General features: G+C 45.2%; 1 protein-coding gene and 1 pseudogene across 1 annotated transcript; both read right to left on the bottom strand.

The window, feature by feature from the left end:
- Positions 1 to 35,376: 35,376 nt before the first annotated feature.
- Positions 35,377 to 38,653, bottom strand: NFKBIA (NFKB inhibitor alpha). Its single transcript, XM_068546091.1, has 6 exons — positions 38,327 to 38,653; positions 37,626 to 37,734; positions 37,078 to 37,288; positions 36,704 to 36,792; positions 36,315 to 36,575; positions 35,377 to 35,951 (listed from the first exon to the last, which is right to left on the bottom strand). Exons 1-6 carry the CDS (start codon positions 38,551 to 38,553, stop codon positions 35,904 to 35,906), a joined length of 945 nt encoding a protein of 314 aa, XP_068402192.1. The 5' UTR covers positions 38,554 to 38,653; the 3' UTR covers positions 35,377 to 35,903.
- A 17,837-nt stretch (positions 38,654 to 56,490) lies between these two features.
- LOC137759515 (ferritin heavy chain pseudogene) lies at positions 56,491 to 67,973 on the bottom strand (annotated as a pseudogene).
- Between the last annotated feature and the right edge of the window lie 3,655 nt (positions 67,974 to 71,628).

Here is a 71,628-nt window from a genome sequence, read left to right as displayed (position 1 = left end):
TCCTCTCCCAATTCATGAGCTTGCATCTCCTGCTCTGCTTCCCCACGGGGAAACCAACCACCACTGTGACTTCAGGGCTTTCCAGTCCTCTGGGCTTCCGACCTGCTGTCCCCTCTCAGGAGACTACCTGATCCTTCACCCCTGGCTCTGCCGTGACCCCAGCACATGTCTCCTGGGCCCAGTACCCTCCCTGGTGGCCTGTGTTCCAGATGTGACAAACCAGGGACGTAAGGTAATGGAAGAGGGCATGGATGGCCCCATGGCGTCCATGGGGGTGCCTTCCTACTGCAGGCTCCTGGGGAGTGCCCACACTGCACCTGCGGGGCTGGGGGCCTGGCTCGTGTCCATGTCCTCAGAGGCCAGGAGCTCAGCACTAGGTTTCCAAACTTTATTCAGTCCCAGCTGAATTTGCTGGCACCTACTCTGGGAGGCGAGGCTGCCCGATAGCCTTTTTATCTTTCCATCCATACCCTACACTGTTTTTCCTCTCTAACACTGCCACCACTATCCCCACCTTCTAATTAAATAAGGAGTTGTAGGGGACTTCCCTCCTGGTCCAGTGGCTAAGACTCCACGCTCCCAATGCAGGGGGCCCGGGTTCCATTCCCGGTCAGGGAACTAGATCCCACAGGCCGCAGCTAAGTGTTCACAGGCCGCAACTAAAGAGTCCGCGTGCCGCAACTAAAAACAAAAAGGTCCCACACGCTGCAACTAAAAGATCCCGCATGCCACAACAAAGATCCCACGTGCCACAACTAAGACCCTGCGCAGCCAAATAAATAAATAAATATTTTCTTAAAAAGAATTGTAGGAAAAAGAAAAAGAAAATGTAGAGAAAACCCCCCTCCCCTCCAAAAAGAATACGACTCAAGATTTATGCTAGATGGATGGGGCAAGATCACTTACAATGAAAAATGCTCTTCACAAAATACTATGAATAATAGCGTGCGTTTTATAAACACCCACGTGTCACCCATGGAGCCCCCACCACCCTGTGAGATAAGTACTGTATTTTTCACCACTTTACTGATGAAGAAAGAGGCCCAGGGAGGTCAAGAGACCATCCAGTCAATTCCAGAGGTGGGGCTCCACTAATGTCTGCATTTCCCTCTGAGTCTGGCCTTCAGCCCTACGACAAGCATGCTGGTGGATGGTGCTGCTCAGAGATGCTACCAAGGGACTTCCCTGGCGGTCCAGTGGTTAAGACTCTGCACTTCCATTGCAGGGGCCGCAGCTTTGATCCCTGGTCGGGGAACTAAGATCCTACATGTCGCGCGGCACAGCCAAAGAAAAAAAAGAGATGTTACTGAGGGGAGGATTAATTAACATAAAAGATCTACAGGCAGCAAGGCCTCGGCCTCGGTGGGTAACCGGCACTGAGGTGGCGTAAGGGAGCCAGCAAAACTAGGTCAGGTTGCAGCTGAGCTCATGGAGGATGCTGGAGGGAACAAGGAGAAATGGCGGGAGGACTGGAGACCAACTGAGGACGTGTTTGCACTGTCCTGAGAGCCGGCCCCGCCCGGGAAAGAGAAAGAGGGGCAGGGAGAGGGGGTCCTGGGTGGGGAGGACCCTCTCGTGCGCAGGTGGCTGGATTTTATTGCAATCTCCACTTTCAGGAAATGTGGGACCTTGCAGAAAGGACCTTGTCCCTTATGACCAGAAGGCTTATAGATGGAGCTTTGATTTGGCTGGAGGCAAAGGAAAGGTGGTGCCGGGGGTGTGGTAGGGATGAGATGAAAACCCTATGAGGAGTGAAGTCAATTGTGTTCAATGAAGCTCGGTGCCTGGTACCTTCCCTACAGCTCCGCCCCTACAGCTGCCCTTCCTGAGGACCCCAGGTCTGAGGTCACTTTACACTGTCCAGCCCCCTGGCCTGAAGAAACCCCAACATAGCAGGGATGGAGGCCGGGGAGACAAACGAGTGGGGAGGCCTTATCCGCAGACAGAGCTCTCTGGAGAAAACCTGTTTCCCCTGGTTCCTTGGAGCTCAGCTGAGGAAAGCCTTTGGGAGAAAGCAGAAGCCGAGGAGGCCATCTGGGGGGACACCCTAAGTACCCCCCTCACTGGTGCCCTACCCATCTGGCCTTTTTGGAGAACCCCCAGGACAACAACAGCCTGGCCTGTTACAACCGTGCCTCAGCGCCGCGCACCTGACCAAGTGCCCAGGTGTGTGAGGCCCACGGGGCGGGATGACACCAAGGAGAGTAAGACGGGCCACCCCCGCCCACAAAGGGCTTCCAGAGAAGGGGCACCGCCAGCACACAGACCACAGAAACCCCGACTGTGTCAGCTGGGGGCTTGAGAGGATACAGGTCTGGAGAAGCCAGGGGTGCGGGTGTGGGCAGTGCACAGGGTTTAACACCCATCTGCTTTCCACCTGGGAGTTCCTGATGAGCTTTGGGGATGTGATGACAGAGGAGGAGAAAAACATATAAAAAGTCTTCCTGATCTCTGAAGTCCAGAATTGCAACTCCTCAGAGGAATGGAAGGCACAGGAATAGACTGGGGAGCTGTTGGAGGAAACGTAGAACTGAAGATGAAGTACAACAATCAATCCTTGCACACCTAAATGTGTGTAGTGAAATTCTAACCTGCTATAAGACAGAAAACCCAGAATCTAAGGGCAACCTATATATAATAAAAGCCTACAGACAAAAGATAAACAATAACTGGGGGAAATTATTACACCATATATAACAAAAATATTAATTTCCTTCATATATGAAGAACTCCTATAAACAAATAGGATAGTTCATAAAGGGTATAAATAGGCAGTTTACAGAAAAAGAAATACAAATGACTTCTTAACATTTGAAACATATTCCTAAGTCATAATTAGAGAAATGCAAATTAAGATTATAACGAGATACCGTTTTTCACCTATCAGATGGGAGAAGGTTTATAAGCTTAACAAAGCCTGATGCTAGTGAGAGAGAGGACAGGGAAACAGCCTGTCTCCATGATTCTTGATGGGAGGGTAAATTGGCACGGCAAATCTATCAAAATTCAAGTACACGTTTCTTTTGTTTGACCCTGCAGTTACAGTTCTAGGAATTTACCTTGCACGTACATCTTCACATGTCCAAAAGGATGTTTGTTCAAGGTTGTTCACAGTAACGTTGTTTGTAGTGGCAAAAAAGTGGAAACAACCCAAATGTCTATTAATGGGGGACTAGATAAATAAACAAATCATGACACATCAATGAAATACTAAGAGACCATTCAAAATGAAAAAGATCTGTGTATGCTGACATGGAAAAATCTTGGAGATACACTGTTAATCAAAAAAAAAAAAAAAAAAAAAGAGCCAGGTGCAGCATACTATGTATAGTTGTCTTCCAGTTGCATTAATAAAAAAGAATCTATATGCAAATATATGCATGTTTATGCATAGACATTTCTAAAGAGGCACAAAGGTTAAACAAATATCCATATATTCTCATGGGATAATTTTGTGCTGTTTGAATGGTTTAGCATCTGTGGATGTTTTATTTTTATAACAGCATTATGAGGTAAAGGGGCGGGTAAGAGCAAAGGAGCGGTGGGAAGAAGGCAGAGCAAGCCCTTCTGCTGGCTGAGGGCCGAGTGGGCGGCGGGTTTGTGCGTAGGGAATTATTGTTTTCCACATGGATGGCCTCAGACTTCAGGGACAGGGGCTGAGTCACAACTGTGACAAAAGTCCACAACCTTCCTAAGGCAGGCATTGCTGACGTGTTCCAGAACAGTTTATCCTTGAGAAAGGAGCCCTGGAGTGGCTCCAGGCAGGGCTGGGAAGGACTGATAAGGATTCTTAGCAGAATCTACCTAAGCTCAAAGGTGAGATCAGCAAAGAGTTTTAAAGAGTCATTTTAGATTGTTATTGGGAAGGGTGCAATTGCTTGCACAAGGTAAAAGAAATCCAAAGCCTAGTAACAGATGAGCAAGGAGGGAACTAGAAACATAAATTCAAGCAAAGTCAATTCAAATTCAAACAGTGAGATCTCACTCTCCATCCATCAGATTAGTAAAAATGTTAAGGATTGCTACTATTCAGTAGCATTGGTGGGGATGTGGAAAAACAGGGGCTCTCAAGCACCACTGTGGGGGGCAGTGAAAATCACCCCAATCTTTTTGGAGAACAATTAGGCAGTAGCAACAAGTTAAATGTGGATTCACCCTGATCTAGAAATTCCACTTCTGGGACTCTGCCCTCTGCCATTCTCACAAAGGCATGTACAAGGATGTTCAACACACCGTGGTTTTTCAAGCAAAATGTTAGAAACAACCTAAATGGCTATCAATCAGAGACCAGATAAATAATTTATGGTACATCCACACCATGGAATCCTTAAAATCTTTGAAAGACTGAAGCAGATTTACATATACTGACAGGGCATGGCCTCTAAGGCATATTGACAAGTGAAACTAACAAGTCAAAAGCATGGCACATATAGTGTAATTTATGTATTTAAAGTCCTTCCCAAATCCTAAGACCATATCATACATAGACACAAGTCTAGGGAATTCCCTGGTGGTCCACTGGTTAGAATTCCAAGCTTCCACTGCAAGGGGCCGGGATTTGATCTCTGGTCAGGGAACTAAGATCCCACAAGCTGCGCAGTGTGGCCAAAGGGGGAAGGAAAACAGATCTAGAAGGATGTACACATACCATACACAGATTGGTTACCTCTGAGAAAGGAGAATTGGAAGGGGGTGACAAAGAGGGACTATAAGTTGTACTACAGACATTTCTGTGTTTTTGGATTTTTGTTTACTTATTTATTTTTAGACAATGAACCTTGATTAATGTATTGCTTAGCTGCAGTATGTATGACCATGGTTAGTGTAGACACTGGCTTTATTAGTTATTAGCTGTGTAAGAGTATAAGAGGCACATAACTAAATCTCAGTGAGCCTCACTTTTTTTTTTTTTTTTTAAGGAAAATAGGGCTAATAATGGCTTGTTATAAGGATTAAACTCATAGAAGCAAAATGCTTGGAACAGAGCCCGACACTTGGGAAGTGTTCCGATTATTACTACTTTTGTAATTAAACATAAACTTTGTTTCACAAGTAGGCTGTGCCTGCTTGGATGGAGAATCCCTCACTAACAAGGCCAAACTTATCCAATCAAGGGCTTGAGAAGGGAGGGACAAACTTGCTGTATATGTTTGTGCTGAAAGGAGATTCACCTGGAGGGCAGGAGGCCAGGCTAAGAAGGCACAGAAGACCTGCTCCCTGAGCAGCCATCGGGCTGGTGTGGACAGTTCTTTCTGTGGGACATCATGCTGGCATGATGCAGTTTGAGGTGACCAGTGTCACTGAGCAAAGCAGGGGGAGCCCATCTGGTCTGAAACCCATGAGCTCTTCTAGGGAGACACTGAGGAGCACGTGACTTTGGAAGATGGACAGTTGTGTTTGGGATCCTCCTGTGGGTTCTGGTCAGGAGCCACTGGTACTCAGTGCCGATAGGGAGATGCTGGGAGCAAAGTCAGCTGGGCCTTGGACCAGGAACCACTTGTGTAGACCTTGTGCTTTGGAGACCCATGCAGACTGCTGAGTTTCCATCAGCAGCAGATTCCAATGATAACTTTAAGGACATTAAAACTTTTTCTCAATTGATGATATTTTCCTCTCTCTGTTGATAGAAATTAGGCACGACTTTTTTTTCCCCCTTCACAGACAGCACACTTCTGGAAAGGAAATTCTTCCAAAGGGGTGATCAGCCCTCCCTGAAATGAGGTCTTTATTAATGCATGCCGAGTCAGAGTGGGAAGATAAGCAAGACTAGAATGATCCATGCGGTACTGGATTAGAGTTGGAGGCAACAGTAAGAACTCATGTTTAACTTGATATAGACACAGATGGTTACATATAGAAATAGTTATAGATGTGTATCTATACAGGCAGGCAGGCTAGTAAACACATGTTTGTCTTTGCTCTGTCACCTGAGAAACGACACCCTAGTAGCAATGAGCACACCAAGCACCCAGATCTTGGTTTCTAGAACCATTCTCTAATAACAGGAACTGGGGCTCCTTGGAGAATGGTCTGATTCTAGGGCTGAGGTGGGAAATGTACAAGATGAAGCTGGAGCCTCTTGCAGTGCTGGAAAATAAGGACGAGCTCACAACACAAACACATGGATAGGGGAGTGTCAAAGGGGCACAGGAGCCAACAGAAAGAGTTCCCAATGGCTAAACTGGAAAATTCTGAGCAGTACAATAAATAAAGTAGTATTGACTATAACCCAAAGTCTAAAACAAGTCCATATTTATATAAATAAATGATTGAATAAATAAGTTCATAAATTCATAAATGCATAAGAGATGTATCTTCTGTGCAGAACAATTTAAAAACAGAAATTCATGTAAAGTCCAGAAATGCGGAAGACAATGCTTTGGCATTTTTAGGGGGGTAAATATATATATGTATATTACTTGTCTATAAATATTTTGCTTAGAAGAGCTTCAAAAATCTCAAGGAGGTGCCATTTTTACAGCATTTAAATTTGCAAATATATATACGTATGTATATAATATATACACTTACAAATGTAAATGCTGAAAAAAATATACATGTGCTGTAACACTTCAATCCTGGCAAAGCTGCAAGAAACTTTAGCACAAGCCTCCATCCCTGTGAGAAATATAAGTTCATACATGCTTTTTGGACAGCACCTTGGCAATATCTATCAAGAACTAGAAAAACATTCATACCCTTGCGGTAGTTTCTTTCTTTTCTGAGAATTAATCACAAGGAAAATAAATCCAAGAGAAAAACCAGCGAGAAAAGCAGTTTTGCTGCTATCTTATTTAAATGAGCAAACCTGAAACTATTTAAATGTTCCATAGCAGTTTACAAAATGATAGTCACTTGGTGGACTATTATTTAATTACTAAAAAGTATGATATGAGGACAAACATGGAAAATGCTTATGAGCACTTATGAGAAAGAAGTATAAAAGCAAAACATGTAACTGTACCGCTGTAATTATGACTTTATAGAAGCACACACACATGCGCCGGAGGCCTGGGAAGCTGAGCAGCTGCACGGCTGGCACCTGGACCCTTCCCACTTGCATCACGCATCCAGCCTTTCCTTCCTCCTTCAGGTCCGACTGCAGCCAGCTGAATTCCTCACCTAGTGAGCTCCCAGGCATAGAGAAGAATGTTTTTGTTTGGGAAGGATGTTTTGTTAATATTGCTGTGATGTTCTCCAGTACCACTTTAAAAACTCTCCTAAATATTTACTGGTGAACCTGAACTCTAACTTGAACAGTGTCTGTCAATGCCTCAGCCCCACTGAGGCCTAACCAAAACCACCCACGACTCACACATTCTATTCAAAGTTTCCATTACTATCACACAGCCACCTACCGGCTCTCTCCAACAAGAGTGCGAGAAAGCCCCTGCGCGCCTTCAGATGAAGCAGAGGATTTTAAAAGGTCAGGCAGGTCAGAAAACAGTTGCTTAAAACACGAAAGGATTTTCCAGGGAGATGCTTGGATCTCGCCTGGAAAACCTAAGAATCAAGGCACCACACACCTGCGCTAGTTACGTTCAGTCCCGGGAAAGGGGCGGAGCGAAGGACCTGGACAGTTTGATGGGAACTAGGAGTGGGGCTGTGGCCGCACTGCGCTGGATGGTTCCCCCTGGGAGCAACTAAGTGGAGTGCAGGCCACGGATGTAAATGTTCTAGGAGCCACATTAAAAAAGAGTAAAAAAAAAGTGACGTTAATTTTAATATATTTTGCTTAATCCAAAATCTCCAAAATATTATCATTTCAGCATGTAATTGATCAAAATCATTTTTTAAAAAATTTTACTCTTTTTTCATATTAAATCTTTGAAATCCAGCTTATAGCATATCTCAATTTGGATCAGCCATATGTCAAGTGCTCAATAGTCACGTGTGAGCAGAAGTTACCATACCAAACTGCACAGATCTAGAACTTTTATGTGTCTCCTTTTCTTTCCTTCTCCCATCCCTTCCCCCACTTTCTTCCTTACCTCCCTCCCCCTCCCCACCCCCTTCCCCTCCCTTTCTCTGGTCCTTCCTTCCTTTCTTCCTTCCTTCCATTCTTTTCTTCCTTCCTTCCTTCCATTCTTTTCTTTCTTTCTATCTTTTCTCTCTTTTTCTTTCTCTATCTTTCTTTCTTTCTTTCTTTCTTTCTTTCTTTCTTTCTTTCTTTCTTCTTTCTTTCTTTCTTTCTTTCTTTCTTTCTTTCTTTCTTTCTTCCTTTCTCTTTGAAAACAGATCATTTTTAAGAAATTGAGACATATGTCTACCTGCCTACAACATACACCTAAGCAGAAAATCCTGGGAATTCTCTGCTGTCCAGTGGCTGTTCCCTCCTGCATGCTGTAGCAAACATGTGAGCAGACACCTTCTTTAGGCTCCTGGACCCCTCATTAGACTCCCCTGGACACATCCAGCCCCACAAGCTCATCCTCCGTGGTTGTAGGTAACCAAGGTGAGCTGGCTCTCTCCGTGGGGAGATGGGGGCAGGTTTATGCAGACCCTTTATTCTTTTCTGGCAGAGTCTTCAGTATTTGGCACGACTTCCCAGGTCTTTTTCGTGACTGGAGTTGCACTTTGCATTGAAAGTTGGCTGGTGCCCAGAGGCTCTTCTAGCCTGGAGAGTCCCTGCATCCATCTCTGGGCCTGAGGGAAACTTTGAGCCCCAAAGTAGAGGTCTCATGGAACTAATGACATAGATTGTCACATGTCCCTTAGCAATCCTGGAAAACTGCTCTGGGAACTAAGCTCCTGTAGGAGAGATCTTGAGAGGAGGACTTCTGAGGGGATGGGAGGGATAGAGAGTAGAAAGTCATTTTCTAGGCATAATTTTACCAGAAGTCATTACTTTTTTATTTGCATTTCCTCTCATTATCAAAGTAAATACACACACACACACACACACACACAATTGCAGTTATGCAATGGTTTATGCAGTTGCTGTGAGCCCGAAAGCACTTGTGCAGCTGTGTGTGAGTCGGCATATCCCTGGCTTCCCGCACTCGGGGCAACAGGAGGCGCTGGGAATTTCTCAAATGTTCACAAGAATGTCGAGAGGGAGTTCTGAGTAATCACAATTCCTTGAACTTCTTGTGGGAAAATAAAGCCCCAATTTCCTTTTAAAGATAACTGTCTTTGAAAGCTGTTTGCCATGAGAGTTTTTGTTTATGGTGCAGAGAATGGTAAAAACGCACTTCTGTGGAAGGTCCCAGCAAGTAAAAAATCCCTCCATGGGGACGTCCTGGCCCCAAGCACGGAGCAAGCTTGAATCCTCCAGCTGAGCACCAATGCTCTGCTGTATTTCTGATCCACCAAACTCTGGGGTTTTAGCCGTGAATGTGGTCAGTCTAATACACTGTTGGTGTTCTTGCTACTCCTTTCTCTCACGGACCCACCCCTTGGTGTCTCCCCTCTGCCCCTGTTCTCTCCTGCCCTATAGGTGTCTCCCAGGTGGATGCTCGGGAACCAAGTGTCCAGGGAGACAAGCGGGATCTGCCTGCGTTGTGGGCGGGTCCAGGAGCCAGGCCTCACCCAGTCCTCGCTGCTGAGCCCTCCTCCCCATTGGACGCCTCGGTTCAGTGCTGCACCCTCTCTGGCTTCTGGTCTCCACCAGCCAGGCTGATAATTAGATTAAGTAAGGAGAAGGCAAAAAAAGAAAAGGGAAGAGAAACGGAAAAAAAAAAAAAAAAAGCCAACCAAGCCATGATGCCTGGGTCCTCTCTTTGCAGTGGGGAAGAACTGTGTCGGCAACTGCTCTCCGACCCACAGGCCCAACTGAAGGTGGAGATTCTGAGCCGTGGAGAGGGTGCCATGGCTCTGGTGGAGCCCGCAGTGTGGGGAGCTGCCTGCCCGCTCTGTCGGGGCGGCACGACCATGCTCGTCTAGCCTGGGCTCTCAGCACCTGTCAGCAGGCTTTTGTTTTTTTGTAGAGAGCACAATAATTTAAAAATAGGGAATAAAGATGCAGACCTACTAGAGAATGGACTTGAGGATATGGGGAGGGGGAAGGGTAAGCTGTGACAAAGTGAGAGAGTGGCATGGACATATATACACTACCAAATGTAAAATAGACAGCTAGTGGGAAGCAGCCGCATAGCACAGGGAGATCAGCTCAGTGCTTTGTGACCACCTAGAGGGGTGGGATAGGGAGGGTGGGAGGGAGGGAGACGCAAGAGGGAAGAGATATGGGAATGTATGTATATATATAACTGATTCACTTTGTTATAAAGCAGAAACTAACACACCATTGTAAAGCAATTATATTCCAATAAAGATGTTAAAAAAAAAAAAAGATAGCTAGTGGGAAGCAGCTGTATAGCACAGGGAGATCAGCTCGGTGCTTTGTGACCACCTAGAGGGGTGGGACGGAGACGCAAGAGGGAGGGGATATGGGGCTATATGTATACATATAGCTGATTCACTTTGTTATACAGCAGAAACTAACACAACATTGTAATGCAATTATACTCCAATAAAGGTGTTAAAAAAAAGCATTAAAAATAAACAAACAAACTCTTTTGAGGGTCTCAGCCAACATAAACTTTATCATTCCAGAAATAGCCCAGATACAGAGTGACCTTATTCCCTCAAAGGGTTCCAGGCCACCCCCTACCTTCTTGGAAGGAGGCAGAGGGAGGGCAAGCCCCTGGGGTGCATGGACCTCTTTGTCACCGGCTGACCATCAGATCCCTCTGTGGAGGTCCAGGCGTCCTCATGAGGATCACACAGGCATCACCCCTCTTTGCTAAGAAGCAAGACAGCAGGGAGTACCTACATGGGAAAGCATGGGCTTTAGGGTTTGTACCAGGTTCGCCTCATTTTTCTGTGTTCTTCATTTAGTCATCTAACAGATACAGAGCCGAACACCTCCCAGTCCTGGCTCTGAGGGCCCCTCCCCTGGGCAGCTGGAAAGGCCCACCTCCTGTGCATCCTGGTTTTCCCTCAAGGAGGCGGAGAGCCCTCACTTTGAAAAGTGCCTGCAGAGCATTTTCAACCCTCTGTGAATGAGCCTTGGCAAGCACAAGGTTGAATCACAGTCTTGGTGACACAGAGCGCGTGGCTTTAAATTACGCAGGAGAATGACTGGCACCCCAGCCTGTGCTCCTCACCCCAAAGGGCTGAGCCAGTGTCAGCACAGAACAAGGGACCCAAAGATTATCCTTCTCGTTTTCTAAAAGCCATCTGTTGAGTTTCAAGGCCTTGTCCTGACATGGTGAATTCCTTGAAGGCAGCTGAAGTAAACACTGATTTTTTTTAACTACCTAAGCTAAGTGCCTTTTTCTGAAAGGAGTAAATTCCTCAATGTGACTCCTGAACTTGAGGGGAAGGTAGAGAATGTCCTTACTTGGGAGTTGAGTGGGGCGATCAGGCCCAGTTCAAATAGCTTGCTGGGGGCACCTCGATTCCTGATCCCGGAAGCTCGTGGCTGACCTGTTCGGGAGCTGGTGATGGTCTGCCTCAGTCACCGCCATGCCAGCCACAGCCCGGAACTGCTCCCAGCTCCTGACATGCTCTGGGTCTGGTGTGACCCACAGTGGATGGCTGCCTGACCATCCCTGGAGCGGCCCCGCCTCTCCTCTTCAGGATGGAACAGAGATGGGAGAAAGCAGGGGGCAGCCGCTTGTGTTCACCGAGTCAGCTGGAAGCCAGACAGCTGGTGGCTTGTCAGTGACAAGCTGAGCCTGACTCATGGCCCTGTCACAGCGCCTGGTGGCGGACTGACCCACAGAGGAAATTACACAGCACTCTGTGGCCATGGTAGAGGCAGGGGCTTTTCCAAGTGCATCAACTGGGAAGCAGCCTTCACCCACGCTGGGAGCTCAGGCTTGGGGACCCCCACTAACTTCAGGTTAGTCCTGGTGACTACGGGAATCAGGTGGCCAGTGCAAACCCCTTCCATAGCTCCCCACTGGCGGCGGGACACCCACAGCCCCAGCCCATCTGTGACGGAGCTGCCACACTCCCCAAGCCAGCCTTCCACACACAGTTCTTGGGGTGGCAGCTCCCAGTCCAGCCTCAGTCATTCAGCCAGAATCTACACTGGCCCCAGGAGCTTGCTGAGGGACCCTCAATCAGAAAAGGACAGTTCCTCCAGTAGAACCAGAGGCCACTCCCCTCAGGTGGCTGTGTGACTCTGGGTAACTAAACTCGCTGTATCTCAGTTTCCTCATCTGTGAAATGGGTCTAGAATGCCTACCTCTTAATGTTGTGGTGAGGATTAGATGAGAATATATGCAAAGGGCCTGGCACAGTGCCAGGCACGTAGCTGGTGCTCTAATAGACGTTCCTTGTTCTAAGCCTGCTCTGAGGCAAAATTCAAATTGGCACCAACCCCCAGGGCTCAACTCTCAGAGCTACCCCTCCCCCATATCCAGACTCCCAACTCTTCATGCAAATGTGTGGCTCCTGAGGAGACTGAAGCTTCATCATCATCAATGAGGAGCTGATTCTTCTGGGCAACGTGAAGGGGTGGCCTAGCTTGAGACACTCCCCTAATGCACGGACCACTGAGGAGGGTTCTTTTCCACCCTCCCCTTGTCCACTCCAATCTGACACCCCAGGGCCATCGTGCAGGGAGCTCTGGAGTGGAGGGGGACCGGCTACCTGCCCCCAAAGCTGGAGGAGAAGGGTGACCGGAGAGCAGGAGGGAAGAAGTGATGGGCGGCACCCCAGGCCCCGTACCTGGAGTTAGACCTAGGAGCCACCTCTGGAAGAACCTTCAGCCCCATGAGGACTCTGATGGGTTAGAATGTTCCCCTGGAACTCAGAGGGCAGGACTCTCTTATAGATTCTTCCAGCCCACCTGTGCTGTCATCTGGGGCAAGGGCTGCACTGCCCTCTCCTTCCATGACAGGGGCCCCATGCTGGGATTACCATGTGCCAGTTATGGGGAGACCTGCAGGGGTGGGCAGCCAAGGTCTTGCCTCTCCTGCAAGTACCAAAGGAATAAATCAAGCAGATGTGGCACAAGAAAACGCTGCCCGAGGACCCTGCCTCCTCCTAACCTGCTTCCCACAGCCACCCTGGAGCTCCTGACCCCTTCTGCTGTGCCTGCTCTTCCATCAGCCCAGAGGCCCATCCACCAACACGCCCGGCCCTGAAGCACCTCCCCAGGACGCCTGTTAGGGCTCCAATTCTCTCCTGCACTCAGGGCTGCCTCAACCACCAGCCTTGGAGCTCCCAGAGGCTGAGGCCAGCTCTTGTGCCTGGTCCCCTGAACCTTGTGCAGTGCCCAGCACATAGTGGGTGCTTGGCATTTGCAGAAAGTCTGGTGGTGAGGCCGAACGCGGTTGTGTATGTGCTCACACGTGTGTAAGGGGAGCAAATTCATTGTGCACCTGCTATGTGCCGGGCCAGAGCTAGGCGCTGCACTCAGGGTATCTCAGCAGAATCCCTGTTTCCTCCTGGAACCTGGGAACTAACTGGGATGGGACATCTCCCTTCATCCCAGGTCTCCAGCAGTTCAAGGGTTCTCTTGGGCTAATGGCCCCCTCCCTGCAGCAGCCTGGCGGTGGGGGCAGCCCATGACTCCACGTGGCTAGGGAGCAACTCTAGGGCCTTTGCACACCCATTGAGGCTGGTTTATTTTAATCCATTCCATCCTCAGCGGAGCATTAGAATGCAGTTTGGGGTTGGAAGCATGGGTGTTTACATTGAGGAAAAACTTGTAGTTATTCCACATTTGATCTTTATAAACACCCTGTATGTGGGTACGCGGGGAGGACAATCATTATCTCTAATTTACAGATAGGAACTCTGAGGCCCAGAGATTAAGGTCGTTCAGCTGCTACTCTGGGTGTCTTCTGAATGCCAACTCAGGGCCACTTTCTACCACCAGGTACCCAGAGGCAGGTGCCTGGCATGCGGGCTAGAGGAGGAAGGGCTTGTTCTGGGACATCTCTCCCCAGGGAACAAAAACCAGGCGATCCATGGGTCCACTAAATGGCTGGCTCGCTCTGGGTGTTGAGGAAGCCTGGAAGCTGTGGTCTTCTGGGGTGGGAAACAGAGACTGTGCACGGCCTCTGGGCTGGCACGTGATCGTAGCAGGTACTGAGGTAACACGACCATGTTACAGTGTCCCACACATGTTTCAGATACTTTCCAGAGATGGACTCATTTAATCCTCACAAAACCCTAAAAGGCAGTCTGATTATTCCCATTTTACAGATAAAAGGACGGAGGCACAGAGAGGTTAAGGAACATGTCTGAGGTTACACAGCTAGGAAGTATCCAATAAATGTCACTTTCCTTCAGCTCTTTTTAGACTATTGACTCTTGTGGCAGAAAATGAAACTGGTCCCTAAAGCTGTGCCCTGAACATCAGGTCAGGTGTCCCTAATCTCTTTCCTCATTCCTCTGCTTACAAAGGCGCACTTCTGCTTGGCAGGTAAAACTGAGGGTAGTTTACTGGATTCTGTAAAAGCAAAATTCCTTTTAATATTGTATGCTGTTGGGATAAGTATGTTTGTTTTCATTTTTCAGTAATTTGCAGCCACTGATGCTTTGCACCAGCTGGGACTCTGCACAAGAGTGTCCTGGAGAAGGGGCAATGACTGAGCAGCAGTCTCGGTGGAACGTGTGATCCAGGGCTTTTCTGGACACAGGGCCCGGCCTGCTTGGGCTGTGGGCGGTGGTGACCTTGGGCTGTGATCTCAGTGAATGGCCGGAGGACATGCATGCCCAGCATGAGGCCAGGCATTTTAGGGTAACTATGTTTGACTCTTGAGACATCTGGGTGCAGCTCTTTTTAACAGTTATTTCTAAACTGTAGCACCGGAAATTTGCCCCCGTGGTTCCTCTCACCAGTGCCCTCTTCTCCGTTGAGGTCAAGGCTGGGCTCAGCCTAGGGGGACACGGTGGAGATGCGCGGCGGGAGAGAGCGAGGCCAGGCCTATTCCCTTGCGCCTCTGCAGGCTCTCTGGGCTCAGGTCCCACCACCCCACCCATCCTCCTGCCCCACCAGGCCTCAGGGGACACGGAGGCTACTGCGAGGCCCAGGCCCTGGCCCTCGCCTTTCTAAACAGTCCCTTTATTAAATTCTCTCCAATTACCCACTGCGCGGTGACAGCTGGTTGCTGCCTGTGACACCTCTGATGTGCACAACAGATATTCGGACCCAGTCCTCACTCCCACTGTATCCTGTTAAAGTGACCTCCGCAAACGCCGCCCTCCATTCTGAGGGGCCCAGAGCCCAGGAGATCCCAGCTCATTGTACGTGAAGGAGCTGATGGGCCTGGTGTCTGGAAGCCTGGCTACATCCTGGGGGGAAGTCCCGCAGGAAACTGACAGACAGCTGTGCCGGAGCGCAATCCTCCCGAAGGAGCCGCGGGAGCCACCGGGGTCGGTCCGGCCACCCACGGATCCGACTGAGACCTCCGCTTGGTCAGAGCCTGTGCTGCGGGCAGCAGAGCGCACGCGACCTTCAGGAGCTTCCAGGCTGCGAACTAGCCCCTTCTCCCCTCACCAGCTCTACCAATGCGAGGACGGGGATGACGCCTCCCAGCTCCTACATCAGCCACCAGTGAGCCGCGCGGAGGCCACGCCCAGCGCTACAAGAAACAGGGGAGGCCGGGGAGGTGGGGGGACTCCAGGAGATGCTGTCCTCTTTGGCATGCGCTGCTCCCGGGATGCTAACCGCCGGCCTGTCAGCTTTCGGAGAAACAGGAAACGCTCACAGGCTGGTCTAGCCTTGGCACTCTCAGTTTTTTCCAGGTCCAGAAAGCAATATAAAACGCATCCTGTTACGGTAATATGAGTCCGCTGAATCCTGCTGGGGCTTCTCCCCCAGGTGCACAGACGTATGGCTGGGGCCGTGGGGCAGGGATTGGAGAGTAAAGGATCATAGACTTTGTAAGCGGGAGGAGGGATTGGTAAACTTCTGACCAACTCCCCAATCACCCTAGTTTCACAGACAAGGAAGGGACCTGGATTGCAGAGTCAAGCTGGAAACCGGGAATGCCAGCTCCCAGCAGCACCCTTGCATCCAGCCCTGTTTTCTGGCACTGAGGTTTTTTTCTGAGCAGTTTCTCTAAACCTCTTGCCGAAGGCCTGGAGGCTCAGGTCAAAGACGCTTTGTTGAAAACTGGTAGAAGCTGGGGAGAGAATGATCCTGGCATATTAAGGAAAGTAAATGCTGCCTCCTGAAGCCCTTCCTGATGACCCCTGTTGGAACGTTTGTTCCCTTTTCTGAAATCCTCTGTTTCTCGGGATCTCCCAGAGTAGACTGTAAATTAACATTCACCTATGTCAACCCCCATTTCCAGGGTAATGTCAGTGCTCCTTCTTCTTGCACAGTACGCAGATTCCTAGGCAACTTTCCATCCTCCTTCATACCTAACCTGAAGAGAGTGTGTTGAATTTGGATGGATAGTCATCCTAGGACAGAAACCACAGAAATCCAAGGACTGGGATTAAAGAAGATCTGAGTGCCGATGCCCAGGCCACCCCACCTGGGACAGGGCCTTCTACAGCCCAGACAGGGATGGGGGTGGGGACGGGGATGGAGGTTGGTGCCAGATTAACAGGGGCTAATTGGGATTGTTTTCTGAAGCAAGGCAGATAAGACTTCCTCTTCTCCCCTCTACCCTACAACTAATATTAATAATTATATTATTGAGAGCTTACCATGATCACGCATTTGGATTGCTTCTTTCAACCCTATAGGTTGGAGCTACCAGAAACCCCAGTTTATTTACTTATTTATTTATTTAAACTACCCCAATTGGCTCCTAGAGATTTTTTTTAAAATATATTTATTTATTTATTTATTTTTGGCTGCGCTGGGTCTTCGTTGCTGTGCACGGGCTTTCTCTAGTTGAGGCGAGCGGGGGCTACTCTTTGTTGCGATGCACGGGCTTCTCATTGTGGTGGCTTCTCCCGTTGCAGAGCACGGGCTCTAGGCGCACGAGCTTCAGTAGTTGTGGCCCAAGGGCTCAGTAGTTGTGGCTCGTGGGCTGTAGAGCTCGGGCTCAGTAGTTGTGGCGCACAGGCTTAGTTGCTCCATTGCATGTGGGATCTTCCCAGACCAGGGCTCGAACCCGTGTCCCCTGCATTGGCAGGTGGATTCTTAACCACTGCACCACCAGGGAAGCCCCAGAATCCCCAATTTAAAGATGAGAAAACTGAGGCACAGAAAGGTTAAGTGATGTACTCAAGGCCTCATGGCTGGCAAGTGGTGAGGCCAGGAGGCCTCCATTAACTCCTATGCTCTACTGCCCCCTCCCCCCAAAGTGATTCCACTGTGCCCTCCCTGCCCTTGATGGGGCATTGAGGGGTCCTCTGAGCAGAAAGTCACAAAAGCTGCCCAGGCAAGGCAGGTTCCAAGATCAAGAAGTTTTTTCTTTGTTGTGTCTTTTCCATGACCCCTGAGCTGTGAGAAGTCCTTGCCCAAACTATACCCTTGGGTGCCCAGTGGGCCTCTGCAGTGAAAGATCGGAATTAAGAGGACAGCATGAGGAAATGCACCCAGCCGCCCCCTCATCCCATCCCTGGTGCTGCCTACTAGGTGGGGGGATGGGGTCATGGAACCCTCACCAGAGAGCCTGGTTATTCAAACAGACTGCAAAACAATAAGGCTGGAAACCAAGCCAAGATGCAGGGCTAGGAAGCCAGAAAAAATAGGAAAGCTGCCTTCCCTTATCCAGATCACAGAGGCTCAGTTCACTGAGCAGCTAGAACAAAAAGTTCCAATTAAAACTCAAAGTAGCCGTTGAAGGAAACAATTTGGGAGGAAAGTCAGCACTGTGTAGGCAGTCCCCACCTTTCCCAGGGCAGGGTCTGGGCAATCTTTCCTATGTCTGTGGGTAGAGCTCACAGCACACAGAAAGGGCACGTCCAGCTTAGACTTCCTGAACCTGAAGCAGCCCTAGCTGTCAACACCAGTGCTTTTCTACCTTCTGTGGCATTTACTAGGCCACTCATTGTACTAATTTCTTAATCTAGGAAAAATGAAATAGAAAAAGTCTTGGGAAATCTAGGAAGCTCATTGCAGGGATACCTCAGAAAGGTGACTCAGCACTTCTTCATTTCACAAAGGGAACCAGAAGTTTCACAAATACAACGTTGTTCTCACTAAATAAGGGGATTGAACCAGTAACGTGACACCTAAACTCTTTGCTGCTTGCCCTGGGCTTAGTTACAGACTCTTGGTTGGCAGGAAGAGTGCTCTCACCTTTTCAGAAATGATTGAGTCTGGAATGGCTGAGTGACCCGATGTGGTTCAGCAGAGGATCACAGACTGATTCGGGCCTGGTAGCCAGCGTGTTCTTCTGGAACACCAGAGAATGTTGAAACAATGTGAATCCATTTCACGGACCAGAAGCAATAGTGCCAACAGAAAATTTGCCTGTGAATAGGACATGAAATCGCAATCAAAAGCAGGTGTCCAAAAAAAGCTTTTACTGGCAGCATGATCAGTGGTTTTCTAGCATATTCACTAATATCCATTTGCTCTTATAAATGTATTTTGTAAAACGTATATGAACATTAACTATAATTCATCAAGAAATTAGAAGAGTGGAAAGAGTTTCATGTTTCTGTAGTAGCTTGTTTTGCAAAGTTACTTAAGTTGTTTATTTTTATTTTTTTATTTTTATAAATTTATTTATTTATTTATTTATTTTTGGCTGTGTTGGGTCTTCGTTTCTGTGCGACGGCTTTCTCTAGTTGTGGCAAGCGGGGGCCACTCTTCATTGTGGTGCGCTGGCCTTTCACTGTCGCAGCCTCTCTTGTTGCGGGGGCACAGGCTCCAGACGTGCAGGCTCAGTAGTTGTGGCTCACGGGCCTAGTTGCTCTGCGGCATGTGGGATCTCCCCAGACCAGGGCTCGAACCCGTGTCCTGTGCATTGGCAGGCAGATTCTCAACCACTGCGCCACCAGGGAAGCCCCAAGTTGTTTATTTTTAAAAAGTACTTTCCCAAATGTCATGCCCTCCTTACCAGTGCTGTAATTTTCCTAATTTTGCACAGGCCTCACATATGGTGTATTGCAGCCAACAAGAGTTCAATCAATCAACTTTAGAACACCCCAGCTGTACATGTCATGTCATGTCACCTGCTTGCTGATGGCAACCACAGCATGGTTTGGTCTGGAGCTGACTGGAAGAGTTGAGAGAGTTCAAGACTTGTCCGTGAGTCCCTCAAATCTCCCTTAGCCTGGGAACTGAGCCCAGCCCTGCTGCAACCCCGGGGACTCAGGACTGTGAGGGTTTCTAAGGCTGGATTACTTCTTGCTTGCATGTACGCACACATGCACACATACATACTTGTTTTGATAGTGGAGCTACTTCCTTACTGAGAACTACCTTTCTGTAAAAAGAGGATGTCAGTTGCTTCTCCTGGAAGCCATACTGGCCTTTAGCTGGCCCCAGAAACTCTCCCATTCAGCCAGTCCCCCTCTGGGCTGGGAGTCACAAGCATTGCTCCCAAGAACTGCCTGGCACTGCTTCTCCCAAGGGCTGGGAGTTCTTGAGAACAGGAGCCACGATAGACTTTTTGAAATTCCTTGCAACACTTTCAAAAAATATATATACTTAAAAAGTAACTGAAGGTGGGACTTCCATGGTGGTGCAGTGGTTGGGGGTCCAGCTGCCAATGCAGGGGACACGGGTTCAATCCCTGGTCCGGGAGGACCCCACATGCCGCGGAGCAGCTAGGCCCGTGTGCTGCGACTGCTGAGCCTGCGCTCTGGTGCCCACAAGTCATGACTGCTGAGCCTGCGTGCCACAGTTGCTGAGGCCCACGTGCCTAGAGCCCGTGCTCCGCAACTGGGAGAGTCCCCTGCGATGAGAAGCCCGCACACCACATTGAAGATTGGCCCCCGCTCGCCGCAGCTAGAGGAGACCCACATGCAGCAACGAGGACTCAACGCAGCCAAGGATAAATACATAAATGAATAAGTTAATTAAAAAAAAAAAGTAACTGAAGGAACTCCAAACATTTTCTATACTTTTAAAGTGTCTCCCAATCTTGGTTCATGATATAGTCATGTATTTTTAAAATAAATTTATTTATTTATTTATTTTTGGCTGCGTTGGGTCTTCGTTGCTGCGTGTGGGCTTTCGTTAGTTGCGGCGAGCATTGGCTACCCTTCATTGCGGTGCGCAGGGCTCTAGGCGCACGGGCTTCAGTAGTTGTGGCACGTGGGTTCATTAGTTGTGGCTCGCGAGCTCTAGAGTGCAGGTGCAGTAGTTGTGGTGCACAGGCTTAGTTGCTCCACGGCATGTGGGATCTTCCCGGACCAGGGCTTGAACCCGTGTCCCCTGCATTGGCAGGTGGATTCTTAACCACTGCGCCACCAGGGAAGCCCTAGTCATGTATTTTCATATAGACTCGATCCTGTGTTTCTTTTTTATTTTACTTTCTGTCTTAACATCCTACAGTATACACTGCATACATTTCCATGTGTTTCAGTTATCTGTTACTGTGTAACGAACTACTCCAACATTTAGTGGCTTAAAACAATCTTGATTTATTATTTCTCATGATCCTGTGGGTTGGCTGGGCGGTTCTTCTGCTCCATGTGGTATTACTCAGGTGGCTGCATTCAGCTGGGAGTTCAGCTGGGCACCTCTGTTCCTCTTTTTGAGCTGCCTCTTTCTTCCAGGTGTCTCCTTACTCCCACTGGCTACTCAGGGCTTCCTTAAAGCATGGCAGCTGGGTCCTGAGAGGGCGCCTTCCAAGAGGACAAATCTAAAGCACAAGCACTTATCTAGGCTGCTCTTGTATCATGCCTCCTTGAAGTCTCCTTGGCCAAAGTCAGGCACATGGCCAAGGCCAGAGAGGATGTGAGTGGGACTACACAAGGGCATAGATTCTAGGAGACGGGCTTCCTGGGAGGGCACAGTCTACCACAATGTAATAGTCTACCACAACTTCCTTCTTCTTCCAGAAGACTAGTAATAGTTATGGATTTGACATTTTCAGGCTCAATTATTTGAGAGTAAACCTGAAGTTGGCATTGTGATTTTGCAAGGATGACATTAGAATTGTGCCTCCAGGCTAGTGCTGAAGTGAAAATCACTTACTGGTGAGTGAGCCTGGCTATCTACAGAGCACCTGACTCTTACCAAGGCTTGGATGGCCTCCAGTCATCTTGGCTACAGGGTAGCTCTTGTAAAGTTGTGAGGGGCACAACTTTACAAGTTATGGGGGAGAAATCAATACTTTTTCTTTGTGGGGGAACAACAAAGGACATCATGTGAGAGACAAAACTAGTGATGGTTGAAAAGATGCAAGAATAAGCACAAGACACACAGGGGCTCTCTGTGACGACATGATTCCGGGGGTGAGGCACTGGGTATTTCCTAACGTGCAGATCTGGAGATTAGCAAACGTCTTGAAACATATCCATTGCAAATGTCATGTGGCTACTGTCTTAATGTAATAGATCTTTTGCTGGGGGGGAGGGATAAATTAGGAGTATGGGATTAACAGATATATACTACTATATATAGAATAGATAAACAACAAGGATTTACTGTGTAGCACAGAGAACTATATTCAATATCTTATAATAATCTATAATGGAAAAGAATCTGAAAAAGTGTATATATGTGTGTGTGTATATATATATATATTATATATATGTATACATATATATAACTGAATCACTTTGCTGTACACCTGAAACTAACATAGTATTGTAAATCAATTATACTTCAATAATAAATAAATAAATCTTTTGCTGATATCATTACAATTTAAATATAAAAGGAAAATAATTCACCCAGGGGCAACCCTCCCATCTCCAGATCGCCTTTCTGAATACCTTTCGAGAAAGGTACACATAGCCAGGGGCCACTCACCTGCCCAGCAGCACTCAGTGATTTACTCACAACCTTGCCATTTGTATTTTTTCCCCAGGCTGTGGTCATACTCCTACATGATTTATTGTAAGTGTAAATACAGGGTAGGCACATTTTGTATTCTCTTAAAACTTCATCATACACACCTTTCTTTTTCCTATTCCATGTCACAGTTTGCTTAACTCTTCCTCAGTAGGTGAACATCTGGGCTTTCTACACTGTTGCTATTATACATAGTACTGCTGAAACATCTTTGCAGGTCTTTTATTGTGGATTATTTCCTTGAAGGTAATACATTTATACTCCCTGACCCACATTTCTCTAAAGTGGGTCAGGAAGTATATATATACAGCTCTTTTTGCATATTTCCAAACTGTTCCTAGATCCATGCCACCAAAATACATTCCAGATGGACTGGAGTTAGATATTAAAAAATAAGCAAACAACCCCCCCATAAAATCTAAAGGAAAACAAAACAGAAAATAATATAATCGTTGGAGATGAAAAGACTTTCTAAGTTTAAAAGGGAAATAATTATGTAAGAAAAGGTTGCGAGAGCTGATTAGAAAATATTTTAAGCCACACCGAGCTGGGTAAAGACTATTTCCTGTGGCAATGAGGGAAGTACACCTCTAAACAAAGGCCGATGGCCTCTACATCCCATTGAAATCTAGGCGATGCAATCCGTTCCCAGGAATATCACAGAAGTAATATGTACTATGTAGGACAAAATATACTCTGCTTGGAAACCAGCATGAGAATACACATGGTTTGCCTGAAATGAACAGCATGACGAAACATTCAACTAAGTCTGATGCTGTGATTATAAAGTTTTTAAAAATTCAAAGAAAACCTGGTAAAAGATGTCGATAGACAAGGTGACAATGTATTAAAATTCTTATGGTATCATTAAATGGAAAAGAAAAACAATATTATGTCAAGATAAATAAAAGATATGAGTAGACAAATCACAAATAAAAGCACAATTGATTATTAACTAATTGAAAAATAGATAATAATCAAATAAATGCACATTTAAAAGAAGACATACTTTTCCATCTATCAAATTAGCTGACTTTAAAAATGTATAACATCCAGGATTAGAACAAAGTACTGCTGTAGAATAAGTGTTCTTACTAGCCCACTGCCTGGGGGGAGGGAGGCTTGCTCTCTGAAAGGGCACTGATGCAGCAATATGTGTAAGAACTTAGCAAGCACATGCCCTTTGACCTAGTACATGCTCTTTTGAAACACCATCCCAAGTATATAACCTGAAATGCGTAAGACACTTGATATTCAACATTATTTCAAGTACCAAAAAAAAAAGGAAATTAAATATCTAATATTAGAGATGTGTTAGGTAAATTACAATATTCACTTATTGAATATTAGGCCACACAGTCTGCTGATTGCGATGACTCTGAGTAGGAGAAATGAAGGCATGGAGCAATGCCTAGAGCATGATGACCCTTATGTAAATGAGAATGAAGTCAACTCTTCCAAAGACTGGTACCAAGCGCTGGTTACGTTACATATAAGTATATGAAAGTTGCACAATGGTTTGGGAGCCAGAGGTGTCAGTTAAAGGGGATTTCTGTTTTACGTCCAAAGTCCCATTTCTTTCTGAAAGGAAAAAAGTACTGCAAGTAAATATCACAAAATGTGATATTCCTGGAGGAGAAATGATTTGACTGAGATGTACGAATGTAATGGAATCAAAGGAGGTGTGCTTAGGAATCCTGGGGAGGGTGGGGAAGGGGTTCTGCAGGCTGAAGAGGAGTTGGCCAGCCTCAGCCAGATGTGTGGGCTGGTGGGTGGGGGACAGAGGCCTTTCGGGCAGAGGGATCAGCAGAAGCAAGGGTGCACAGAGAGACTGAGAGGTTGGGCAGGCAGGGCCAGCTCATAAAGGGCCTTGTGCGCACCAAAAGACCTTAAGCTTCACCTCGAGGGTGCTGGAAGGCTCACTCTGTGGCTTTATGAAGGTGAACTGGGGAGGGGGGAGGGAGGGACCCAAGGAGCCAGGGACCATCCTGAGGAGTCCTAGAAGCTCAGTGGTCAGCCCACCACTCACTCACCTGGCCACTGGCAGGCTCTCCCTGCCATCTGCAAGAACATCAAATCCAGCGCAAAAGTCACAGAGCACAGAGATCCCTGGGAGACCCTTATAGGGCAGTCACATGGGAAAGCAGTATCAGGAGAGGAATAGTGGTGGTCAGAGATCTCAGCAAACTGCAGAATCAGTGGGATGGAGACGTGGGCCAAGTGGAAGCTAGGTGTCATTTTGGGGGTGTCCAGTGCCCAATCGTAAGAGCACTCTGACCTCCTGTTAGGAGATTGCCTCATCCCTACTTCCCTCAAAAAGAGCCAAGGGGGCCAAATCCTTCCAGCTCCACCCCCATCCCAGCCCAGTGGTGACAACACAGCCTCTGCCTGGCCAATTGGATGTTCTTGCCTAGGGCTTCAGATCCTGAGCCAGTGAGCTGAGGACAGTGGGTGGTTAGAAGTCATTTACAAAAGCTGGTACAGCAGGGGTGGCTGCAGCTTTGGTGTCCTGGCCGTGACCTTCTGGCTGTCTAAAGCCCTCAATTCCTGATTTCCAGAGCCTGGTCTTCCCAGTCTCTTGTCCGTTTTGTGAGCGCTTCATCCCCTGTGGGCTTCCATTAAATTCTCCTTTGCTTAAAATTAGCAAGAGCTGGTTAATGGCTCATGGACGCAAGCATGGGGCTTGAGTCAACCACTCATCCGATGAGTCGGCAGTCGGGAGCCAGCCAGAGTGCCCCACCTTCTCTCTTCACGGTACTTCTCATACCTAATTCATCCCCGATGATCTCCATCCAGATCTGTGTTTCCTCACTCCTGGGCAACTACAGCAGCTTCCTAGCTGGGTTCCCTTACAGCTCAGTCTGCACCCTAAGCTCTGCGAAGTAGCACTGTTGCACTTTATCATGTGGCTTCCCTGCTCAGGGATCTAGTGTGGCTCCCTGTTGCCCATAGGTCGAGTCCAGATGTCCATAGCCTTCTGTAATCTGGTCCTGCTCATACCATCTGACAATAGGAGCCCTGTGTTTTCCTTGAGGGGCGTCAGGTGCACATCCACCTTGGGACGTCCTGCTGCTGGAAAGCCTTGTCCTTACACATCTGTCCAAACCCTGGCAAGAATTTGGGGCTGAGGGTTGGCTCTCTGGATCTGATTCAGTGCTCCCAGGAAGTTGCCTGGGTTTGGGGTGGTCCCTGACCCTCCCTGGGGGCCGCTGCTGCCATTCCTTCTGTAGAAGGCCTGGGATGGGTCAGGTGGCCATTGGTGGTTCCTCACAGTTCCAGACTGAACCAATACTATGCAAGGCCCCCTCCGCTGCCCCTTTTGTTCACCCCTTTCCTTCTTGAGGCCCCAGCCCCGGTAGAGGTCATTGAGGGACCACCCAAAGGCCCTGCTTTCTCTGCCCCCTTCCTTCGTCATCACAGTCCTGTGAACCAAGTGGACAGTTGGGCTTGTGCTGTTGGGCCTCAGAAAAAAGGAGGCAGCCATTGATCCCAGGCCCACGAAAGGCAGAGAACTCCAGCCGCGTGAGACGAGACCTGTCCGTTGTGCAGAGTCTGGGATTTGGTGGTGCTGTAGCCCACAGGACCTTCCCCCACCCTGACCCTATGTCGTGCCTCTCCATATGGTTTTCTAACTGTTGTCAGCACCCAGGTCTTCTCCCCCAAACCAAGCTCTCTGGCGGCACAGACTTGTGTGAGGTGGGCACCCACTGGGCTGGCTCTCCAGCTCACAATGGCCCTCCTTTCTGGTCATCGTCTTTGATCTTCATAGACCCTTCCAGAGTTCAGGGCAGGGCTCTCACGGTCAGACAGGTCAAAAACATGCCCTGCTTCTCAGAATATAATTAGACCCGTCTGAGTCCTTTCCCTGGGAGTGTGTGTGTATACGTGTGTGTGTGTGTGTGTGTGTGTGTGTGAGAGAGAGAGAGAGAGAGAGAGAGAGGGATGAGGGCTGATTCAGAGGTAGGCTTGTCTTCATTCTGTGCCCGTCACCTGTGAGCTTGGCAGCCACAGCCAAGCAGGCTCTCCTGCTATGTGACACAGAGAGAAAAGAGGCAAAGCTCCTCCTCAGAGAGGAGCACAGGTGTTGACCCAGGTGACTTCTGATGGCCCCTGGGCCTCACCACTTCCTGAGCCTCCAGAGCCCCCGCTCCAGGGGCTTCTGTTATTTGTGACTCAGACGATGCCCATGGTCACTCTGGGTTTTATATTTGCGTCCCCTGACCCACCTTTCTCCTCAGGACTGGATTTTTGAGGCATGCTCAACTGTGGGTTAATGTTTTTGAAAACAAATTAAAAATGGGAATAGCTTTATATTTTTTTCCTGATAATTAAAGTAATAGAGAAATGCACAAAGTAGAGAGTAAAAGAAATCTTTCTGGATTATTGTTAGTTTTTTAAGTGTGATAATGGTATTAAAGTTATGCATTTAAATATAGTCTTTGGGACTTCCCTGGTGGTCCAGTGCTTAAGACTCCATGCTCCCAATGCAGGGGGCCCGGGTTCCATCCCTGGTCAGGGAACTAGATCCCGCGTGCCACAACAAAGATTCCGCGTGCCCCGGCTAAGACCCGGCACAGCCAAATAAATAAATATTTTTATAAATAAATAAATACAGTCTTTATCTTTCAGGGATAAATACTAAGGTATTTAAGGGTGGACTTATGATGACTGTGTTACTTCTAATGAGATGGAGGGAAGGAAATGAAACATAAATGAAGACAAATTTGCCCATGAGCTGATAACTGAAGCTGGACATGGAGGTTCCTTTTAATATTCAACATTTGTATATGTTTGAAATTCTCCATAGTAAGTTACCGAAAAACCCAAAAAAACCCAACCACCCTAGACTCCAACCATACGGAGAGAACCCCTATTAACATCTTGGGACATTTGTCACTCAAACTTGTCATCTGAACTCACTTCTAATGTTTGGTGGATGCCCTAACTTGAAGCAAAAATGCCTAGACCTTGAATCACAGGCTAATAATGGGAGGGATTGTGTGGAATCCGTTCCGGCCCCAGTGGAGTGGCCCAGGCTGTAGAGATGCGCTCACCAGCTGTTCTCTCTGACTCTCCATATTGATAGGATTACTGTGCAAACTGCTCTGTAAGGTGGTCTCTTCTTCTACTTAACAGCGTGTGGAGGCGTCCTTATGGGTATACAGACCTCCTCCCTCCTTCATTTTCTCAAACACAGTTCATGCTGCTACAGGAGCAAGGGCTCTCTCCTTCCTTGCCTTTCGCACAAGTGGGCTGGTGGAAGGAAAGAAAGGGTCTCCATGATAAAGGCTCACTTTCCTCTTAATGAGGCAGGGTGGGGACCTGGACAGCCTGCGGGTTCTCCTGATCAGCTCCCCCGCCCCCAACAGGAGGCTTCTGGCAAGGCCCAAGGAGAGGGGTGGTCCTCACGCTCTGTGGACAGGTTGTGCTTATGCCCTGAGCAGCCTGCAGCCTGGCCCACTCATGACTACCGGAGCAGAGGTGCCGCTTTCCATGGCTCCACAGGGCTGCCAGAAGTCGGGAGCCTCCAGCTCACATCCAGGCCTGGGCCCATAGCAACCTTTAGTTTCCCACCTTCGGTCAGGTGCCTCATCGATGGTGTCTCCTAGTCCAACCTTGTGGAGGCTCTTGTGGGTCAGGTCTACACTGAACCGGTTCCCCTCCCCCATCAAGGGGCCATGTCCAGAGGATGGGTGAGGGTGGAGCCCTGGGGCAAGGGACAAGGTCAGGAAGGGCACCAGGGAAGACTGGATGCCCCAGTTTGTCTTTAGAGGGTCTGGTTCCTCAGGTCCTGGGTGACCCTGAGAGGCGGAGGAAGGAGGGGTGCTGCTTGGAGGGGATGCCCCGCCGTAGGCATCTTAATGTTATTGATAAGGATAATCCTAATAGCAGGAGCTGTCAGCTACTGAGCCCCTGCCACGTGTGGGGCACTTTGCCAGAGCTTTACAGACACCGTTAGTGATAGTTAAGCATCACAGCAACTCTGCGAGGCAGCTGCATCGCCCCAATTTATAGATGAGAAACAGAAGCAGAGAGGTTAAGCACTAGCCCAGGGTCATGCGATGGTACGGATCAGGGCGCAGGGTGGGATCCGGGTTGGTATGAACCTCAAATGGCTGGGCAGTCACTCTGGAGGCTGCCTCTGCTGTGATAGCCACCAAGGGTGGTGCCTGCTGGTCCTTTGAAAAGTGCTCCTTGAAGGCCCCCTCCCCCAGGCCCCACCGACGTTCACTCACTGTATCCATCTCCATCCCCGAGTCAGCTGGAAATGTGTTCTAAACTTAATCGCAAATTGCCTTGAACAGGGTTTCCCAGCGGGCCAGGAGGAGGCGGAGTTTTCTCTCTTCTTTGCTGGTGGGTTCCTCCCATTTGCTCTCAAGAATCCTCCTGGGACAGCCCCTTAGCTGGATCAGGTGTCTGGAGCTTCTCGCACTGAAGCCCGCATGCCAAGACTGCATCCACAGCTGTGGGTGAGTTTCCTATGCACTCCATCAGTTACTTTTCAAACAGTCCTACGAGGTACCTTTCCAACTTTTCCGGTAAGGAAATTTTATAAAATAGAAGTACTAGTAGCAAATGACTTCGCAGAGTAGAATGGGTTTATGCGGCAGCTAGAGCTACGTGAGGTTAACAACAGCAGCAGTGGACAATGGCGGTGGTTGAGGATCTTCGAATATCTTCAGCAAATGAGGAGGCTCACCCTGACCAGCCTGGTGAGAAAGAGCTTTGGAGGCAGAAGGGGTAGAGTTTGAGTCTCAGCACTGCCACTGTTCTTGGTTGCATCACCTCAGACAAGTTACTAAACTCTGAACCTCAGTTTCCTCATCTGTAAAATGGGGATAGTAATTCCACTGCCACTCTCCCCCCACCTCCCGTAGTGATCACATACGTAAAATGCCTGGCATTTAGCCACTGTTTGAGAAGTTATACCTACTATTATTAGTCACCAGTAGCTGGATTACATGGATACTTTTGAGAAGTTTGAGAAGTTTGAGAAGTTATACCTACTATTATTAGTCACCAGTAGCTGGATTACATGGATACTTTGCAGTGGGAATTTGTGACTGTATCTAAGGCTTGTCAATCATGGGTAAAGTGATAGAACGTGTAAAACTTGCTTTTTGACCCCCCTCCACTTCCTCTGGACTCCCTGTGTACAGTTTCCTCTGTAAACTCCCTGTTAGCTCACCTACACCCCCCCACCTGTCATTGCTCATGGATTCATGTCCTGGATTTTTAATTTATCAAAATGTGCCTGTCATGTGTCCTCATATTCCTCAGGACCTTACTCTAGGCCTAATGACTAATCAATTGAGGCCAAAATTACCCCCTCCTGCCCCTAGTTTACTGTCTACATTAACATGACTTTATTCTTCCATCGTTCATTACGATAAGTAATGACATGCCAGGACACTCTTGCCCAGGCAAATAAGTTGGTTGTTCATTTCAGGAATTTCCTGAAAGACCCATCAACTCTTAATAGGAAGCATCAACAGACAATTCACACCTGAGATACTTCAAACCCCTCACCTCAAACGCTCACCTTGCTGCTTCCAACCCCAAACTGCTATATCATGAAACTGCCCCTAATCAAGCCCCTGAATTGAAAGACCCACTTTCAGCCAAACTTGAAATTCTCATTGAGATATGTATGACCTTGCTCCTCCCCACTCAGGGTGCTGTGGGGACCACGGGTGGAGGGCCGAGTGCACAGATTCCCTGGGGACCATTGCTGCTGGACCAGGGGAGTACTGCATAGACCCCAGACAGACCCTTCCATGGTGAATCTGCCAGTGGTAGATTCCTAGTTCTAGCCTCAAAGAGGTGAAAGCTATCTATTCCATTTGACTTGTAAAATTACATGATGTTTACATATCTATAGTTTAGGCCTCGCCAAACTAGAGGTTTACTCTGTGTTTTGCGGAAGAGAATAACTGAATTAAGTGCAAATACACAGAAAGGTTTCTGGAGCCCAGGCTACCTCCTTGGCTAGGCCACACGTGGCGGGCCACGTGGCGAGGTCCTGCCCTGGAGAGTCGCCTCCCAGGGATGGGGGTGGGAAGGTGTTCAAAGGAGAACTTTAAAAACCAACTTAACAGTGAATCAACACTAGAACATTTCACCTGAAAGAAGGTCATTCATTAATCTGTATAAGTTGCATTTGCTTGTTTGTTTTGGGCTTCCCCGGAGATGAATATTAAATACTACAAAGTTTTAAAAAGTCTGACCAAATGTTTAATGTGGTGACTTTGGGTAGACCTAGCCTCAATCAGAAGCAAACATAGACCACACAACTGGAAACTCCTGGAAAGAGAGACATGCCTCACTTCCTTTTATTTAGAATCATATGAAACTTGACACTGAACACCCAGAGGAGATGAATTAGGATTCGGGTCCAAATCTGCCTGGGTCCCACGCTCTTGTTTGGTTTACTGAGGTTTCCTAAGGTCTTACATCTTGCATGCTCTGCATTATTATGTAGTTTCTACCAGACAGTCTTCCATTAAGCAGCCCGTCAGAAATTCAAACCATCCTTAGTAATATTTATCCAATTTGGAAGGATATCAGTAGCAAATGTGTAAGAAACAGATTCAGAATCGATGACTTGAAGTCATTTTAGTTAGTGGGAATCGCCATGCACATTGGAAGCTGCTTTATACCACAGATTGGGAACCTGAACCCGGAGCCCACCCAAGGCCAGAACTGCCATTTACTGGATGTGTGACCTGGGCTGAGTTTCTTAACATGGCTGTGCCTCAGCTTCCTTACAAAAGATATGAAAATAATAATAGTATTATACCTACCTCACAGGGTGGTTTGAGGATCCCCAGAGTTAATATTTGTAAACTACTTAGAATAATGTCTGGCACATAGCAAGCACTATGCACATGTGAAATACATAAAAAGTAAATTTATTCTATTATTTTATCCTGTTATATAGTATCATAGATCAGTTAAAAGACATTTTGAATAAAATATTGTACAAAATGCAGGGACTTCCCTGGTGGTCGAATGGTAAAGAATCAACCTTACAATGTAGGGAACGCAGGTCGATCCCCGGTCAGGGAACTAAGATCCCACATGCGGCGGGGCAACAAAGTCCGCGTGCCACAACTACTGAGCTCTTGCGCCTCAACTAGAGAGAGAAAACCCACATGCCACAACTAGAGAGAAGCCTGCTCGTTGCAACGAAGAGCCTGTGAGCTGCAACGAAAGATCCCACATGCTTCAACAAAGATCCTGCGTGCCGCAACTAAGACCCGACGCAGCCAAAATAAAATAAAATAAATAAATAATAAATAAATCTTTAAAAAGATATATTGTACAAAATGCAACTGTGGTAACTTAGGGACTTCCCTGGCGGTCCAGTGGTTAAGACGCCACGCTTCCACTGCAGGGGGCTCGGGTTCAATCAGGGATCGTGGATTCTATCCCTGGTCAGGGAACTAAGATCCCACATGCCAGGCAGCGAGGCCAAAAAGAAAAAAAAAAAAATATGGCAACTTAAAAGCTTTTCAAAAATTTACCTTTAAACAGGTGAATATTTTCCATATAGACTATATTCAATAAATTTCTAAAATTAGGAAACATGAAATGCTGGCAACATTTAAGGGGAAGTTGTTCTTTATTTAAGGTCTTCCCTGATGCATTTTAGTCAGCGCTTGTGAAGGCTTCTCACATTCTCTCTTCTTTTCTTTTTTTTTTTTCTGTTTTTTTTGGGTGGGTTTGTTTGTTTTTTGATTTTTTTTTTTTTTCTTGGTAAGACTTCTCATATTCTGATAAGGATATAGTGGGGACTTTGTCATTGGGAAGCCAACCCCTCTCCCCTCCCTCCAGGTGGAGGCCTGGTCAGGGCCCCTCCCACACGCCACAGCAACTCCATAAAAGGGAGGAATAACCTCATTTTAAAACCAGCTTTTCTTCTTAGTGAATTTTCCTTCAAATGCATTTCCTTCATGATTTTTGTCCTTTTCTTGGACCTCAGGTGATAACGCTTTTGGCCTTGCATTGTGTCAGCTGCTTTCCTTATAACACTTACCGGGTTTGATGGCAGGTTTTTTGGCCTGGCCCCTATTTAACGTCAGTCCTCAGAATCCAGCCCTACTTTTCAAAAGACTCGCATTGCCTGATGCTGGATCATCCTCAGGAGTGGCTGCAGCAACTCTTGTCCAGGTTTGTCATTGGTACCGAGGGAGATGGCAGAGAATGCTGGCCTTAAATAAATAGCCAACATAACATTCTATTCAAAATGCTCCTTAGTGTTGTCCCCAGGCCAGCAGCACAGGCCTTGTCTAGGATCTTCTTAGGAATGTGAGTGTCATGCTAGCCCCAGACCAACTGAATCAGAACCTGCGTTTCAGCAAGATCTCCAGGCCACGCAAGTGCACATTCAAGTGCACGCTGAGTTTGAGAAGCTCTGAACTAAGGCATGGACATCATTTGTCATTAATTCAGTTGCTTTCAGGCTCAGCTCTGGAATCTAGGAGCACACAGAGATGCAAAAATGAACAGCACAGCATGCTGTGGGTGCTTGGTTTAATCCCAGCCCAGACGTTAGTTTTATTCTGAGCACAGTTTTGTTTCTTGTCACTTGTTGAAAGGGGGCCATGGGTCACTTGGGATATGAGATAAGAGTTCTGGTCTGGTGGGCAAATAGCTAACTAGGGTGTAATCTCTTGGTCCCCCTCCCCTGCCGCATTCTGCATTGGGGGCCTCTGATTTGAGCTCACATCACGTCTGCGCTTTGGCTTCCCATCCTGTCTTCTAAGTGCTTGTCTTCTTCTCCACCTGAGCAAGGAGCTCGTTGAGGCAGAGGCCATGACTGGTTCCTCTTTGTGTCTCTAGGAGCTGGCACAGGGGCTGGAGAATAATAGTGCTTCATCATGCGATTAAATGAATGAGACAGAGCCACTTCTCTAGGAGGGAAACACACACAGGATATCCAGCTTCAGTTTCTGTGATGCTCCCTTAAAATGGGGAAATGACCTGGGATATTCTTGTCCAGGTCCCAGAGGTTGGGGAATGGTTCTTGGGTATGTTTCTGACTACAGTTCCACTCTGACCTTTCTTGCCAAATGAAATTTCAACTACACCTAGGGCGAGTTGATGAAAATCAGGAGGAAAGGGGGCGAAGGAAGAACCCATCTCACTGACTCAGTTCTGTCACCACTTAATCACTTCCAGTAGCAATTGAACTTTCAATGCAAATGCCCCCAAGCATCCAGTTTTGACATCTTCAGGCCCCATGTGAAGGTCTTCAGATTGCTCAGACTGGAATTTATTCCCTCTTTAAAGAAAAACCCTTCCTTCTGGAAATGACTTTGGTACATGTACCTATAAAGGAAATTTATCCTGAGGATGAGTTGGGCAGAAGCAATCAAGGAACTAAATTCAAGGAAGTTGCTGATGTGACTTTTATTTCCCCCTTGTGCCACTTCCCTCTTTCCCAAGACTCTCTTACTTCTACCTGTCCTGACAGGACCTTTAGCTTCTTAGAGAAAATCAAAGTGCATAAAGGGCTCCTGGTCTGCTGAGCTGTTTTCTTTGAAAACTTTGGTTCTCATTTGCTTAGAAATTTGAAAGGAAGAAAGTCTAAGGAAGACTTTCCATGGATTAGAATGTTTGTTTTAATTCTAAAATTTTTCTTTAGGGAACTCCAGGCTCCAGCCACCCAACCAATGGCACGAAAGAAAGAGGGTAGGTTTAAAAAAAAAAAGAAAGGAGATGGAGAAACAGGAAGACAATCCAGAGAGTAAAGAAACTGGGGCCAGCTACCTCCAGGTTTAAGCAGACGATGGAATCCACCCTGAGGGTTGGGGTCCAGAAGATCAGAAAAGCTGAATGAAGACTGGCAAGGTGGGAGGCTGGGGCCAAATGGGTCAGAAGAGGCCCCTCTGTGAGCATGGAAGGTGACACCTCTACACAAAAGCCGGTCCCCAAGGAGGCCGAGGAAGAGTGGGTCACATCCCTTTGTCCGGTTTCTCCAACCTCCAAGCACAGAACTGGAGTGACTTGTACATTCAACACCATTACAGGGGGAAAAAGAGGCATGTCTGACTGAGACGCATTAAGACACGTCATTCCAAAATTGGGAGCCAATTTCCAATCTTTGTTCTTTGAGATCGGAGGTGGATATCCCTCCCCTTACCCCTCTTACCTCTTCTGTGTGTCAGTGGAGAGCTGAACCTGACATTCATGCGTTAGATCATGTAACACCTGTGTGCAGGTGCTCTGAGAGGGACAAGGAATTTTATTGAGGGTCCTGGAGCACCTGAGAGAAGACAAGACTGGTAGGGGCCCACCACAGTGCTCAGCTCCAGATGACTGAGCTGCAGGAGGGGGACAGAGCTGGCTTTGACCAGACAGTTCAGTCTACAGTGATACTCTTTATATATGAAAGACCCACGAGGTATTGGCTCCTTTTTGGTCTGAGAGGAAGGTGATCATCATATTCACTTGACTTTGACATCATTTGTGGGTCAGGAAAAGGATAACATAATGGTAATGTTTTCTTAGGCGTAAGCCAAAGTACATGAGTTGTATTGATACCCCATTCTGCGTTTTACAGAATGCCATAAACTTCCCTGTACTCCTCTTTCTATCTAGGCAAGAGATGCATTTTAGGGATAAAAACTTTGAAAGCACCTAAACCCAAACTTCACAAGTTACTGATGTCTTGTGAAATCATCTGCTTCTGTAGAATCATTCAGTAGAATTAGACTGAGCTGATGAAAAGACTCTTCCAGCCTTTATTATCAATTTTATACTTCCACTGGTAACAGTAAAAGAGGTTGATTTGCAGGTGGATGGCGTTTAATAGCTGTTAACCACCTGAAGACAAGAGCGTATCAGCTAAGTTAACCACCTGCCTGTCCTGCAAGGTGACCCTGAACAGGACATTCTCTCTGGACTGGTTCCTTCCCATGTGAAATATAGAATGTTGTGCAATGGCTTGTATTTTTCTTGAGTACTGTGGGCCTGGCACTCTGCTATACTTTTTATGTGGGTAGTCTTGTGCAATTTTTCAGACAGCCCAGTTTATAAACGAGGAAACAGAGGCTCAGAGGTGGGCACCTGCTAACACTTGTCAGTGCAGTCCTATTCCTAAGCCCATGTCTTCAGGAACTTCCAGTATCATAGGGGAGATCTTTCTCAGCTCTAGAAAATGTGGATTCAGCATACTCCTCTTGGCCAAAATAATTTCCTAAAGCAGAAGTCTGGTCCTGGAATAGTTTAAATCAAGAAGATGAAAGCAGGTGACAATAAAGAACCTTCCAGCTGTAGACCAAGTGGCCCGAAAATGGTGTTTCCTATAACCATGCAACAGCCTTCCCGCCCACGCACCAGGCCCCGGCCGCCTGCAAAGCCTGGCTGGGAGGCTGATGTAGACAGTGGGAGAAGCTGCTCTCTGAAAGGGTTCCGTGGCTGCCTGCGGTGAGTTCTCCCACACAACTCTCCGCCTCCACCTGGGGATCGAATGACTCTCAGTGTAGGAGGCCGACAGCAGCCCGGAGCAAGTGATCACGATAATGTTGTTTGTAAAAATCTGTTTAATAAATATACATCTTAAAAGTACCAAAATAATTACCAACAAAATACACTATGTGCACTATTTACAGGAGGGTAACACAAACCTTGACAGGTAGCGACTTTTAACCTCACCCCACTGACAGGTTTAACAACACACCTGTTACACGTTACTCCATACAACTGGGCCCAGCCATTGAATCCATGGTGATTCAACCGAAAAGCACAATAAATAAAATATAGTCCTTTCATCAAATTTTGAATAACTTTTCCTCAAAACTCCACCAAAGGTGACATTTAAAAGAGGTTTTCTCTGAATTCCAATCATCCTTCTCGCCCCTCTTCCAAAGTTCATGAAAATAACAAAATGAGGGCTAATCCACCAGAGTAAAATGTTCTGGGCCAGGCAGTGTGCAGTGTGGTTATAAGTATATCCTTTTTTTTTTTTCCTTTTTTCTTTTTTTTTAGAAAAATAAAACTCTTTTTTTGTACAAATATACAAGTCCATGTTCTTTTAGACACTTTCCGAAGCTCATAACGTCAGGCGCTGGCCTCCAAGCACACAGTCATCATAGGGCAGCTAAAAAGAGAAAAAAAGGTAGGTTAAACTTCCAGAGCTTTGCCAAGGGTACTGGGATGATGGTGAGGGCTGCTACTGGAAATAACTCAAGTATTCTTAGACTCCCTGTAGAACCTGAATATAAATTAACTGCCTGGGCTGAGGGAGTTTTCATTTAAGGATCCTCTCCTTCAGAAAGAGCAAAAAAAAAAACAAAAAAAAGACATACTCTTGGGATACTGCTTAGGGACACTCAAGTTTGACAGCCTCATTATGTTGAGACCCTCAGAATAAGGAGGCGCTCTGGGGGCCTGAGAAGGTAGAGGGAGAATGGCCACTCTTCTTCCTTTTTGCAGAGCCATGAACAAGTTAATCGGAACTCACCTCATCCTCTGTGAACTCTGACTCCGTGTCATAGCTCTCCTCATCCTCGCTCTCGGGTAGCATCTGAAGGTTCTCTAGGGTCAGCTGGCCCAGCTGCTGCTGTATCCGGGTGCTTGGGCGGCCCCAGGTGAGCTGGTACGGGGAGTAGCCCTGGTAGGTGACCCTGTTGACGTCGGCCCCACACTTCAACAAGAGCGACACCAGGTCGGGATTCTGCAGGTCAACCGCGAGATGGAGGGCAGTTCGGCCATTGCAGGGCTCCTGAAACCAAAAAGAATTTGAGATGCTTACGGCTGAGTGTGGGGTTTCTGCTTGCAACAAAAGCACGGGATCATATGGAGGAGGGCTGGGAGCCTGATGCACTCCATCTGAAGGTGTGAGGCACTCACCTGTGCGTTGACATCAGCACCCAAGGACACCAACAGCTCCACGATGCCCAGGTAGCCATGAATAGAGGCCAAGTGCAGACACGTGTGACCTAGGGGACCAAAAGTAAGAAAATATAACCCCTTGTTTCAACCCTCACTTCTCAAGCAGAACCTTTCACCTATTCTTTTAAGGGACAAATTCTTCTGAATTTGAAGAACCCAGAATCTGGGTTCTGAATGGACTTTAGTAAGGCATCAAATAGGCCTTTATGAATACACGTGTTCTCAACTTTTCACATGTTGAGAGTTTAAACCTTGCTTGGACTCCTTAAGTCGGCCCACCTCTCCCTTCCCCACGTCACCTGCCCTCTGATGGGCAGGGCAGCCAGACGTACCATTGTAGTTGGTGGCTTGCAGGACGGAGTGGAGGTGCTGGGTCCCGCGGGGCTGAGTCAGGACTCCCACACTGGCCAGGCAGCCCTGTTCACAGGCAAGGTGTAGGGGGGTATTTCCTCGAAAGTCTCGGAGCTCAGGATCACAGCCAGCTTCCAGAAGTGCCCCAGCGATTTCTGGCTGGTTGGTGATCACCGCCAAGTGGAGAGGAGTCTACAGAGAGAAGAGGGACAGAAAGTATAAGCCATGGATCCAACCTACAGTCTGTGTTCCCTTGAAGCCCAAGAGAAATCCTGGTGGTGGGTACTGCTCCTCCCAGGCAGGTACAAGGGGCAAAAGGCAAAATACCAGAGGCCCCAGGTGGGCTTCATAAAGGCCTCCCCAATCAGTGGAATTTTCTGTCCTCTCTAGGATGTTGGCTGATTCAGATGTAAAAGGTCAGGTCAGATAATGACCAGGAATTGTTAATTTAGAAATCATTGGGAGGAACTGAGCTAGATCCAGCTTTATCACGGGGTCAGAGAGGCCCGGGGCCGGGCGAGCAGCGCACCTGCTGCAGGTTGTTCTGGAAGTTGAGAAACGCCAGGTCTCCCTTCACTTGGCGGACCACTTCCATGGTCAGCACCTTCTCTTCATGGATGATGGCCAAGTGCAGGAATCTGAGGGGAAGAGAGGGAAAACCCCGCAGGGCTGGTGAGTGCGCTGCGCGAGGCCCAGGGAGGCGCGGCCCGCGGGGGATTGCGCAAGGTCGGGGTTTCTGGAGGCCGAGGCCGCGGTGTTTTCCGCGAGGTTATTATGAGCTGAGTGTTCCTGGCAGGCGCCCAGGGACTTTCCGGGCCCCCCCGCTTAGGCGGCGGGCGCCGGCCAGACCGCCCCGCCCTCTCGCCGGGCCGGAACGCCCTGTACTTCCCCTCCCGGCCGCTTGGCGCCTGCCAGCGGGGCAGAAACTCCCGCCCCCCTTATGCAAGCGGGGACTTCGCGTCCCCGCCGCAGCCCCGCCCCCGGCCGAGGGGACCCGCACGGGGGGTGGTGGGGGGGTGTGTATGCGCGGCTGCAAGGCAGAGCTGCTGGACCACGGCCCCGGGAACCCGCCCCGATCCCCGATTCCCCGGTCCCCGCGCGCAGCCGTGCACCTTTGCACGGCCTCCGGGTCGGTGCACGGACCCCGGTCCGCCGCCGCAGCGCAGGCCCCGCGCCTCGGGCTGCAGGCCCGGCGCCCCCGGCCCCGCCACCCGGGCCCGCGACACTTACGAGTCTCCGTCCTCGGTGAGCTGCTGCTTCCAAGGCTCGGCGCCGCGCGGCGCCTCCTGAGGCTCGAGGCGGATCTCCCGCAGCTCTTTCACCATCTGCTCGTACTCCTCGTCCTTCATGGAGTCCAGGCCGCTGTCGTGGCGGTCGTCCAGTAGCCGCTCCTTCTTGAGCGCGTCCCGGGGGCCATCCATGGCCCACTCCTGGCCGGGCTCCGCGGGCTGGAACATGGCGCGGTGAGGGCTCGGGCGCTGCTCCCCAGGTGCGCGGGCCAAGGGCTGCGCGGCGCGCTGGCTGCTCGCGGTGTCGCGGACCGACGGGACGGCGGGTTCGGACTGTTGTGGGCTCTGCAGCGCCGCCGCGGCGCCCTATAAACGCTGGCAGGGGATTTCTCCGGGGCGGGGTCAGGCGCGGGGAATTTCCAAGCCAGTCAGACCAGAAAAGAGAACTGGCCTCGTCCTCTGCTAGGGGGAAAAAGAAGCCTAAACCCCGCGCCCGGGTTCATCAGAGAAACTCCCTGCGATGAGCCACTGGGGTCATGTACAGGGAACTTTTTGATGAACGCTGAGTGGCTGGAAAGTCCTCCCGACCGGGCCCCCTCCCCCGGTACTTCCCTGCAGCCTGCACTCAGTAATCCTGACCCTCTGCAAGAAACCTTCTTTCCCTGGGGTTTCCCATGATCGATTTGATTTGGGGTCGTCTGCTCCTGAGATCCCAAGGACGCAGGCCTGCAGGGCGGTTCTCCATTGGGGTTTGCAGACCTGCAGGTCTTTTCCGGTTTTTAAAAAATTTTTTCTTTGATCATCTGAAGACGCGAGTGGAAATGTTGGCTGGGTATAGGGATTCACTTCCCCAAACCTCTCTGCAGGAAGGACGCACTGGCGGGTGGAAGGTCGCCGGCTGCCTCTGCGTTCCTGCCAATACCAGGCTCTTGGCAGTGCAGGGACGTGTAGCCCCCCAACCCCCCACTCAGGTAGAAGTTGTGAAAGTTTTGGCGTTGAAAACCTAAATGCTTGGAGAACCCTCAAATCATTTCCTCGGGATTAACAATCCTGCTGACTGGGGGAGGGGCAAGCACTCTGCCCTGTATGCGGGAAAACGCTGAATATGACCTTAATATTTTTCAAGGAAAGCGAGGTGTTAATCTTTGTAGTAGAGTTGTAGACACCTTGCAATAACAAAATAATTATTGAGGTCATTTTCCCTGATTTGCACTGTGCTGCTGCAGAAAACAGATCTTTAACCTACTTCTGGGTGCCCAGCTGGGTGACTTTCCAGAAGCATTTGGAGAAGGTGGCTGAAGAATGGGTTGAGTAGTGCCTTATCCAAGATTGGGCCTTAAGCTTGGCTAAGAAAGTAACTGCCAGGCATACTGCAGGAGCTCAAGGCAGCCCCAGCATGGCCTTCATCCTGCCCCTGCTGGCTGCTTGCTCTCCTGCCTGGGGGAGGACAGCAGCTGGACCTATCCATGCCATATGGGTAGCCACTCCAGGCTCACCATCCTCGGGTCTCATCTGCAGAAATAGAACTTATGATCTCTGCCCCACCCCCATCTCCTAGCCAATGAGAGGAATGCATTCATCTGTTTCTAGAACTGGTCCAGGCAAAATAAAGCAACTTGGGTCAGAGTTCTTCAGAATGCGCCCTAGGAAGCCTCTATAGTTTTGCAGAGATTTCTGGTGATTATTGCAAACATCTTCAACTTGACTGGCCGTGTACTAACCAACCCTTCACCTCTCCTCATCTCCCCTTTCCCCACTCCCCTACCCTCAATATCTGAATGTAGGAAATCTGGGCCAATGGGGGTGAGAGACAAAATATGAGGGGAAAAAAAGTAAAATCAAGAAATAAACCTTCAGGGCAGTAATGGTCACATACTAAAATGAAAACTTCCCAGGGATAGACACCGTATATCTGCAGGCATGTGATATACAAATACATAATTATTAGGCAAGGCGGAACGAGAACTCTAAGTAGGAGATCTCAATTCCCAGCTCTACCTCTAATTAACTGAATATTAGTTGGAGAGATTAGCTACCTTTGCTATGGGATACCTGCTTTTATGATAAAAAGATTGGATTTAATGCTGTTTAGATTTTTTCCCCAGATTAAAAATTGTATTACTTGACCACAAATGCTTGTGTAACTTTGCTAAGGGTGACCATGTCTCTTAGAAATATCACAGTATAAATTTTTGAAGGGCTCCAACACTTTCTGCAACACATTGTTAGTTCTCAGAACTAATCTTGTAAGAACTATTGTTCCTACTTTCCTAAAAGGAAACTGAAATGCAGAGAAATTTACCTAGGCATCCCATGGCAGTTTATCTAATTTTTATCCCAACATAGTAATCATTTGGCCAAAGCAGTCATGGTATTAACACTTTTGAAAACACCTTGTGAAAATGAGACTGAATACACTATAATTTGGAAGATATGCAAAGTATTTTCTACTCCAGTTGTTAGGTAAAATAGAGGGTAGATGTTCCCCCATCTGGGGATATTCACACCGATAAAAATGGTATAGAAATATCAAACTCTAAATTCCCACTTACAAAGGATACCTTAGAAGAGGATTATTAGCTGCAGGTTTAAAAATGATCATTGAAAAAAAAATCATGCCTAAGTCAAAAGTATCTCAGGAATAAGTTTTCTTTGCACCTGCTGTGATGGCTTTCTGTAGCTGAAGGCCTTGGGCAATTGGTGGTCTTTATTCCTGATTGTTTAGTGTGACACCTAGTGGTAAGAGTCAGGTCCAGGCGTTCTCTGATTTATCATGGTGCTTTGGAAATTTTGGGAGGTGCTGAGACTTGATGACCTGTCCCTGGGGTGGGGATTCCCAGGGAGGTTCCTTTTGTTTTTCTGCAACCTGGGAGACAGTTTTGAATAACATGATCCAACAGGTTTTCCCTCTATCATATGCTCTATATGGTTTAAATCAACAAACATTACAACTTGGGTGGTAGAGAACATACTTGGAAATCAGAAAACAGATGGAGCAGAAGACTGCAAAACTGATTTTTGGTTTAGAAAGACCTTTGCACACTTAGAGTTCTCCCTACCTCATTATCAAGCATTTTAGCTAATCTTGACCATTTTAAAGATGTTAAAGCCTTTTAATGTCATTTGGCTTTTTTTGGTTGGTTTTTGGCCATGCCATGCGGCTTGTGGGATCTTAGTTCCTGGACCAGGGATCGAACCCGGGCCCTGGCAGTGAAAGCTCGGAGTCCTAACCACTGGACCGCCAGGGAATTCCCCCCCCTTTTTTTTTTCCTAAATGCAAAAGGCAGAAGAATGAATAAGTTAACCTTGAAGCTGCACAGGATACAGCCATAGGGAAGGACAGGATGGCCAGAGATGCTCACCTGCTTCAGTGGGGGCAGGAGCACCCCTGTGGGAAAAGGAGCACCATCAAGGCCTGGTGTGACTGCAGGCACCTTGTGCACTCTTCCTGGGTGGGAGATGCACAGCGTGGACTGAACCTTCTGCCTGGGGTGCCCAGTGGCCTGGCAGCATGGAGATTTTTCTGTAAGTTCAACCAGGTGGTCCAACATATTTGGCTTTTCTTAAACATCGTGGGCAGGATGTCCTGTGTCAGTTGCCAAAAATTGTTTTAGCCCCAGCAAACCAAACTCCTGAAGAAGGCTGCCCGTGGCTCACTGCAGCCAGGCTGGAAGAGAGAGGAGCCATGACAGAGCCCTAGAGGGCAAGCGAGTCAGGCACGCTGCTGATGGACGCCCCACTGTGAAATTCTGAATTTATATTTTGCCTCCAATCCCAGGCTTAGTTTTCTTTCCTCTTGTGGTGGTTAGCAACTGCATCCGTCCACCCCCGTCAGAACCTGGGGCTCCCAAGCTCTGGAGCTTTCCCCACAGAAAAACAGCTGTCAGGACTTTCATTTGTGGTGACCTGAAAATAAGACTGTCAAAGCCTTCAGGGGTTTCTTTTGCTGCAGTAAATCCTGCAATTTAAAGGGGGTCAAAGTTTTAAAGGGTCTCATTCTCAAATACCTTCCTATAGGGGCCAGGCAGTTTTCACAGATGAGCGAAGCCGGCCATGTGAGTCCAAGAGGGCGTGGTGGCATCTCTGACTGAGAGAGTATGTCCCTCACGCTCAGCTCAGACAATTTTTGCCAAGCAGCACCTGGAGTTCAGCACTGATATTCTGTTGTTAAAAAAAATCGGAAAATGGATTTTGATGTGAAAAATTTCAAATCTTAAAGCATTGTAAAAAAAACCCAAACAAAATGCATTTCTGCGTCTTTTGGCTAAATCGAGCCTGCAGGCCCTGAGTGTAGAACCTCTCTTTTCAGCCAAGGTACGATGTTTTCGTGGTGCTTTGGGGGAAGGCACCCGCCTTCCCTTCCCTTGGCATCATGGGGTCTCTGCTCCTCCGTGTAACTGTAACCGGAGGCTGGGGGTAGAGTGTGCCTGTCCAGGAAGTTCCATCTGCCCCTGCAGGCGGGGCTGTAATCACTAAGCCTGGAAAAGAGAGTTCACCCTCCCCCAAAAAACGTTTCAACACTATCCTGTAAAATAAGTGTAACAAGTTCAACAAAGTTCTGATTTTTCTTACAAAGATTACTTAGGTTTTTTTAAACACTCAAATGCTTTCAATAAACATCTCCTTGAGGTGTTCCTGCTAGGCTGGTGCCTCAACCTTGTGCCCCCTGCCAGTTGGGTAACCGGCAGCTGCCGGGGAGGGAGGGGGCCTGCAGGTGTCACCTGTGGCCCCAATTCCTGGCTCTCCCTTTTCGCTGTTTGTCGGCAGTAACCAAGTGGTCGCTAAAGGTGTGAGGGTGACTCGTGTTCTGTTGTGTTCAGAGAGGAGTAGTTGGATTAGGAAGGGGATGGAGGCTTAAGAGCCCACTGCTTCCTCTGCATGCCAGTACGTTTGCTATTTTGTCTTGGGTGTAAATTCACTCTGAGTTCAGTCAGGGTAGGAGGAGACTTAGCGCCAGGGCACTCCCACACAAAGGCCTGGCACTCTGCAGGATTGGGGACCTACGTGAGAGGAGGTCCCTGCCCTTGGGCACCATAAGCAAGGGAGAAGCTCATGATCCCTATCAGCATCAGAGGCAAAAGCACCACCAGAAACTGTACAGGGATGTGGCTATTTCTTCCCCTCTGTGGTCTAAGGTCTCGGGAATGGTGTAGGACAAAGGTAAACAGAATCATAGCTGCATCAGAGATAATCATAGAGGAATCATAGATTCGCTTCAGTTTATAAACAGAGTGAAGACTTAGGAACCTTGATCCTCAGCCCTTTCTTGTAATCACCAAGATAATGTCTTTCCCAAACCTCCTTTTAGACCCTCTGTTCTCTGGAGTAGAGCCCCAGATTACTTGGATAAATATGAAAAATTGAGATGTGTCTTGGAGTCTTATCTTTGAGGCTGTTAATGGGGGATACCTATAAAAAAAATCGATTCTGAAAGTTATTCTTAGGCTTTTTATTTTTTCAGTTGAAGTATAGCTGATTTACAATTTTGTGTTAGTTTCAGGTGTACAGCAAAGTGATTCATGTATATATGTATATATATATTTCAGATTATTTTCTATTATAGGTTACTACAAGATACTGAATAAGTTTCCTGTGCTACACAGCAAATCCTTGTTGCTTATCTATTTTATATATAGTAGTGTGTATCTGTTAATCCCACACTCTTAGGCTGATCTTTAAATGCTGAAAGCAAATGAGAGAGTAAGAGGAAGGGTCACAAACAGAAGCCATGAGCTGAGAGAAAGGGGGAAATTGGCCTGGAACATTTTTCCTTTGTTACTGGGTCTCAGCTGTCAGAGTCCAGTCCCATGACTGTCACATATTCCCTCTGGCTAAGTCACTCAGCTTGGCTCCGAAATGCTCATCATTTCCTATATCCCACAGCTGTTTATATAGGCCATGGTTCAGGGATTATTTTACCAAGAACACTGACATTTTCAGAAAATGAGGTAGATTAATGCATCATCAAATCTTTAATGCTAATATTTGAAAATTGGGCCATTTAGAAGAGAAGTTGAAGAGCATGGGAGATAGGGAATAGGGGTGCCCCTACCTTCATTGACTGAAACTCAAGAGGCTAGGGGAATGGGGTGGGGGTAAGAGCGTGCGTGCAGGTCTTGGTAAATAATCTACATGAACACGATGATGGAGAAAGGGCAGGGAAGCACTCGTACAACCTGGTCACAACGTTGGCTCGGCTGCCTTGAAGGGCTCAGATTCACCCCCAGCTGGCCAGGGCATCAGGGCAGGAGGTAGAGAGAAGGATGAGTGTTCACAGGAGAAAGAGGAGGCTACAGACAGGGCAGGAGCATGGAGTAAGGGGGGTTAGATAGGGAGCCACAGTGGAATTTTCTTTCACGAATGGCAGAATCCAGGCAAGATAAGGAGCGCAGTTATGGATGGTACTGCCTGCAGCGACATCTTCAGGCTGTCTGTGGAATAACTGTTCTCCGAGGAATCACATTTTTTTTTTTTTTAAACTATTTATTTATTTGGCTGCTTCGGGTCTTCGTTGAGGCGCGCGGGCTTCTCTCTAGTTGTGGCGTGCAGGTTTTGTCTCTCTGTAGTTGTGGCACACGGCCTCCGGAGCCTGTGGGCTCTGTAGTTTGCGGCCCGCGGGCTCTCTAGTTGAGGCGCGCGAGCTCAGTAGTTGTGGCACGCGGGCTTAGTTGCCCCGACCAGGGATCAGATCTGTGTCCCCTGCATTGGAAGGCGGATTCTTTACCACTGCACCACCAGGGAAGTTCCCACATTTTCTTAAGGAGGGGATTTCAGGAAAGATGGCTGGAGGATGTGCTCTGAGACTGGCTATTTAGGTGTGACTATGGTGCATCATTTGTCACAGCCCTGGGGAGAGCTGTGAGTGTCCCCTATCCTGAAATCCCTAGAGCTGATCCGTTCAGTTTATCCTACTTTTGAAATGACTCCAGGGGCTTCCCTGGTGGCGCAGTGGTTGAGAATCTGCCTGCCAATGCAGGGCACACGGGTTCGAGCCCTGGTCTGGGAAGATCCCACATGCCGCGGAGCGACTAAGCCCGTGAGCCGCAACTACTGAGCCTGCGCGTCTGGAGCCTGTGCTCCGCAACAAGAAAGGCCGCGATAGTGAGAGGCCCGCGCACCGCGATGAAGAGCGGCCCCCGCTCGCCGCAACTGGAGAAAGCCCTCGCACAGAAACGAAGACCCAACACAGCCAAAAATAAATAAATTAATAAATTAAATTAAAAAAAAAAAAAAAAGAAATGACTCCAGCCCATCCCCTTTCCATTTCCACTCTCCCCACATTAGTGCACACCCTGTTTTACCGTAGTAGCCTCTCAAATTGTTATTTATACATTTACTGAACACTTACCATGGCTGGCACTTGATATATACTTTATCCTATTTAATCTTCACAACCATTCTCTTAGATGGAGATCATTATCTGTTTTGAAAGGAATTTGAGGCTCAGAAAGGTTAAGTCACTCAACCAGAAAGCCAAAGCCAGCATTTAAATCCATCACCCCATGCTACCCCTCCCATTGTTCCTCTCCACACTCTAACAGTGTGGCTTGACTGTTCCTATTTAAAAGTTTTTCAAAGGTATTGGCACAAATTATATGTTGTATTTTCTGTAGTATTAAAAAAACATAGACGTAGCACTTGCACGTGGTTGAAAAAGTGGTTAAAAATTCAATATCAAAGGGTTACAGCGATACGATTAAATCTCCTTTTGCAAACACATTTTTGTCCTGTTATTTCCTGTAACAGGACCTCTAGTGACCTACCATGACCTGCAGGACAGAGTCTGAATTCCTCAGGCAGCATTTACAGCCCTCCAGAGTCAGAGCCCGCCCAGCTTGGCCACCCCAGTCCCCGTTTCTCCCCTGCACCAACACTCCGCTCCAGGGGCTCTGGCCTGCTCCGGGATACGTCCTCTGCCGTCCCTCCCTGCCCAAGGACCAACTTCTTCCCACCTCCTTGTCAGGGCCTACCCTTTCCAAGAGCTCTTCCTTCTCTTCCTCTCCCTGGAGTACTCTGCCCTCTTTTGAATCCTTCTAATTCTTATGGCCTGGCTTGCACATAGGGCCTGAGGTCACACGTTGCCTTGTACTGCTTAGTTATTGTTCAGTGTCCCCTTTTGACTCTAGCTTGATGCAAGGATATGGGGTGGAATGGGCACTGCTGGGAGGGGTGGAGAAAATTCATTTCTTCTGCGTCTTTCTTGTCCCATCCATTGTCTAAGGCATGAGTATCCTCTTTTTTTCAGACCTAGCATAATTGTTCTTTCACTCTTCTTCTCTGTTAATACCTCACTTTTCATCCAATCAACACTTCTCTATCTGGAAATTATCTCAAGAGCTCATCTGGTCCAGCTTCTGCCTTGGAGTGAGGTGTTATCATTCTCATTTTACAGAGGAAGGAGGCATTGTGGGAGAAAGGCTACTAGGAGGACAGAAGGCCAAACCAGAGCCATCATAGAACTCAGCCCATCCGGAGCATTAATAAGAGGAGTGAAGATATTACAAATAGACTTAGATTGTGCCCCACTTCTCTTCTTTCTTCTCTACAGCCTGAGAGTAACCCCTAGGGTGGGACCCAGGATAAGAAGGCAGATGACTCCTCCTCAAAACCTTCAGTACAGAGATAGATGAGGTCCTGGAGGCCCAGGCCAAGAGATCGAAAAGTAAGTTGAGACAGAAGCTCTAGCTTAGAGGAATCAATAAGCACTTGCCTAGAGTATCCCCTGTGGCAAAAATCCTTCAGGGACATAGGATGAGGGGAAGGAGGCGGAATGGGAATCAATCTGGTTGATTAAGAGGTTGCCCAGCAGGGCAGTGCCTCATCAGAACTCCCATCAATGGATGGCAAGGCTGAAAGCCCATGGACACATGGTTGGCTGGACCCAGTGGAGGGGTAACTGTCATTCTAGGATGATCTTTCAGAGGCAGCAGCATTTTCAACACAAAATATCATACCTCAAGAGCTTGGCCTAGTTTCACAAAGCATGCACCAACTATAACATAATCAGTGCTTAAAACAAAAAGCCTGTACTAAGAATGATATATGGTGTGTAGTCTAGCTGACTCAGGTAACATCTACAACAATTCATTTCCCAGATGAGTCTTCCTTAAAGAGGAAATCCTAGAGAGGAGTTTAGGTTATCCAGTGCAGGCTCTAAATCTCTGATCACAGAGAACTTCATTCAAATAACACTACATGTGAACATCCACGAAATAGTTTTATAAAAGTAGCACAGGGAGGCTATTAGATGCGTTAGCTGTCAGGGCATCTTTGCAACTTTCCACTGTTAAAGGTTTTACCTTTTCACTTCAAGTCTTTATTCTCACTTCAGGTCTAGCAATTTGTCAGGCCAGACCTGGGTGATTCATATTGGTAACAGCAGGATTGAAAATTAACACAGAGATATATGGGAGGGGTGCTGTCTGTAGGGTGTTGAACTGAGGCTAAAAATAGGTGGGGGGTTCCTGGGGAAGGCTCCTTCATGGCCACAGGCACCACAAAAGGAAAACTAACCGGGGAAATCTGCCCACAAGAGAGGACAAAAGCCCCCGCCTCTGTCATCCCTTTTGCCCCACAGGAGAAGCTCGAGGTGACAGTGAATTTGGTGCTTTCAAAATGTCACGGCTCCCACAGACAGGCTGCCCTTCCTTCCCACCCCAGACTTCCGATCAGAGGCTTTCCCTCTGCGTAAATTCACTTTCTTAGTTCCTGCTCCAGGATCAAGCACAGATGTCTGTCCCTAACTACCTGTAGCTATGTTTAGTCAAAGGACTGGTTAAGCTAAAGGAAATGTGACATATTGACACACTTGGCTAATATGAAAAAAGAAATCTCTAGAGAAAAATGTATTATATATAGAGAAAAAAATAAACATTAATTTGTCAAGCATTTATTAAGCACTTTTGTGCCAGGCACTGCTGGGGTCTGAAGGTACAAAGAAAAGAAAATAGGCTCCTGGCTCTTAGGGAACTTATAGGCTGGTGGGGAGATAATCAGGTACAGGAGTGATTTTAGTAAGGAGGCTCACGTTGAGATGTGAACAAAGTGCTCTGGGAGTGTAGAATCGGGGACGCTAAGGCGGGCTGGGAGGGTTGGTCAAGGACAGCTTTTTTTTTTTTTAATTGAAGTATAGGTGATGTACAATATTATATAAGTTACAGGTGTAAAATATAGTGATTCACAATTTTGAAAAGTTATGCTCCATTTATAGTTATTACAAAATATTGCCTCTATTCCCTGTGTTGTATGATATATCCTTGTAGCTTATTTATTTTATACATAGTAGTTTGGACCTCTTAATCCCCTACCACTATATTGCCCCTCCCCGCTTCCCTCTCCCCACTGTAACCACTAGTTTGTTCTCTGTATCTGTGAGTCTGTTTCTTTTTCTTCTTTTTAATTTTAATTTAATTTTATTTTTGGCTGCGTTGGGTCTTTGTTGCTGTGCGCAGGCTTTCTCTAGTTGCGGTGAGCAGGGGCTACTCTTTGTTGCGGTGCGCGGGCTTCTCATTGTGGTGGCTTCTCTTGTTGTGGAGCACGGGTGCTAGGCACACGGGCTTCAGTAGTTGCAGCATGTGGACTCAGTAGTTGCGGCACACGGGCCCTAGAGCATGTGGGCTTCAGTAGTTGCAGCGTGCGGGTTCAGTAGTTTTGGCTTGTGGGCTCTAGAGCGCAGGCTCAGGAGTTGTGGCGCACGTGCTTAGTTGCTCCGTGGCATGTGTCTTTCTCTGTCTGACTTATTTCACTTAGCATATTACCCTCCAAGTCCATCCATGTTGTTGCAAATGGCAAAATTTCATTCTTTTTTCTGGCTGAGTAGTATTCCATTCTGTGTGTGTGTGTGTGTGTGTGTGTGTGTGTGTGTGTGTGTGTGTATCACATCTTCTTTATTCATTCATATGGACACTTAGGTTGCTTCCATATCTTGGCAATTGTAAATGATGCTGCGGTGCACATTGGGGTGCATGTATCTTTTCAAATTAGTGTTCTCATTCCTTTCAGATATATACCCAGGAGTGGATTTGCTGGGTCATATGGTAGCTATTTTTAGTTTTTTGAGGAACCTCCATACTGTTTTCCACAGTGTCTGCACCAATTTACGTTCCTACCAACAGTGTACAGGTGTTCCCTTTTCTCCACATCCTTGCCAGCATTTGTTATTTGTGTTCTTTTTGATGATGGCCATTCTGACAGGTGTGGGTGATAAAGGACGGCTTTTAAGGAACAAGTAGGAATTAGTTAGAAAAGGAGGGAGAAGGACGTGCCAGGAGAAGGGCAAGTCTGTGGCAAATCATGGAGGTGTGAAACAAGCAGTTGTACGTGGCTTGGTGTGTGGGGGGAGAGATGAGAGTGTCAGGCAGGAAGGAGATGGGGGCAGGGCCACGTGACCAAGCAGAGAAGCTGGGACAGCACCTTGAAAGCCATGGAGAGCCACTGGGGGATTTTATTTTATTTTTTTAAAATTTTATTTTCTTTTTTTGGCCGCCCCGCGTGGCCTGTGGGATCTTAGTTTCCCGACCAGGGATTGAACCCGGGCCCCCTGCAATGGAAGGGCAGAGTCCTAGCTACTGGACCACCAGGGAAGCCCCTGGGTGTTTTCCATGGTGGCGGCCATCAGTGTGCTTTGGAAGACTGTGTGGCAAATAGACTGAAGTGGGTTAGGCATGAAGCTGGTGACCAGTTAAAGGCAGTGACTGGAAAGTGAGGAAGAGAGATGGCTGACGAGATCCAAGAGGAAGGATCTACAGGTCTTGGTGCCTGACTGGATGAGAGGGAAGGAGAGAGGGAGGCATCTACGAGCTCTCAGTTTCTGACCTGGGCTACTTAGTGGCAAAATCGGAGGAAGAGTGGGGTGGGGGAAGGTGATGAGTTCTCTCTTGGACGTGTTAATTTGAGGGGGTCTGGGGGTTACATAACAGGTGATTGAATGTGGGGATTTCTAAGAGAATGAAATATTTGGGAGTCATCGGCTTATTTGAGAAATAGCTAAAGCCAGGGTGAGGACAAAGCCACCCGGAATTGTGTGTAGATTTTAAGAACCAAGATGGGAACACCAGAGTTTAAGGAGTGAGCTGAGGCTAAGAAGCCAGCAGAAGAAACTAAGAACAGCCAAAGAGATGGGAGGGAAACCAGAATAGAGGGCTGTCCCAGAAGCTGAAAAAGGTGTGAGGTACAAGAATATGGTCATTGGAAGAAGTGTCCCGTGTGGCAAGATTGTGTGTCTGTGCAAACTGCTCACCAATTCAGGAAACTTGAGAAAAGAAAGCCCAGACTGAAAGAAAAGAAAGTTTTACTTAAGATAGGTTGTTGAATTACTCACTAATATACAGTTACAAGCCTAACGAAAGGGGTCCTTCAGGGCTGTGATTGCAAGATTTACCATTAGTACATTAAAAGCATGTAAGAGGGGCTTCCCTGGTGGTGCAGTGGTTGAGAATCTGCCTGCCAATGCAGGGGACACGGGTTCGAGCCCTGGTCTGGGAAGATCCCACATGCCACGGAGCGACTAGGCCCGTGAGCCGCAATTGCTGAGCCTGCGCGTCTGGAGCCTGTGCTCTGCAACAAGAGAGGCTGCGATAGTGAGAAGCCCGCGCACCGCGATGAAGAGTGGCCCCTGCTTGCCGCAACTAGAGAAAGCCCTTGCACAGAAACAAAGACCCAACACAGCCATAAATAAAAAAATAAATTAAAAAAAAAACACCTTACAGATATTAAAAAAAAAAAGCATGTAAGAAAAATTTAGCAGCTCTTTCATTTTGTAAGTGAAGAGAGGGAGGTAGATGAGGTTAAGGGGTGTAACCAAGGTCGCACAATTAAATATACCAGGACTAGAATCTACATCTCTAGATAATTTAGCCCTCTGCTCTTTCCTCTACATCAGTGATTTGTTCTCAAACTGCAGCTTGTGTTAGAGTCACCAGAGGACTTTTAAAACACGGATTGCTGAGCGCCACCCCTGGAGATCTTCATTCAGCAGGTCCTAGGTGGGGCTCGAAAGTGCCTTTCTTCCAAGTTCCAGGTCCTCTATTGCTTCTGGCCGGGGACCACACTTTGAGAACCACTGCTCTAGAGGCCTCTTCATCTCTAACACTTAAAAGTACTAAGGATTCTAGAAAGCAGCTAGGTTTCTGGATGCTTAACCATTCTCTAAGAAACCCTCCTTAGAATATTAATTTGCTTAGAAAGAATACTTTCTTCATGTGAGTCAGGGTGTCCTTCTGGAAAGTATGAATACGGAGCTGAACTTGATTCATTCAAAGTTCTGTTCTGAGTGCCCACGCTGTTCTAGACACTCTTCTAGGCATGGGAGATAACAGTCCAAAACTCTGCCCTCAGGGAGCTTACCTCGTGCAGGAGACAGAAATGTACTAGATAAATAAGTAAAATACAGAATATACTGGTGAGAGTGCTTAGGAGAACAATAAGTCAGAGAAAGGGGTAGAAATGTCAGGGCAGGAGGACATGTTGAGATTTTAAGCAGGGTGGCTGGGAAGATGAGAGGGCAAACAGTGAAGTAAAGATCTGAAGGAAGGGAGGGAGTGAGCTGGGTGGCTGCTGAGGGGGAGAACCGCATTCGGTGAGTGCAAAGGCCCTGAGGTGGGTGCTCTTGGACTGCAGGAGGTTAGTGTGGGTGAAGCGGGGTGAGTCATGGGAAGAGTAATAGGAAATGAAGTCAGAGATCTCAGAAGGCCAGATGGATGCCAGGATCTCAGGAATGGCTTTTTCACGTTTAGGAAATCCCTCCATAAATTGTTGCTCCATTTCTCTTATACTAAACTGTACTATCTACTTCTGAGGGGATATTAGGTCCCAAAACTTGAGCTGTGGCTCTCCCAGCACTGAAGGGTTATAGACGTTCCCTCCACAGAGTGGCTAAGGAGCTTGCTCGGCTGCTTGTTTTCCCCAAACAGTTGAATACAGACTGGTCTGCAGAGACAGTCCTAGGAGGAAACGTGTTTCTCTGACCACCTTGTCTGGGTATCTGTGCACTGCCCCATCCCCCCTTCCTCGTCCACGCCCCGTCCCCACCCCCTCCTCTTCACTCAATGCTGAGAGAATTGCCCTGGCAATGTCTGCCACATTTTTTCTGAATTACAAATGACATTGTCTGCACTTCTGGGAAAAATGGACCCCACCCACATGAGCCGTGGGCAGTGGCTCAGACCTTCAGCTTGTCCGCCTGCATTCTTTTTATGGTCAGGACTTTTCGGTCCCGGCCCACCTCACAACCACCTGTACTGGGGAAAGAAAAGACCCAGTGCATTATAGGACAGCCTAGGATGTTTGTCTTTTTGGAAGATTACTGAACTTATATTCAAACATATAGAAGGCAGACTACTAGGCTTGATGAATCATTGTTCTAAGAAAGTTTTGCATTTTCTTATGTTCTCACACACATAGTCTGGAATAGAACTGGATCTTTTGCCCAGCAAAGTGTTCGACTGTTGTCTGTAGAGTCTTGGGCTAGGTCCTGCCCCAAAACATAGGGCTAAAAAGATGCAGTCCTGGGCTCTAAGGGGTTATATCCTAGGCCTCTGAGACTGGAGAGGTATTTATGAGAATTAATGTTTTCATGTTGGTACAGTATGTGAGAAATATTTTCTAGCAGCACAAAAGAGAATTCTAAGCTTCCCTCACAATCTGGTTTTGAGTCTTCAGACACCACATCTGTTTCCTTGAGTGGAATATAGTTTTGAAGCCCTATTGGCAAATTATCAAGTTATCTGTGGGTAAAAATGATAACGTATTGGATTTAAAAACAGATGAGTTTTCACCAATGACTTCTTTCTTTCCAGACTTGAATTTCAGGCTCTTAGTGGCCCACATAGAGTAGAGGGTGAGTTTCTGGAGGTGAGTTTCCCCACCTTTTTGGAACAGCTCTGCTGTCCCACCCAGAAAAATATACCGTGTGCGGGCTACTCTAAGACCCTAGGTGACTGGTCCTGCTCCTAGAGTCTGGGGGCTCTTTGGGGCAGGGACATTTTTTCGTTGATCCCTAGAATCTTAGATGGTGGGGGCTGAAGTGACCTTGAAGGTCAGTTTGTCCAACTATTCCTTTTACGTTTAAAGCATGTCTCAATATCCTCACCAAGCGGTCTGGCAACTTTGGTAAAACACCTCTAGCATTTGCACCTAGGAATGGTATTAGGTGATAGAGGAGACCCAGTTCCATTTACTGAGGAAGGCCTTTGTGCAGGAGGTGAGTTTTTATGTGGTTAATCTTCTCAGTTCAAATGTAAGTCAGTTCAATTAAAAAAGAGGAAAAGGAAACTTGGCTAATGCCACTTTTCTTTTGCCAAATGAAACAGTATTGTAGATGGAGAATCAACAATATCTTTTTGGAAAACAGCTAAATGGCAAGCGCCCTACACTCATATTTCCCTCCTAATTAAAAAACAATCCCACAAAAAGAAAAAAAAAGAAAAACAGTCCCAAATGCCAGACCACAACAGCAAAATGCTTCATAGTGCCTCCACCCCAATAAGCCCTCGTTCCTTGTCTCCACCAACAAAAACAAATTTTATGGCCCAGTCTTTACATGAATCACTCTGTGGAAATGATAGCAAATGTAATAACCCCAGGCAGCTGCAATTATCTAAATGTCTCCCTATTAGCCATTTTAATGGTTGAAACCTTATAATCAAATCAGAGTGAATGCTAATTGAAATCTAATAGAGCTTACATCCGTGTGATTAGGTATCAGAATTTGATTCCAATATTGTTAAATTTCAGACAAGGCCCATCAAGTCACACTAAAAATAAATTTTATAACCTCAGTGGCAAAAGGAGCTGGATTCTTTCAATAAACAGGGATCAAATTCGAACTGTTTTGTACTGTGCCAGCGCCACCTACCGGGACTTAGTGGAACTGCAGAGACAATCTTTGCTTGGAAGTGGGGCGCAGCTGCTTGTCCTAATCCAAGAGGTTTTCTGAAAACTAAGCAAGAGAAACTCCCCACATTTGTAATTCTGTGATTAAATATGACTAGTGATCATGGAGAATATTAATAATGATTATTTCTGGGAGGGTGTATGTTGGCAAGAACTAAAGTTGGCTGGACTATGTGAGACCAGATAACGGAGTGCCGCTGGGTGAATGGCTGGAGAAATGAGCCTTAACACTCCCCATGTCCCAGCTGACTCCGTTCCTCCCCTCCTCTCTGCTAACGGAAGATTCACTTACTGTTTGTAATACCTCTGGAATAAATAACATGTATGGAATCTCTACTGTGGTATGAATACAGTCTCAAAATCCCGTTGAGTAATAGAAGTATAAAATGCGGTCCCTTCCTCAGAGAGTTTACAATCAGTTCTGTGAAGAGATTAGAGAAAAATACATGGTACCTTATAGTAGCAATTAAGGACTGACTTTTGTCATACAGTAGTCTGCTAAGAAACAATGCTTGGGATGTAAATCTTTTTAATTGAAGTATATTTAATTTACAATGTTGTGATAGTTTTAAGCATACAGCAAAGTGATTCAGTTATATATATATATACACACATATATATGTATGTATATATATATATATTCTTTTTCAGATTCTTTTCCATTATAGGTTATCACAAGATACTGAGTATAGTTCCCTGTGCTATACAGTAGGTCTTTGTTGTTTACCTATTTTATATATAGTAGTGTGTACATGTTAATCCCAAACTCCTAATTTATCCCTGCCCCCCCCTTGCTATCCCCTTTGGTAACCATAAGTTGGATGTAAATTTTTTGAGGCTTTGCATGTATGAAATGCCTTTAATCTACACTCATGCTTGAGACAGTTTGGCTAAATAAAGTATACTTTTCTCTCACTTGGTGAATGCCTAGGGAAACTTGATTGTAAAATATATGCCCCAGGAATTTGAGAGGTAGTAGAGGGATGGTAAGTCAAATTTGTTGCTTAATTTACTAACTGCATAGAAACTTAAGGTCTGTATATCTGCATACTGGATTTGGCCTGAATTAGCCCTGATTTTTTTCAAACTTTTAAAATTGTGAAATACACATAACGTGAACATTACCATCTTAATCATGTTTGAGTAACAGTTCAGTGGTATTAATTACATTCGTATTGTTGAGCAATGATCACCGATCACCACCATCCACCTCCAGAACTCTTTTCATCTTGCAAAACTGAAACTCCACACCCATTCAACAATGACCCCTTATTTCCCTCTCCCCCCAGCCCCTGGCAACCACAATTCTACTTTCTGTCTCTACAATTTTGACTACTCCAGGTACCTCATACAAATGGAACCATACGGTATTAGTCTTTCTGTGACTGACTTAGTTCACTTAGCATGACGTCCTCAAGGTTCATCCATGTTGTAGAATATGTCAGAATTTCCTTCCTTTTTAAGACGGAAAAATGTTCCCCTGTATGCATATACCACATTTTGCTTATTCATTCACCTGTTCATGGACCCTTGGGTTGCTTCCAAAATTTAGCTATTGCAAATAATGCTGCTGTGAATGTGGGTGCATAAATATATCTTTGAGACCCTGCTTTTAATTCTTTTGGGCATATACCCAGAAGTGGAATTGTTGGGTCATTTGCTAAGCCTATTTTTAATTTTTTGGGGAACCACCATACTGTTTTCCACAGTGGCTGTATCATGTTACATTCACACCAGTAGTGCACAAGGGTTCTAATTTCTCCACATCATTGCCAACATTTATTATTTCGGATTTTTTGATAGTAGCTATGCTAATGGGTGTGAGGGGGTATCTTACTGTAGTTTTGATTTGCATTTACATAATGATTAGTGAGGTTGAGCATCTTTTCATGTGCTTATTGGCCATTCGAATATCTTCTTTGAAGAGATGTCTATTCAAGTCTTTTGCCCATTTTTGAATCAGGTTATTTGTTTTTCTGTTGTTGTTTAGTTTTAGGAGTTCTCTATATACTCTTGATATTTATCCCTTATCGATATATGATTTGCAAATATTTTCTCCCTTTCATGGGTTGCATTTTCACTCTGTTGAAAGTTTCTTTTTTTTGGTGGGGGGTGTTACCAAATTGCTTTATTTGAAGGAATGGTACAAAAGAACTAAGTAGATGTTTTGGTACAACCTATAGAAAAGGTAAAGTTAACCCCTTTACCAATATGCATGCCCTGCCTTTGTGACCAGGGAAATCACTCAGTGGGTATGGGAAGCTGGTCTCAGCCTTAGCTCTTGTTATCATTGTCTCCCTGAGTGTGCTTGTCAAAGAGATACTCTTCCATGCCAGATTTGGGGGCCCCATCTTGTGCAGATCGGTTTTGTGGTCACCCAATTCTTTGGATTACACCTGCTCTTTCAGGTAATGACTCTCAATGAAGTCAACAAGTGGGGGTTGTTTGTGCAGTGGCCAGTTTGTGCAGCTCCAGTAGCAACTGATTCATGCTTCCCAAGTGTAATACACACTCCATTGCATTCACCTCATTCTCCCGGTCCTCATGGTCTGGTTTCTTGATATCCTGGAGGAAGATGTGGTCACCTCATTGGTTCTGCAGTTTCATCAGTTTCTCAGCTGATGAGAAACCCCTCATGAGACTGGTGAAGAAACTATTTGGCAAAGTTCTTCAAAGCTACATTATTGCAATCGAAGTAATAAGACATGGATAGGTAGAGGTAGGAAGCTTAGGGCTCCAGGTTGATCTGGCAGTTGATGGTGGCCTCTGAGTCCTGGTGGTAGTTCTGGCCCACCAGTGAGGGACCTCGGTGGTCGGGGCAGGTGGCGAGGAGAGACGGTGATGGCTGCCCCTTGCTGGAGCAGCAGTGGGGGGCCGTGGGGCAGTCTGAGAGCACTGTGAGGAGGGGGCGGAGGGCTGGATTAACGCCTGTTCCGTCCAAGCACAGTTGAAGAAGGAAACCATAGTTGGTTGAAAGCGTCCCTTGATGCACAAAAATTTTCAATTTTCATGAAGTCCAACATGTCTATTTTTTTCTTCTGTTGCCTGTGTCTTTGGTGTCATATCCAATAAACCATTGCCAAATCCAGTGTTGTAAAGCTTTCGCTGTCTTCTTCTAAGAGTTTTATGATTTAGGTCTTAGGTTTAGTTCTGTGATCCATATTGAGTTAATTTTTGTTAGGTAAGAGTCCAACTTCATTCTTTTACATGTGGCTATCCAGTTTTCCCAGCACCACTAGTTGAAAAGACTGTCCTTTCCCCAATGAATGGTCTTGGCACCCTTGTTGAAAATCAATTGACCATATATGCAAGGGTTTATTTCCAGGTCTCTATTCTACTCCTTTGGTCTATATGTCTATCTTTATGCCAGCACCACTGTTTGATTACTATAGCTTTGCAGTAAGTTCTGAAATCAGGAAGTATGGGACCTCCAGCTTTGTTCTTCTTTTTCAAGATGGTGTTGGCTCTTCTGGGTCCCTTGAGATTCCATATGAATTTTAGGATGGCTTTTTTCTATTTCTGAAAAAAAAATGGCATTGAGATTTTGATAGGGATTGCATTGTCTCTGTAGACCTTTTTGAATACAATGGGCATTTTAATAATATCTAGTCTTCTAATTCATGAACATGGGATGTGTTTCCATTTATTTATGGCTTCTTTAATTTCTTTCAGAAATGTTTTGTAGTTTTCATTGTATGTCTTTAACCTCCTTAGGTAAGTTAATTCCTAAATATTTTATTCTTTTTGATGCTGTTATAAGTGGAACTATTTTTACAATTTCCTTTTCAGTTTGTTCATTATTAGTGTTGAGAAATGCAACTGATTTTTCTGTGTTGGCTTTGTATCCTGCTATTTGCTGAATTCATTTATTAGTTCTAACAGTTTTTTTGAACACTCTAAGGGTTGTCTATATACAAGATCATATCATCTGTGAACAAAGATAATTTTACTTCTTCCTTTCTGATTTGGATACCTTTTATTTATTTATTTTCTTTCTATTCCTAGTTTGTTGAGAGTTTTGTTTTTTTTTTAATAATGAAAGGGTGTTGAATTTGTCAAATACTTTTTTTCTGCATCATTGAGATGATCATGAAGGTTTTTTTTTTCTTCATTCTGTTAATGTGCTATATTTACATTGATCAATTTTTCGTATGTTGAACCCTCCTTGTATTCCAGGAATAAATTCCACTTGGTCATGCTGTATAATACTTTCAGTATGCTGCTGAATTTGGTTTGCTAGTATTTTATTGATGATTTTTGCATCAGTGTTCATAAGGGATATTGGTCTGTAGTTTTCTTGCAGTGTCTTTGTCTGACTTTGGTATTGGAGTAATGCTGGTGTCATAGAATGAGTTTGGAAGTATTCACTCCTTGTCAATTTTTGAAAAGTTTAAGAATCATTGGTATTAGTTCTTCTTTAAATGTTTGGTAGCATTCACCACTGAGCCATCAGGTCCAGGGCTTTTATATTTTGGGAGGGGAGGTTTGACTACTGATTTAATCTCCTTACTATTATAGGTCTGTTCAGATTTTCTATTCCTTTATGATTCAGACTTGGTAGGTTTTGTGTTTCTAGGAATTTGTCCATTTCATCTAGGTTATCCAAATTTTTGGCATACAATTGTTCATAGTACTTTCTTATAATTCTTTTTATTTATGTAGACTCACTAGTAATGTCCCCACTTTCATTTATTTTATTTTAGTAATTTGTGTCTTCTTTCCTTTTTCCTAGTCATTCTAGCTAAAGGTTTGCAAATTTTGTTGATGCTTTCAAAAAACTGATTTTTGGTTTCATTGATTTTTCCCTATTGTTTTCTACCCTTTATTACAGTTATCTCCACTCTAATCTTTATCACTTCCTTTCTTCTGCTAGCTTTGGATTTATCTGTTTTTTCTTTTTCTAGTTTTGTAAGTTGTAAAGTTAGATTATTGATCTGAGATCTTTCTTGTTTTTTAATGTAAGTGCTAATAGTTATAAATTTCACCCTTAGCACTGCTTTTGTTGTGTTCCATAAGTTTTGGTATGTTGTGTTTTTGTTTTCATTAGTTTCTAAGTATTTTCTAATGTCCCTTGTGATTTCTTTTTTGATTCATTTTTTTTTAAAGAGTGTGTTGTTTGATTTCTACACATTTATTAATTTTCCAGTTTTCCTTCTCTTATTGATTTTGAACTTTACCTTGTGGTAGGAGAAGATATTTTATATAATATCTATCTTTTTTAGTCTATTGAGACTTAATTTGTGGCCTAACATATGATTTATCCTGGAGAATGTCCTTTGTGCACTTGAGAAGAATGTGTTTTCTGTTGTTGTTGGGTAGAGTGTTCTGTATATATCTGTTGGATCTAGTTGGTTTATTGTGTTGTTCAAGTCCTCTCCTTACTTATCTTCAACTATTTGTTCTATCAGTTATTGAGAGAGGAGTATTGAAGTCTTCAACTATTATTATGGAACTATTTTCCCCTTCCATTCTGTCAGTTCTTCTTTACATATTTTGATGCTCTGTTATTAGGTGCCTAAAACATTATAATTGTTATATCTTCTTGATGTATTCAACCATTTATTAATATACAATGTCCTTCTTTGACTCTTGCAAACTTTTTTGATTTAAAGTCTATTTTGTCTGATATTAATATTTCTACCTCTGCTCTCTTTTGGTCACTATTTGAATGGAATGTCTTTTTCCATCCTTTTACTTTCAACCTTTTGTGGCTTTGGATCTAAAATGAGTCTCTTGTAGACAGCATATAGTTGGATCATTATTTTAAATCTATTCTCTCAATCTCTGTCTTTTAATTGGAGAGTTTAATCTATTTACATTCAAAGTAGTAACTGATAGAATTATTTTGCTATTTGTTTTCTATATGCCTTATACTTTTTTTGTCCCTTATTTCCCACATCGCTGTCTTCTTTTGTGTTTAGCTGATTTTTTTTTGGTAGTAAAACATCTTAATTCCCTTCTCATTTCCTTTTGTGTATATTTTAAAACTATTTTCCTTGTGGTTACCATGGAGATTACATTTGATAACCTAAATTATAACATTCTAATTTGAATTTATACCAGGTCAACTTCAGTAACATACAAAACTCTTTTTCTATACAGCTCAGTCCCCATTCTTTTCAGTTATTAATGTCACAAAATTACATCTTTTTACATTGTGTGTTCAAAACCAGTAACTAATAATTGTTATTTTTTTATTTTTTATTTTTTTAATTTACTTATTTTATTTATTTATTTTTGGCTGTGTTGGGTCTTTGTTGCTGCACGGGGGCTTTCTTTAGTTGCGTCGAGCGGGGGCTATTCTTCGTTGTGGTGCGTGAGCTTCTCATTGCGGTGGCTTCTCTTGTTGCGGAGCATGGGCTCTAGGTGCACAGGCTTCAGTAGTTGTGGCACGTGGGTTCAGTAGTTGTGGCTTGTGGGCTCTAGAGCACAGGCTCAATAGTTGTGGCACACGGGCTTAGTTGCTCCGCGGCATGTGGCTTCTTCCTGGATCAGGGATCGAACCTGTGTCCCCTGCATTGGCAGGCAGATTCTTAGCCACTGCGCCACCAGGGAAGTCCCCAATAATTGTTATTTATAATTCATTAGTCACTTAAGTTCCATAGGAAACAAAATGTGGAGTTACAAAGCAAAGTTATAATAATACTAGCTTTTAGACTAATAATTGTTTTTTAAAAATGTATTACTCTCTTAAATCATGTAGAAAACCTAAAAATGGAGTTACAAACCACTTTTATAATAATACTAGCCCATGTATTTACCTTTACTGAGATCTTTATTTCTTTGTATGGCTTTGAGTTACGGTCCAGTGTCCTTTCATTTTGACCTGCAGGACTGCCTTCAGCATTTCCTGCAGGGCAAGACTAGTGGTAACAAACTCCCTCAGATTTTGTTTATCTGGAAATGTCTTAATTTCTCTCTCACTTTTGAAGGTTACTTTTGCCAGGTATAGGATTCCTGCTTGACAGTTTTTTCGTTTAGCACTTTGACTGTATCAGTCCACTGCCTTCTGGACTTCAAGATTTCTGATGAGAAATCTGCACATAATCTTATTGAGGATCACTTGTATGTGATATATTTCTTCTCTACTGCTGCTTTCAAGATTCTATCTTTGTCCTTCAACAGTTTGATCACAGTGTCCCTTGGTGTGGGTCTCTTTGAGTTTATCCAGTTGGAATTCACTGATCTTCTTGGTTGTTTATATTCATGTTTTTTTTTTTTAATCAAACTTGAGAAGTTTTCAGCCATTATTTCTTCAAATAATCTCTTTCCCTTCTTTTGAAACTCTTATAATGTGTGTATGGTGCTTTACTTAATGGTGTCCCACAGTTCCCTTAAGCTCTGTTAACTTTTCTTTAATCTTTTTTTTTTTTCCATTCCTCAGACTTGATCATTTCCATCATCCTATCTTCAAGCTTGCTGATTCTTTCTTCTGCCTGCTCAAATCTGCCTTTGAAATTTTCATTTTAGTTATTACACTTTGTAGCTCTGGAGTTTCTTTTGGGTTTCTTTTTAGGTTTTCTATCTCCTAATTGAAATTCTCCATGTCTTCTTTTAGTTCTCTGAGCATCTTTATGATAGTTTTTAAACAGTCATTGTATAGTAGGTCCACCATCTGGTTTTTCTCTGGGACAGTTCTGGTGGTGTGTTATTTTTCTTTGAGTGGGCAAACATTCCTGTTTCTTTGTATGCCTTGTGATTTTTGTTGTTGTTGTTGAAAACATGAACGTTTGAATCTAATGATATGGTAACTATGGAAATCAGATGATCTCCCTTCCCCAAGGTTTGATGGCTTTTGGTTTTGTTTTGGTTTGCTTTTTTAAAAATTGCTATAGGCTGTCTCTGCCAAAGATCAGCTTGAGATATAGACTTATGGTCTTCTCAGGTCTTTTTTAAAAAATTTTTCTCATGGTATAATTAAAAAAAATTTTTTTTTATTTTTTAAAATTGAAGTATAGTTGATTTACAATGTTGTGTTAGTTTCAGGTGTATAGCAAAGTGATTCAGACATATATATCCCTTTTTAGATTCTTTTCCCTTATAGGTTATGCCAATTCTCAGGTCTTTTTTAGTCCTTGCCTTTCCCTGGGCATGTCAGGTGACTTTCTTTTTTTAAAAAAATATTTATTTATTTATTTGGTTGAGTTGGGTCCTAGTTGTGGCAGGCGAGCTTCTTTAGTTGTGGCTTGAGGGCTCCTTAGTTGCAGCTCACCAGCTCCTTAGTTGAGGCATGTGGGCTCCTTAGTTGCGGCATGCATGTGGGATCTAGTTCCCCGACCAGGTGAACCTGGGCCCCCTGCATTGCGAGTGCAGAGTCTTAACCACTGCGCCACCAGGAAAGTCCAAGGTGACTTTCTGATTTCTGCTGTATATACAGTTGCTTTTGAATGTCCTGGTGTTTAATGTCTGGTTCCCAGAATGGGGGATAAGCAGTCTGTGCTATGCTGAGAGCTGAAGTCGACCAACATAGCTTCCTGGAAGTTACAAACCTTCAATGGACTCTAGAGTTACAAAATAGTTACATCAGACAGATTCTGCCAGAGCAATTGTTGTCCAGGTAGGGAGACAGATTCCTGGTGCTTCTTATCTACTATCTTCCCAGAATTCTCTCTTCAGCTTTGATTTTTTTAAATTGCAATTTTCTATCCCATAGTACGTATTCTGAAATCACACCAAAATTTTAAGAACAAGACAGGAGCATAAAAATCTAAATGAAAAAGTTTGGAATTGGTAGGAAAGGAAAAGAAAGGTCACCTGAAATGACAATAAAAAATTATTTCAATGCCAGCATTATGGTTTGTGGTAGGTGGAACAATGCCCTCTCCTCCCCCACGATGTCCATGTCCTAATTTCCAGATCCTGTGAAAATGTGAGGTTACATGGTAAAGGGAAATTAAGTTTTCAGGTGGAATTAAGGTTGCTAACCAAACGATCTTCAGATGGGGAGATGATCCGGGATTACCCAGGTGGACCTAATGTAATCACAGGGTTCCTTATAAATGGAAGCGGGAGGCAGAAGAGAGAGAACCAGAGAAATGGCAGTATGAAAAGGTACTCAGGCTTGTTGCTGGCTTTGAGGGTAGAGGAATGAAGCCATAAGCCAAGGAATAAAGGTAGCCTCTGGAAGCTGGAAAGAGGTGAGGAAATGGATTCTCCTCTAGGGTCTTCACAATGAACACAGCCCTGCCAACTCCTTGATTTTAGCCCAGGGAGACTCATTTTGGACTTCTGACTTCCAGAACTGTTAGATAATACATTTGTATTGTTTAAGCCACTAAACTTGTGGTAATTTGTCATGGCAGCAATAGGAAAACTAAAAATGGACTGACGAGAAGGGAAGCTGAAGGTGAGGAGGCAAGTAAAGATCAAGGCACTATTATGTAGGAACAAAAGCAGTAGACATGAATTAGAAGAACAGTTGAGGTTCTCAGTTCTGCCAGTTTCCACCTGTGTGACCCAGATCAAGTTACTTAGCCTCTCTGTGTCTCTATATCTTGATCAAGGAATAGTAATAACACTTCCTTACATAGCTGTTGTGAGGATGAAATGAGGCAATCTATGTAAGCCCTTAGCACAGTGCCTTTGGTAAGCCCTCATAATATGTCTCTGTTGCCGCTGACACTGCTACTCTCACAGCTTTTATGTCTTTTTTCTTTTCAGTGATTCAGTGTTTATTTACAAAATTATCTGTATAACATATACATATTTAGCCAAAATTCGCTTTCCATATGAAGTGATACAGATTAAAATTACATTACAATTTTGTTATAATGAGGTTTTATTTAAATGAACATTCAATTAAACCCACCCCCCTCTAATCCCATTTCAGGCGAGATGACTGCTGCATAGCAGATGGCAGGCTTTGCCTTCCAGAGAGTAAAACCAGAGCATTTCAGGGGAAGCATTTATTCTTGAAACCCTGATTGGTGACTACAGCTCCAGGTTAGTAAAATTAAATTTGCTTCTTATTAATCATGATGATCAGGTACCAAGTTAGAGTGTTGCTCTTTTGTTAAGTTTTTGGAATGATTCAGAACATGTAGATCTGTAAGATATTAAACATGGCTCTAGTGTTTGCAATGAGGATCTTCCCAATGTAAATTTTTTACCTAATAGCTCTTCTAATTAAAGTCAGTCATTTTGTATTGTGTATACAATTCGTGCAATTACACATAATCTGAACTTTTTACTTGAAATAATTGTGTGCTCACAAAAGTTGCAAAAGTAGTAGAGAGAATTCCCATGTACCTTTCACTCAGCTTCCTCCAATGATAGCATTATCAAAATCAGCCAATTGACGCTGGTACTATGCTAACAATAACAAACTATGGTGTTTTCTCAGATTTCACAGTTCCTACAGGTACTGGTTTTTTGTTTTTTTGCTGTACAGCTCTATGAAATTTTATAAAATTGTATAGATTTGTGTAACCACTGCCACAATCATGTTATAGAACTGTTCCATTGCCACAAAGAAACGCCCTTGTACTACCCCTTATTGTCATACCTCCCTCCTGTCACCAACCCCAGGCAATGACTGATCTGTCCTCCATCACTGTAATTTTGTCATTTCTAGAATGTTATATAAATGGAATTATGCTCTATGGAAACTTTTGAGATTGGCTTTGTTCCATTCAGTATAAAGCCCTTGAGACCCATCCAGGTTGTTGCATTCGTTAATATTGTAGTATGTTCCTTTTTATTAATGAGTAATATTCCATTATATGGGTGTACTGCAGTTCATCCATCCACCTAATGAAGGATATTTGGGTTTCAAGTCTTTTGCTCTTATAAATAAAACTGTTACAGGCATACCTGGGAGATACTGCAGGTTCCATTCCAGGACACCACAATAAAGTGAATATTGCAATAAAGAAAGTCATATGAATTTTTTGGTTTTCCAGTATGTATAAAAGTTATGTTTATACTATACTGTGGTCTATTAAATGTGCAGTAGCATTGTCTAAAAGAATACTGTGTATATCTTAATTTAAAATATACTTTATTTTAGTTAAAAATGCTATTTAGCTAAAAGATGCTAACCGTCATCTGAGCCTTCAGTGAGTCATAGTAGTAACATCAGTGATCACTGATCACAGGTCATCGTAACAAATATAATAATAATGAAAAAGTTTGAAATATTGCGAGAATTACCAAAACGTGATGTAGACACATGAAGTGAGCCAATGCTGTTGGAAAAATGGTGCTGATAGACTTGCTTGACTCAGGGTTGTCACAAACCTTCAATTTGTAAAAAATGCAATTATCTGTGAAGCACAATAAAGCAAAGCAATAAAATGAGGTATGGCTGTATAAGATTCATGTGTAAGTTTTTATGAACATAGCTTCATTTCTCTAAGATAAATACCCAGTTTTATAAGGTTTTAAGGGTTAAGTAAGATCATTAACGTTAACATACTTTGTAAATGGCAATGCTCAATTTAAGCTTAAAGTATATTACTGTGAGTTGTATTAATACTGATAAACAGTGACAAAAGGCTGAAAAAAAAAAAACAGGAGAAGATGTGGTAAGAGTTGGTGGCAGATGGGATGGGAAGAGCGGACCCAGTTTTGGGCTTTTTCTTTTGAAGAAAATAAAATAATGTTTGTTAGATAAACAAACATTGAGACTCTGGGGCAGTCTTTCAGACAGTGGAAATGTGGGATTGAATTAAAAACAAAAGATTGAAATATCTTGGGACATGGGCAGTGCACCAGCTTCTGGAGCATACCCACAGTTAGTGGAGGGAATATTAAAAGTAAGAAAGATGAACAGAGAGAGAAAGGCAGATTCATTTGTTCATACATCCAACAAACATTTACTGGGCCCCTGCTTTTTGCCATGCATTAGTCAAGACCCTAGATACACCAGTGATGTTTGCTACCAGACAGGGTCCCTGAATTATGAAGCTTATATGCTAGAGAGAGTGCAACACAGTAAATAGTTAATATATAAGATAATGTCAGGTAGTGATAAATGCTATTATAAAACATAAAAGAACTGAAAAGATAATTCCAGGGAAAGGAATTGGAGAGAGACTGGAGATGCTCTTTCAGAATGTATAGTCAGGAAGCCTTCCTTTTTTGATTTTTTTAAGCTTATTTATTTATTTCTGCATTGGGTCTTCGTTGCTGCACACAGGCCCCCTCCAGTTGTGCTGAGTGGGGGCCACTCTTCTCCACGGTGTGTGGGCTTCTCATTGCGGTGGCCTCTTGTTGCAGAGCACAGGCTCCAGGCGCGCGGGCTTCAGTAGTTGTGGCATGCGGGCTCAGTAGTTGTGGTGCACGGGCTTAGTTGCTCCGCGGCATGTGGGATCCTCCCGGACCAGGGCTCGAACCCGTGTCCGCTGCACTGGCAGGTGGATTCTTAACCACTGCGCCACCAGGGAAGTCCAGGAAGACTTCTTCAAGGAGGTGATAGCTTTTGAAGTTCCTGGTGAGCTGAGGTCGTAGGAAGGTAAGAATTGAGCCAATTTCAGAGGAAGTTGTCAGAGACATTGTATACATTTGTAGGGGAGGCATATTTTTACCGCTACCCTCTTAGGGTTTTTCAGCTGGGCTTGAGTATTAAACTGACAGAGGAGAGATTAACAAGAGGAAAGCATACAAATTTATATTGTTTATGTGACACCAGAGCCCTCATAACGAATGAAGACCCAAAGAAATGGCAGTACCTATTTACGTTTATATTAGTTTGAACACAGAGAGGCAAGTGTGGAAAAGTGACTGACCTCCGTGAGGAGGCCAAAGGAAGAGAAGAATAATTTTAACAGAGTCTAAGTGTACAGAATTTTCTTGGTTTCAATTTCTCATCCTTGGTGATAAGATGAGGAGGACACAGGGAGGACCTCTTTCATATAGGAATTGCATCTCCTGCTTTTAACAAAAAGAAGGAAGATCATAGTGTTTTGTTTTGTTTTTTTTTCTTGGCTGCGTTGGGTCTTTGTTGCCGCACCCAGGCTTTCTCTAGTTATGTAGAGTTGGGGCTGCTCTTCATTGCAGTGCATGGGCTTCTCATTGCAGTGGCTTCTCTTGTTACAGAGCACAGGCTCTAGAGCCCACAGGCTTCAGTATTTGCAGCACGTGGGCTCAGTAGTTGTGGCTCATGGGCTCAAGAGCCCAGGCCCAGTAGTTGTGGTGCATGGGCCTAGTTGCTCCATGGCATGTGGGATCTTCCCGGACCAGGGATCAAACCCATGTCCCCTGCATTGGCAGGTGGATTCTTAACCACTGCGCCACCAGGGAAGCCCTGAGGTCAGTTTTAAAGAAACAAAATATTATGGATACATTGAAGCTTCTTTTGAACCATTTCTCAGTCTCAGTTCCCTACTCCCTCACTCATATGTATCCTTCTTATCCCTGTTTTCATAATTTTGATACATAAGAATGTATCCATAAACAGTAGAGACTATTGTTTAAGATTTACATAAATGGCATATTGAATGTATTCTGTTGCAACTTGCTTTTTTACTCATCATTATGATTTGAGATTTATTCATATTGATACATGTTGTTCATTCATGTAACTGCATTGCTTGAATGTTCTACATTTATTCATCCATTTCCTTATTGGTGGTTTCTAGTTTTTCACAATTGCAGACAATACTATGGTGAACATTTTTTGTACGTGTCCTCTTAGGTACATGCATGATGGTTTCTCTGAGGCAGTAACTCTCAAAATGTAGTGCCTGAATCAGCAACATCACCATCAGGACCACCTGGGACTTGTTAGAAATCCAGATTCCAGGGCCTTCGCCCATGTTTACTAAATCAGAACCTGGGGGTGGGGCCCAGCAGACTGTACTTTAACAGGCTTTCCAGTTATTCTGATTCAAGCTAAAGTTTGAGAATTACTGCTCTAGATATACATTTTACAGTAGAATTGCTGGGTTATAGGATATGTGTATTTCCAAATTTGTGAGATTTAGGCAAATTGCCTTGAAAGTAATTGTGCTAATTTACATTCCTAAATATCATCTCACAGTCTGTAGCTTTTCATAACTTTAAAAAAAAATAACTGTTGTCATACAGAAGCTTTACATTGTAATGTAGTTGAATTTATCAGAATTTTTCTTTATGTTTTGTGGTTTTGGTCTTGTTTGTGTCTGGATGTCATAGTTTCCTAAATGGTCATCTGATCATTTAAAATTTTTACTTTTCCCATTTAGACCTTTAAACTTTCTGAAATTAATTTAAAAATAGTGGTGCTTTCTTCTGCCTGCATGTGCTGAAGAAATAGGGCTTTTGCCAACTTAAAAAAATCTGAATAGTTGCCTCAAAGGTAAAAGTATCATTATAGGTAGAAATTTGATGGGGGTGGGGTGGAGGGCGGTGTGGAGAATACATGTACATGGTAAAAAAAAAAAAAAAATGTAAAGAGCCAAGGGGTTTGCTCTAATGAAAAACACAGACTTATTTGAATTTAAGATCACAAAGGGAGAAGTTGGCACTGTGTTTTCTACGATTATTTTATTTATAGTGCTGTGCTTTTCTTGAGCTTATTTGTTTTCATGCATCATAGATGCCATTGTATATGGGGTCCTGTTAAAAACACACACAAGCTGTGAAAATTACACTATTTTAAAATATTACATTGCTTTTTGTCTGTATTTGGATTCTTAGGCCCTCAAGTGTCCCCTAAATTAATCAGCACTAATTAATAATGAACGCATGAACTTGGTATTATGAATTCTTTGATATGAGGTTCTTCGTACAAATTCCAAGAAGACAGGATTTGGGGGTAATTTGTAGTTAATTGGGAAAGAATCTTCCAATACTTTCTTTTTTCTGATAGAAATCAGACTTATTTTATTTTGTTTATTTATTTTATTGAAGTATAGTTGATTTGCAATGTTGTGTTAATTTCTGCTGTACAGCAAAGTGATTCAGTTATATATGCATACATATATATGCATACTTTTTTATATTCTTTTCCATTATGACTTATCACAGAGTATTGAATATAGTTCCCTGTGCTATACAGTAGGACCTTGTTGTTTATCCATTCTGCATATACTAGTTTGCATCTGCTAATCCCAAACTCCCACTCCATCCCTCTCCCACCCCCCTCGGCAACCACAGGTCTGTTTTCCATGTCTGTGAGTCTGTTTCTGTTTTGCAGATAAGTTCATTTATGTCGTATTTTAGATTCCACATATAAGTGATATCATATGGTATTTGTCTTTCTCTCTCTGACTTACTTCACTTAGTATGATAATCTCTAAGTCCATCCATGTTGCTGCAAATGGCATTATTTCATTCTTTTTTATGGCTGAGTAGTATTCCATTGTATATATTTACCACATGTTTATCCATTCATCTGATGGACATTTAGGTTGTTTCCATGTTTTGGCTATTGTGAATAGTGCTGCTGTGAACATTGGGGTGCATGTATCTTTTTTTTTTTTTTTAAACATCTTTATTGAAGTGTAATTGCCTTACAATGGTGTGTTAGCTTCTGCTTTATAACAAAGTGAATCAGTTATACACATACAATATGTTCCCATATCTCTTCCCTCTTGCATCTCCCTCCCTCCCACCCTCCCCATCCCACCCCTCTGGGGTGCATGTATCTTTTTGAATTATAGTTTTGTCCGAAGAGTCTTCCAATACTTTTAGCTGACCCCACATGACTCCCCATTAAAATCCCAGGGCCTGGAACAGTGCTTAGCACACAGTTAATGCTTTCTAAACCCACTGATGGGTTACAGAAAGGGCTGAACTACCCAAAGTTTTTGTCTCTCTCTTACTTCTTCCTAGCAGTGCTTGTCCTGCAGAAGAAAAGCTTAGATAATACTATTTACACACACCATAGAACTACTAGTTAGGAGGCTGCTCACCTGCCGTTTTAAGTATTTAAAAATCTCAACAAATATGGTGCTTTGGAAAGATTTATTAGTGTATGATTTATACATTAATATTGCTAGGCCTAGCCTGGATTTTTTTAATTTTATTTATTTATTTATTTTGGGCTGTGTTGGGTCTTCGTTTCTGTGCGAGGGCTTTCTCCAGTTGCGGCAAGTGGGGGCCACTCTTCATCGCGGTGCAAGGGCCTCTCACTGTTGCGCCCTCTCTTGTTGCCGAGCACAGGCTCCAGACACGCAGGCTCAGTAATTGTGGCTCATGGGCCCAGTTGCTCCGCGGCATGTGGGATCTTCCCAGACCAGGGCTCGAACCCGTGTCCCCTGCATTGGCAGGCAGATTCTCAACCACTGCGCCACCAGGGAAGCCCCCTGGATTTTAATTTAAATTACTTTGTGTTAAGTTTGAAGCTGAATCCGGCCTCTGTACCCCAACGTTGAATTAAATCTTGGAGACAGAGTTTTGGGTAAAGTAGAAAAGAACAGCTTTATTGCTTTGCCAGGCAAAGGGGGCCACAGCAGGCTAGTGCCCTCAAAACTGTGTGTCCCAACCTGGAGGGGGTAGTGAGAAGTTTTTTGTTTTTTTTGTTTTTTTTAACATCTTTATTGGAATATAATTGCTTTACAAGAGAAGTTTTAGAGTAAGGTTCAAAGAGGGTGTGATCAGCTCGTGGACATTCTTCCGACTGGCTGGCGGTGAGGTAAGTGGGAGTCAGCATCATCAGCCTTCTGGTTCCAACGGGTCTGGGGTCTCCTTGCTTGTGGGCAGCACACCATCATTAACAGTTAACTTCTCCCACCTGGTGTGGGTTTCAGTCTCTGCAAAACAGCTCAAAGATATTGTTGTGTGTATCCCTTGATGGGGAACCAGGACCTGGCTCCAAGGCTGCACTATTGTTTCTCTTGATTGTTTGCTCCTCCTTCGTCTCGCATCCCCTCCCTTCCCTAATTAACAACTGCTTGAATCTGCCCTTTGGAACTAAGAAAGGTCATGGAGGCTGAATGAAGCCCGTTTCCTGTAATCAAAGAAATGGGGGACACAGGAAGGCTTTTGTGCTAAGGAGCCCCACAGGGTCCTGCTCGGTATCAGGTTCAGTTGAAAAAAATATTTTTGTGAACTGACTGCATGCTGCACTAACCTCTAAGGACATAGTGGTGAGTATGACACAGTCCCTGCTTTAACGTATTCAAGATGATATCCCCTCTCTGTTATGGCAAACGAAGTCAGTGTGATTTTAGTCTGTCGCTAATATCTTTTGGGGCTGGAGGAAATGCCCTGCAAAATTTCTTACCTTAGATCTAACAAGGTAGAAATCCTCAACCATATGCCTAAGCCGACAAGCACATAATATTCCTAGCAGGCCTTCTCGAATTGGGTAAATGATTCAACAGCGAGGGAAGCAATGTTTCAGAGGGCAAAAATGAGCTGCATGTTGGTTGGCCGCGTAGGAAATAGTGGGAAGCAATTATTACTGTAACTACACCAGTACACAGTACAAAGCCGGGAAGAATTTAAGAATTTTCTTTACTGGTGGGGTGGGAGTGGGGGGTGCTT

This window comes from Eschrichtius robustus, chromosome 1 (genome assembly GCF_028021215.1).
Source record: "Eschrichtius robustus isolate mEscRob2 chromosome 1, mEscRob2.pri, whole genome shotgun sequence".
Lineage (NCBI taxonomy): Eukaryota > Metazoa > Chordata > Mammalia > Artiodactyla > Eschrichtiidae > Eschrichtius > Eschrichtius robustus.
The sequence above is the reverse complement of the archived record's forward strand: the minus strand, read 5'-3'. Positions and strand labels throughout refer to the sequence as shown.

Bases quoted from the DNA above. Each gene is read 5' to 3' on its own strand.
- NFKBIA (XM_068546091.1), bottom strand. From the start codon at position 38,553: ATGTTCCAGCCCGCGGAGCCCGGCCAGGAGTGGGCCATGGATGGCCCC. The intron at 37,735-38,326 runs GTAAGTGTCGCG...TCTTCCCCTCAG, and splicing joins CTCACCGAGGACGGAGACTC to ATTCCTGCACTTGGCCATCA. The intron at 35,952-36,314 runs GTGAGTTCCGAT...TTCTCTTTTTAG, and splicing joins CAGAGTTCACAGAGGATGAG to CTGCCCTATGATGACTGTGT.